This window comes from Saccostrea echinata, unplaced genomic scaffold (assembly GCF_033153115.1).
Source record: "Saccostrea echinata isolate AGI-Se365-2 ecotype Australia unplaced genomic scaffold, CSIRO_AGI_Sech_v1 ptg000033l, whole genome shotgun sequence".
Classification (NCBI taxonomy): domain Eukaryota; kingdom Metazoa; phylum Mollusca; class Bivalvia; order Ostreida; family Ostreidae; genus Saccostrea; species Saccostrea echinata.
This window is the reverse complement of record NW_026889782.1, coordinates 36962284-37034372: the sequence shown is the minus strand read 5'-3', so window position 1 is coordinate 37034372 and position 72089 is coordinate 36962284. Positions and strand designations below refer to the sequence as shown.

Below are 72089 nucleotides of genomic sequence, written 5' to 3'. Positions count from 1 at the left end.
ATGCTCTGATATCATTTGCTTGGTTGTTTCTATGAATAGAGAAAGATTAGCTTTCTTTAAACAACAAGCAACAATGTCATTGAAGAATTTACTTTAATAAATTTTCAAAACTTTTTACTCATCGATCTACAAATATATCTAATTTGCATCGGTGATATTGTAAGAATGTTTGAACTTTAAAGGAGATTTAATTTGTTTCATCCCTAAGGGATGTATAATGATTAATATTTTAAGTGATAAGTGCTTTCAACAAATTGTTCTTGACTCTTCTCTTGGAATGTGATAAAAAAGGGAAAACGAGATGAACATGAAATACGAGGGTTGTTCTGAAATTATTGAGACTTTTACTCCATGAAGGACAGAGATAAATTCATTAAAAAAATTGTCAACATTTTACAAAGAGTGAATAAAACAAATGTGCAAAATTTCTAATTTATAGGATAATTAGAGAAGTTCCGGTGAAATTATTAACATGCAAAAGTCTATCGTCCTAGAGCTGTATCACTACGTCATTTTAACGTCTCATCAGGTGTAGATGTTTTCGCATGTGAAACGATCGGGAAGCGTTTACTCTTCTTTCTCTGTTATCATATATAACATTTCAAGAATCAAATGTGTCCTTTATTCAACGATTCTTTAATGCATTATGCTCCATCATGCATAGTTCTGATCCTTCGGGTTCGAATCCCACTGTGGGACGTGGAGACCGGTCCTTCGGATGAGACCAAATAAACTGAGGTCCCATGTCGCAGTAGGTGCTGGCACGAAAATAGATCCCTCACTGCTCAATGGCCCTGAGTGCCGAGTATAGGTCAAAATTTGTAGCCCTCCTCGGGCAAATGGTCGCGTCTCCAAATGAGTAAAAAATTCTCGAAAGGGACGTTAGACAACATACAAACAATCAATCAATCGACGTTTGGGCTTTTGTCTTTGGCACCCCCCCCCCCCCCTTTTCAGCTCTTCAATTTTTTTTTTTTTTTTTTTTTTTTTTTTTTTTTTTTTGTAATGAACATTTTGGTTTTCCAACGTTTCAGCATGAACATCACTGAAGGGTCATAATCTGTCAAAATTCGCATAATTATGGTGCACCAAAACTGGTACCGTATATCAATTTCTTTAAAAGATAAAATAAAATAAAATGTGTGATGTTGCTACTACCTGTGTAAAAATACATGAAGTATCATATGCAGGTTGACTGCAGTACCGATTTATGCATGGCGAGTCAATTTTAATTAGTCCGTTATAATTGATGGACGTTCGGAGCTTTTGTTTTTTACTCTGGTTGAATATTTTGTAAGAAAAAAAATATATACCAATGAGGAAAATCAAACCCTTAGACATGTTTCTCATTGCTTCGAGGGTTGATCAAATAGTTCGGGAACTATCTCTATATTTACAAAACCACAATTAAGATCAGAATGAAATTTGGCAATCATATATTCATACATGTTCTATAAATAGCAGATGTTTGTTCCATCTTTATTGACGTCACAATGTGAAAATGACGTCAATATGTAGGTGACTTGTGACAGAAAATGATTGACTTAGTCGTTCTCGGTTATAAAGTTTAATGTGTATATTAGAAATTCTTTTGCATATAATAATTTGTACAAGGTTTATGAAGACAAAAGACTTGCCAGAAATTTAATCATTAATTGGATTGATTGTTTTAGTGACGGAAGGGAGATGGTTAATAATGGTTTTTGTTCTGTTGCTCATTGAAAGCAAGCTGGGGAAAAGATGTGTCAGTTGAGCAAGATCGCCAAGTTACAGTCAGAAAAAATAGTTGAAAATCCTAACAATAATATAATCATTAAATCCCTAAAATATCGTTACCTTTAGACTTTAAACATATCAGATATGATAAAAAGGAGGCGGTCTTACTTTATCCTTATTGGATAAACTACGCTCCCAAGACAGAGGACTCGGGTTGTGGTGGTCACCGTGCTCATATTGGGAAAGATATCCTTATCCACCCATCCTATTACCGAGATTTAGCCATTCCTGGCAAATGGACTTTCCTTATTATAAAAAAAATAGTTTGCATGGTGAGAAATATATGACTCGGAAAAATCTTTTAGCTTCTATGAACAGAACGCTACGGAGTATGCCACGTGACCGCCTGTATCAAGTGATTCGCGCATGGGCAGAACTTTGACAGATGTGCATTTGAATCCTACAGGACTACGGTAAAATATAATGAACACTGAAACCTATTTTATATCCTTTATGGAAGTAATTCATATAGTTTTCGAACTTTTCGATCACCTCTTGTACTGTTTTAGCAGGTCGTTTAGTCTGGAATAGGGTTCTCCATAGCTCTACACAAAATTATAAGTATGCTTGCTGCTCCACCTTAACGTCAAAAATCCATTTTGTTATCGTTCTCAGATTTCCATACCACGCTTAAATTTATTTATGATTGCTGTATTATTTATCGAAATTCTAACAATTTTGCACAAAAATGAATTCAAAACCAAATTGAAAAATTATATACATATATTGAATTATTTTCTCTCTTACTATGGGCTCATCGGGCGTTTAACGTTTGTGTTACATATTTTCATTTTTATTTCAGTTATCTTTTTATTTCATATTTTCAATAATTGATTTCGTAGCTGCGCCGGGTATCCCTACCTTTGACACATTAATATTCCAATGAAAAGAAAAAATAAAAGATTTGTAAAACATTTCTTTTTTGCTTTTATTATATCTTAATGTTTATCAGACGTATAAGCAAATTGTCACCGAAAGACATTCATTGGGGAAAAAAATACACAATATCTCAATAATTTTCGAACAGCCCTCGTATGTTAAGGTTTGAAGATGAAAACAAACACATAGTATATTTTTAATAACTTAATGATTTCCTTAAGTCAGACAAATATGCATTCTGTGAAATCACTCGCTTTTGTGGGGACAAATTTTCGAGTTTTGAAATAAAGTATTGGTTAAAGCAGAATTGTTTAAGTGGCTGGTGAAGTGTTAAATAGAACAACTCGAGAGGAGATGCTTACTCTTTCATGCCAACAGATCCCACCTCTGATGTTTTTGGTGGCTCGTGATTACTCTGTTCCCGGTTTGTATTTTTTAAAGAGATTGAATACTGTTCGTTATCTCCATATTTCATTGGATATATCGACGATATATTACCAATAGTTACTTTCATTCATATGTCGATTTGATATATCCTAGTGAACTTGATACAAAAAAAAACACAGAATCTTCCACATTTGTTCACATTTTGATTTTTTACTGATTATAGACGACAAAGGCGGACTAACAATTAAATTATATCACAAACGAGTTCACTTCAACATTTCAATCAACAACTTTCCTTATTAATGTAGTAATACAAAAAATACCGACATCTTACGAACGAACGCAACTCGAAGAAGGATTATTGGATTCACAGTTGCATTTATTGAATTCTTCAATGTTGTGAAATTTCAAAAGATAATATCCCTGCAAGATAGCCAAAAACTACTTCTCGTCGTAGTCGCTACTGTGAAGCTGCAATACATTTTAATGAACATTTAAACGAACAAAGGGGTTCTGAAAAGGGAAATGAAAAATTTATCTTATTTTGAACAATATAGTGAATGATATTGTCTTAATACAAAATAAAAAAAAATTAACATAAAATAATAGACTTCCTGTTCATACTACTGGCTTAACTTTGTAGATGTAATCTTAAATTACAATTAAAGACTTGTTTTTATTCTAATAAAATTTTTAACTGATTATATGGGATAGGATGACGATCACCGGGACAATTTCGATCGATTGTGAATACCAGAGAATGATTTGTTTATTATCTTTTATTGTGTACGTACATCTTTTTTCATGCAGAAACGAATTTATTTATTGAAATGTGTTTACACTAATTTTTGTTCTATGAGCGTAAGTTGTGTATTGAAATATGAAGATATCAAAGATCAGGTATTATCAACCGAATTAAAACGAGTATTTGTTTTCCATGGATTCATAAGACTGTAACACATTAATGCCGTGTTTAATTTGTCGCAGAATATAGTATTTTGAATAAGTATTTCTAAGCCATTACGAGATATAAACACAACATCAGTGTTGAAAATTTTATCAATAGATATATCTGATGTCACATTTATCAGATTATTTTTGAAACTAAAATCTAGGCACATTTAATTCGTAAATTCTGGTTTTCAAAAATTAAAATGCAATTCAGCTGAATAGAAATCGTCCTACGTTATCCTACACAAAAATTTCACTACGTATTGGAATGCGATGTAGTATATTCTGTAATAATTGGAAATAATATTTGTTACAAAAATGTGATGTGCATCGAAATATTATAAAATTTTGTAATTTGATGACAAAAATTGATCCGGCATTCTTTTAAAAAATGTGTATATTTATCAACAAATTTTTGAAACTGTCTGTCCTCCTGTATCTACCCTTTCATAATAGTTGTAAATATGCATATAGGTACCTTTTGTACAATTGATATGTTTTTCGAGAGAGAATAAATAAATAAATGACAAACAATGCATAAAAACAATATAATCTGAAGAAAATTTACTCTGTTTGAAAAATAGCCAGTGGAAGCCATAACATTGCACACAATAACAATAATAATCAATTACCACATTTCTTGTTCATTTTACTCTCTCTTTCTTACAAACACAAACATGTACACTTTTAAAACAAGACACTACATAAAAATACATAAGTTTTCCGATCTTAAGGTTCCAGGAAATTAACAAAATAGGGACTAAGGGCGAATTACATTCGTTCTTCAGATGCCGGTATTTCTCTAATATCCCGCTATCACCTTCATTATAGGATTGACTATATAAATTATTTTGTTCATTGAGAAATGAATCTAAAAAAACGAATTGCACACTTTATGAATCTAAAAAAAGAATCGCACACTTTATGAATCTAAAAAACGAATCGCACACTTTATGAAAGCCGAAGGCTTTCATAAAAAAGTGTGCGATTCGTTTTTTAGATTCATTTCTCAATGAACAAAATAATTTATATAGTCAATGCTTATAATTCAATTTCAGCGAAAAAAAAATGTTTCTTTTCATGTACATACTCATTATTTAGCTAACTCAAAAAGTTGTGCAAGAAATTTACATGCCGACGGGTGCGTAGAAATATACCGATTGGAAAATTACACGATTCTTGGGAGCGGATCTAAAAGCCTGTAGTACACAAGGCGGGTATAATTTTCTTTTAAATGTTATAAGAACAAAGAATTCCCCGTTATGTTTTATTGTCTTTATAATGATTTACTAAGTTATCGATTACGTGAGTTATGAAAATGTGCACGTGCAATTTTTAAAAGCTATTACACATAAAGCATGCAGAAACTTGCTTTGTTGTCAGTAAGCAAACGGTCAACGGTAACACGTCGAGTGGAGTGCAATGGAATATTAGAAAGAGATATCTTCAGGTTAAAAAAACCTAGAAATAAACTTGCTTGTCGATACATATGGCACGCCGATTGCGTCAAAATTATTTTCTGCACAACGATCATGATTTTATACACGAGCGTGAAGAAAAATATACACGAGTAAAATAAATATGCACGTATCGGTAAAAATTGCACATAGTTTGAAAGATTTTTACACAAACATAACGAAAAATACACGAATCCAATTTTTTTTTCACGATTAAGGGGTATAAAATGCACAAACGTAAAATCAAAATCTGCACGAGCAGAGGAAACTTAAAATTACAGAAACAATTTGACTGCGCATACAGCTGCGCATATCATTATCATGCACATAGAATATTCATCGTGTTCTTGGTTTTCTGTACTCTTTATCTCTTCATGAATGCTGGATGTAACCGAGAGAAAATGGCGTTGACGATGATATACATGTTTGTTTGCTTCTCTATTTCTTTGCTACAACTCGGTCTGATTTCTAGCTAATGCCAGTCGAACGAATGAAGTGTTTTCTTGTGAACTGTGTGAGAAAAAATTAAAAGTTGTTCGGAGATATCATATTTTTCTTATATTGACCGAGATCCTAGCCAAAATATGGAGGTATTATATAATGCCGGACATAAATTGTGGCAAGAAAGGAATCGCATGTTTGTGTTAATGCGGGGAAAAAAGTACCATTGCATATGATGCACTCGACTCCGAACTAAAAGTAATGCATGTAGCAAACTCTAAATTCCTAACGATAAACATATCTTGCTTTTAAAAAAAATGAAAGATATTATTTAGTGTTTTTTCAAATATATGCTCTATGGCCTTTTAAAAATCTCTAACTGATAGATAAAACTTTAACGGAAAGTACTGGTATAAAATAAAATTAACACATGCATAATAAAACGATTAATAAAGAGGATTCTTCATGAAAATGATGGCAGAATTATTTCAGATTATAATTTATTTTGTTACTTCTCATTTGTATTAATTATGAATTCATTTGGGCAGATTTTTTTTCATTTAGGAATAGGAAATTATTCAGTATTTTTTTATTATTATTATTTTCAAAAAGATTAAAAAAAGTGGGGATTACCTGAACATAAAAAAATATTTTATTTCTAATTATACATGTATCTTTACTTATAAAATATGAGGATATCAGCCTACACTATTATGAATTCCTACTCAATAAAAAACAAGACATTTCTAAGGGTAAGCGTTACCCTCATTCGTAATGGCGATTACTTGATAAATGTTTTCACTTTTAATAAAAAGGACCAGATAATTAAAGGGAAAATATATATACTTTATGTGCTATAATATATGCGGTTTTGTGTTTTGTTACCTAAAAATAACAAAACTCTACTCAAATGATCCTGGCACTGGTAAAACATATCATCAGTGGCGGATGTGGTTCGTGGATTGATTGGAGTCGCAACATCTGAATCTACGTATTTATTAAAGTTTCAAATCGTTGGACCATAATGATACATCAGAAATTTTAAAAACATAGTGAATTACTAAATACATCTATGTACAGTGTTACAAATAAGAAAATGGGAAATGGATATCATAATAAATAGAAAGGACATAGAATGTGTTTTATCACTCTTGAATAATGCAAATAAATCATGTTCTTTATGGAGCTAGAGGTTTGACAAATATTTTCCAAGATAACAATTTCTCTTTACATTTCGAATTTGTATGCATAAAATTTTAATTATTTTCCGAACACTCAGTTTTTGTAATAACACTTCTTTACTCAAATCTATAGTCATTATAAAAAGAACATGACTGTATAATTATAAAATGAAAATAATCTTCAATAACATTCAAGGAACATATTTGATAAAAGATCCTCTTTTTAAAAGATTATTCATGTGCATATCTAACGTTTTTGAAAATTCAGATTGTGAGTTAAAAAGCCTAATCTATGCAATTTGTATTTTGTACGTATACATGTATAAGTAATTAAAAAGTTTGCTTTATAACAATATTGGCATTAACCAGGTCTTGTTTTACTTCGAGCATGACTACGAATAAATATAAGAAAACATGTGATGAATATAAACCTCAAGAAATCTTTGTTTTATTACCGTGTGCAAATTTATTATTGTCAAAATTTGCATTGAAAATAAATATGCATGTGTAGCCAAGTCCAAGCTAATTAAGTTCATCTTGTATGTCTTCTTGAATTGGTCTTACAATATCGTTACAGTTCAGTTGAATTTCAATCCTGATTTCCGTAGACTATTATATGTAGCCAAAAATTCTTAGAAAATATTTCAGGCACGTAGCATCAGTAGGGGCTTGCCCCCCCCCCCTTTCCAAACACAACCTACTTCTTTTGTAAATGTCCACTGAAAAGCTGGTCCCCCTTCTTTGTTGTAGGATAGTTTAAATCAAAGTAATCTGGTATTATAATGTTTTTCGAAAGAAAGTGGAAGCCCCCCCCCCCCGAAATAGGATTTTTGAGTTTGGCAGGTAGGTTGTCAAAAAGAAATTCTGGCTGCCCCCCCCCCCCCCCCACTCACTTTCAAAAACGATACTACGTGTCTGTATTTTATAATTTTAAATTTTCTTAACTTCTTTATATGCATTTTAACCATTCAAAATAGACTACCTCTGGTACATTAAAAACAACATAAATTAAGCTTTAATTCACATAAGTAAAACGACTGTATAATTTTTCTACATTTTCGTGGAGTTTTATGAAATCACCACACGTTGCTAAAAAATTAAGACTACATGTATTACATGTACTTTATTACATACATATATCAAAAAGTGAGATATGCACTTCAATATTAAAATTTAAGTTGCACAATTATTTGCTCGATTTTCTTTACTGTTGACTCCCAAAAAGTTTTCGGTCAAATTCCACAACCCAGACGATCGCAACATTGCTTCAAAATCTTTGTTTGAATTGCTAGTAATATAATCTTTAATCAAAAGGTATTATTGGTGTGTCAAATAGCTATAAATCGATTAACGTACAGGTGTCTTTCGTTCCAGAACCAGCAGGGAGGGATCTCTGCATGAAAAGGTCAAGCATGTACATCCTTGATTATTACCAAAAGTACACTCAGTGGGTGGTGGAGGAGAAGAGTTTGATTTGTTGTTAACTCTCCTGTATTATATCACATGTTGTTTTTATTTATTTTTATTTAGGCCTATATGTCATTGTTTTAAACTTTCAAAACAAATTGCTATACAGAGGAATGGCATACTTTAAAAAAATCCAACAATTAAACACACAACTGGTAATATGCATCCCTCTTTTTTGCGTTATCTATACAAGTATTCTGTGTAGAATGTTTTTTATTCCGGGGTGATCATATACTACAAGTTTAAGATTGTGTGCCAGTCAATTTTTCTACATAATATACGTTGTACATATTCTTGATAGTCTAGCGGAATTTTAAAAGAATCTTTTTAAAAAAGATTATTAACACGTTACTCCTCCTTTTGTATTTATAATATGTTTCAAGCATCCAAGTCACATTGAGCTGTTCTCTAATGAATATTAATGATATGTGTGCAATGAGGATGCGTAGCATATTATGTCGATGTTGTATTCTCTCTCGTGCAGTTTTTTTTTGGTTTTTACGTTTGTGTAATTTCCTCACTATATCGTGTAAATATTTTGTTGATTGTGCAGTTTTTCTATAATTTGTGTAAATTTCAATAACTTCGTGTATATTTTCCTCACTTTGTGTAAGTTTTTACTTACTCGTGTAATTTTTGTTTAAGGTCGTGCAGAAAATAATTTTGAAGCAATCGGCGTGCCATAGATAAACCTTAAAATACACGTACAACTTGTGACAATTAACATGGTTAGTACCCTGTATAAGTTTGATGTGCAGACGAAATACTTCAGAATGTGATAATAACACTCACATCAGGAAAACTTAGTCTAAGGTCCCTCTTATCATTTAATTTTCATAACCTACATAACAATTTTTTTTTTCTAGTTTGGTTTTCAATTTGTATTAAATTCAATGTAAATTCTTTCTTTACAAATAAAAAACGTAAAACACGTGCTTCATTACAGAGTTATATCCCTTGCCATCCCCGGCATTACCCAATGACAACAATTACCTCGCTTAATAATTCATTTGAATATTTTTTCTTTTTTCTTCTCAACAAGAATTTTTATTGTATAATTTAAAAATAGAAATATATGATTAAAATATTTCCTTTAAAGCACACGGAGAGAAAGAAAAGATTTACAGAAGCTCAATTTAAATCATGAAAAGAACATTGTCGTACATTTTAGAGACTATTAGTTTATAACACAGTCGGCTTTTTATAATTATTGGAATGACAAGCACACGTATCAAAATGAATAATGAAAAGTAGTTCGGTTACTAAAATTTACATTACATTCATCGGAAAATGAACAGAAAAAATTCTCCGTAGAAGTACATTAGTTCAAAGTGATGAAAGTAAGGAAAATTGAATTATATGGTGTTTACATCTTTCAATTTATTCCAAACGCAAGAACATGCTCCGAGTACAATCAACTTTTGAACAGAAAAAGACCATTATTTAATTTTATGGTTGTTATAATGACCCTGTTAGTAAATACAACTTATCATCGGGTCGTATCTTGGCTGACTTGTTTAATACCAATCCTTAGGTCTTTGGTTTTATACTGAATTTGACCACTGAATATTCCGTCTACCTGATAAATACATAGGGTTCACGGTGGATGTGACCGGTTAAAAGGAGATGCTCACCTCTCCTAGACACCTGATCCCACCTCTGGAATTTCTAGAGGTCCGTGTTTTATGCTCTCTTCATAGATCTGTATTCTTAATAGACATGTTTTGATTGATCATTGTTCGATATCTTCATATTTTTCATATGCATTTGAAATTTTACATTTTGTCGTGAACATAAAGCTTTGCATATACCGAAAACAATGACAATTAATCCCGAGGAAATAGTGATTTCGCGGAATTAAATCTATAGATTTTTTTCCCTCTTTTTAAAAATATCTGAAATTGAAATGCCCAAGAAATCATATATGATTTGTCGTATTTAAAAATCCTCATACCGATCTTTCTTGCAACTCTTAGATCTACAAGAGAAAACAATAAGGCATACTAATCAGTATTAAAAAATTCATATTTCAGTTCTTATCTTTAATTCAGTATTTGATTCATTTTCGGAAGAAAAAAAACTTTGGCATATTCAGTGCAAATTATACAAATTTTCTTGAATGACATTACAATTTCTAGTGGATGTGTTCTTACAGGACAAGTCTCCTCAGTTCTGATTGAATTTTGTAAAATTTGTGATTCATAATCACTTCAGGAAACATGTAGTAATCAGGTTGCCTTTATGTAAATTTTATATACAGAATGTATCTGATACTTGTGCTTGAATGTTGAGGTCTATGATAATATAAACACAATATTACTTTAAATCGATAAAAATGCTGTGACCTTCCATTGACCTCTGTGCAACATATCATTGGAAACTAATGCTTATTTTGTGTAAAGGGTGACAATGGGTGTTTTTTTAATGGCTGTTTTGTTTTAAGAGACACCCGAGATCATGAGCCAAAAATGACATTCATGCTTATAAAGCTTGTCTATTCACGTTACAATAGGCCACACACAATAAAAATTCATATAAAAGCTTTCTTTTTCTTTTTTTGCCACAAGAAAGGTTAAAAACTTAAATTATTTTTTTTTCTAATGAGGTTGCCGCAATGTTCAGTGAATAGTATTATTCATTAAAACATTCAGTCTAAAAGCATATAACGATCTACAATTAATATTGTTATATTTACCACGATGGAGCGCCGAATCTTGAATAATTTGTATTTTATCTGCAAATAATAAAGTACCATTGTGAACAAAACTAATGAGATAGTTTATTTATTCGTTATCTGTTTTTTTTATTATTGATGATAGGTATGATAATTATATATGTTGTATTTTTTCTTCTGAACTAAAAGAATATTTCGATATATATTATGTCATATGACACAGGATTCATTATGTTATACAAGAAATAACCGCTTACTAACTCGATAGAACATCCACAGTTGTATGAAGTTCTCTGATATCTCCAAGTAAGTCTATATATTTTTTCTCTTGTTCTGGGTCCATGGAGCAGGTTTTTATCTCGTTGACAGAATCCTGGTAAACCGTGGTGGTTCCTAGGTGTCGCTCTAGCTCCACAACAATGTCCCGGATGTTTCGCCATTCCTGTCTAAAGTCTGACTCTGATAGAGAGAGATCAGCTGAATGGCCGTAATACTGGTTTCTAATGAGGCGAATTCTTTCAATGTTGGCTGCAACACTTCTGTCTCCAGGATCTGGAATTTCTCCCCATCCTTTGGAATGTGGTGCAATTTTACTTACATTTCGCAGAAGTAAATACAATAAAGATATGTCTAAGTCTGAATAATTACCACTGTATTGTTTCGTTGGTTTTGGAAATATTATCTCTGATTGTGTTAGATTAAGTGGATTTCGAAATCCTTGTTTTTTCATTTTATCTATAGATTTTTTTACTTCTTTGGACAGATCAGATGGTGATACTTCTTTTTTTAGAATTTCACGCAAGACATCTGCACATGGGCCAAGAATTAACCTCGCTAGTCTAGCGGTGTTTGTTGTTTCTGGTGTAGAGGGATAGCACTTTGATAAAGACATACTGACTATTGTCAAGTTCTCTCTGTGAAAAAAAAATATTAAACTGAAATATTGAAATATTTTTCGTCAAGAGTAATATCATTGAATAACAATAATAAATAGAATGGAAGAGGTTGAATGATTTTTAGTGCTTAGACATAGTCGTTAAATTGAACTAAATTAAACAAGTCCACACAGGAAAAGATAAATAGCGGGTTCCAGTGAATATTCTACCAAGACTCTTTCTTTACTCTTCACTAAAATATTAACAGTAGTGAAAGAGAAACTTCAGGAATACTGTGCAACAATATATTCGAGAAGTGGTGTAAATCAGATGTGGAATCACCGGATCCTTAAAAATTCCAAGGAGCTTTGGGAAAATTTGAAATCACAAAATGTTATCAAAATCAACAACATAAAAACATCATAAAAACCTTAGACTTTTCAACTTTATATACCACCATAACCCACGATAAATTAAAGTCCAGGCTTTTTAAAATCATTGACAGCTGCTTTTTTCAAAAAAATAGAACTCGTAAATTTGCTAACCTTGTCATTGGTCATTTGCAAAATTATTTTGTTAAAACACTCTAATTGTACAGACAAATACTCTGAAGTTGATATTAACAAAAAAGCTTGAATTTTTTATTAACAACATCGATGTGTTTTTGGAGACCAGGTCTTCCAAGAATCATTGGAATTTCCATGAGTACCAACTGCGCCCGGTATTAGCTGACCTATTTTTGTATTCATATGAAGCAGAATTTGTTCAAAATCTTGTGAAAACGTGAAAAGAAGGAAACACTTGCTGTGGCCTTCAATTCGACATTTAGATATATCGACAACGTATTGTCAATTAACAATGGTTATTTCCATTCTTTTGTCGATACGATATGTCCTGGTGAGCTTGAGATAAAAGATACCACAGAATCGGACACATCTGTTTCATATTTGGATACTTTCCTAGAAAAAACGTTAATGGTAATCTAACAACAAAGCTTTATGATAAATGTGATGACTTTAACTTTTCAATCGTTAACATCTCTTACTAATGCAGCAATATACCCTTATCACATGCATACGAGGTTTATATCTCTCAGTTAATTCGATATGCAAGAGCATGCTCTAAGTTATTGACAAACAAGTTGATGAAATAAGAAAATCAGCAGTCTCGTTTAAAGTCATCAGTTCGTAAGATCCATGATCGATAAAATGACCTTGTCAGCAAATACAATCTATCGTTAAGTCAAATGCTGACTGATGTTTTTCATACTAACTGTTAGGCCATTATTTACACATTGAATTGTCGACGGGTGTGACCGGTCGGCAGGGGATGCTCACTCCTCCATGGTACCAGATCCCACTTCTTATGTTTTGGAGGCCCGTGTTTGCTCTGCTCCTGATTTATATTGTTTAATGGACTTTTGAGCTTAAATTCTGATCGTTGGCTTCATATATTTCATTGAAAAAAAAAATGAAAAAAATTAAGTTACATTTATCCTGTCCTATCAAAAGATGAAGAACATTGTCCAGCTGTTTTTCATACACTTTGACTATTAAGCTGACTTCTTCTGAAGTGATCGTCTTTCTTTTAGAAAGCTACCTTTTATATGCGGGAAAACAATCTCTCTGGGGCCTTTGTGTACCTTTAAATTACACTGGGGTACACAATATAAAGTGATGCTCTACTGAGCACGAGATGTTGAACAAGAAAATAAAGCTAATTCATTAATTTTTTTTCCCAAAAGAAAGTTATTTCACTGTGGAAAAAACAGTGACTTTAGAACCTCCTCAAACATTGCATTCAAATTGTTACAACAGCAAAATAATTCATTTGGAAAATAAGATCCCTTCATTAAAAAATAATATTTTAAGTGATAAACAATGTGTTAAATGCACATTTTTTTCGAAATAAATTGAATATTACAACTGTTGGGTACAAATTACTTCTGGGAAAATTATCTCTGAATGCAGTCACTATTTTGTATATGCCTTTTGCAGTGCAAAAAAAGAACCTTCCATTTTTATGAAGCAGGATAGGAATTCGTTCAGTTTTATGCAATGACAGCATGTCAGTTTGATATTTTGATTTACCTAAAAGACTGTATTTAAATTGTAGACATAGGCATGTGTTATTTTTTTATGGCTTTTCATATAGGTTCTTATTTTATCTTATTAATAGATGTTACCTGTTAAATTCAATTCTTTGTCAAACATAAGTTTAAATTTTGAAGGCATCACGTTTATCACGTTTATTATAGAGTTTTGTTGTTGGATTACCATTATTGTCTTTTTGTAGTAAAATATCTAAAATATGAAACAGATGTGTCAGACTGGTATCTTTTATATTGCGTATACTCGGATATGTAAATTAGAATGGCGGACACAACACAGAGCCATGCTCTACTGAGCAAGAGATGTGAAACAAGAATCTTAGTTTCCTCTTTAAAAAATGATTCAGTGTAAAAAAAAAAAAAAAAAATAGGTTGAATTTTGAAATGTCATCCCCTTCATATAATAGGGTTGTTTAAGTCTAAATCGCTTTGACACACTGGTACCCCTAGCTATTTGAAAAAATAGAGATGTACACCTTTTTTACCTGATAGAATTCAAGTTGTTCAAAGAGGGAAAAATACCCAAAGATTCGCTTTTAAAACTAATTAAACTTATAAATATGAGATGAGGGAGGCAAAAGGTTCTTGGGATACTTCCTTGAGAAAAAGTGTTTTTATTATTATCTAATTTCTAGTTTGACATTTTCTTCCCCTTTCCCTTGAAAATTTTTTTCTATATAAGGTTGCATGTCTTTTTTTTTTTATGTGAGAATAAAAAAAAAATCCGTAAATTAACTAAAGATGATCTGAAGATGAAGCTAAAAAAAATTTAAATAATCCATAACATTTGAAGGTTCTTAACAAACAGGATCATTCCTGGGTACATGAACACAAACGATAAAGGCATAAATTATGTAATTTTATATAAATTTCACGCACTGTTCAAAGCACCAAAAAAGTGGTTTATGACATTTGTAACACAATGAACTTGATATCGTGTCACGTGTTACAATGCAGCCAGATTTATCAAGAAATATCTTTAAAAAAATAACCTTATTGAAAATAGAGATATTCGTTAAATTAAAACAGTGAAAGATTGGATGAGAAACTCCTTTAATAAAAAAAAAAATATGAGTGGCCTCTTTTTCAGTTGGTGGGTTGAGAAAGAGCACACAAATCTTTTTCTTTTTTAAAAAAGATAAACAAAGCATCATTTTTAATGATGGCAGAGACGGCAACTTAGAATAATTTGCCGTCACGACAAAGCAAGACTGGAGAAAGAATGAAACTTTAATTCAGTCACATTTTGTCTGATGTTATCTGATTTCTTATTATAATATATCCGGTACGTTCTTTATAGCATGTTTTCTTGCATATTCATAAGACAAATAGAATTCTCCTATTAAAAAAAAACTGGATTTTTATATCAATTATAATTTTGATAGTGTATATTTGCATTAAAAATTGCATGTGAAAGATTAAAATATATTTTCTAAACGTAGTAAGTATTTAATAGAGCAAAGGTATATTGAAAATATACAAACATAAACAATTATAAATATGTTTCAAATAACAATGTATTATGTGTATTGCGATAATGCCATAATAATCAACACATAGACATTTCTTGTTTGATTCTGTGAAGTACCTTCCATTGCTTTTTCCCTAGACATTATTGTACCATGTTAATAGAAGTGTCGTCTTTTTATTGGCATAAAGATATATACGAGGGTTGCCCCACAAAAACAGGGAAACAGTTTCATGATAATAACACATTGAATACGATACTAATGCAAAAATTAAGAAGATATATAAGCTTACATCGGCGCACAAAGGCAAGAATAATTTATGTCTCTTATAACGTCATAATCATTTTAAAGTACTGTCCCGTGGACTTACCACGCAAAAAAGCATCTCATTTATTTTTTTAACTGAAAAAAAAACAACTTGACTGGGGGCCTCACAAAAAATAACCACTGTCAATTTCTATCACCCAATTCAAATTACAGTCCTCAATTGTAGCCTTATATTGTAGAAAGTAGAAAATATACAATGTTAGATATCAATCATGATCCATAACGATCGTCACCGTCTGAATTTATCAAACAGCACTATTTTTCATATGTCTTTTTTCGGTAGGAGGTGAAAACTGTACTTGAATCACTTCGGCCATATATAAACAACTTCTCTACTACCGTTCTTGTAGGTAATGCCACTTCTCTATCTTTTATCTAACTTTCAAACTGGCAAACCACATATTAAACAATTTTATTACATCCCCGTGCGCCGCTAACGCATTTGATGACGTCATTCTCAGCAAACTTAATTCCAAAAACATTTCTTACTAATGAAGATAAATGTTAAGTTAACAACTTCATCTTTGACCAAGTCATATAATTTGGTGAAAAGAGGAAAAATGTAACAAAACGGTAATGATAAAAAATAAATAAAGTTAGGGACATTCTGTGCATCTGTATAATGTTTGGCTCTTTTTTTACCCCTATTGGTTTTTTTTAATTTACCAATTTAATTTATCTGAAATAAGAAATTAAAGATATCATATCTCATTCTCAATTTGCACGAATGATACGAAAACAAACATAATAAGGGTTAAACAAATTAAGTTTTACAAGGATGTTTATATTTGAGGGGGATTGCACAATCCAATTATTACAGACAAATGTTTAGTTAAAATCCTTATGGGGTATTTTTGTAAAAAAGAAAAAGGCGAAGAACATATAATAAGCGTATTTTTTTCTGCCTAAGCACTTAATGTCCCTCTTTTATTTTATTCTATGTTATTTTTAAAATCTCAATCATCAACAAACAAACATATCTTGAAAAGGTATCCCTGTTATCTGGCTATTATGAGTCACACTCCTCAGTTTGGAAAACTTGAAAATATGTCTGTTACAATTTGTAGTGTGCAAGATAAAGCTCTTATTTGTCACTATAATTATTTTGTTAAAATATGATAGCATTATGTATTAAAAAAGGAATGAAATTAGTTTGCTTACATATATCTTGTCCCATCAAAAGATGATTAACACTGTCCAGGTATATTTTTTTCATACACTTTGACTATTAAGCTGGCCTCTCCTAAAGTGTACGTCTATTTTATAGAAAGACACCTTTTCAGTTTATCTGTTTCCATCTCTGAAAAATTGTCCAGTGGATTTTTCATACACTTTGACTATCAAGCTGACTTCTTCTAACATATTTTTGAGAAAGACACTTTTTTCAGTTTATTTATTTGCGTCTCCGGAAAATGATCTCTCTCGGCGTCTTTGTGTACCTCTAAATTACACTGGGGTACACAATAAAAAGTGATGCTCTACTGAGCACGAGGTGTTGAACAAGAAAAAAAAATCTAGTTCATTATTCATTTTTTTTTTAAAAAAAAGAAAATTATATCACTGTGGAAAATACAGTGACATTTAAAACCCCTCAAGCAGTGCTTTCACACTGATACAACGGCAACAAAATTCATTTTCAAAATGAGATTTTTTTTAATATTTAAGGTGTTAAAACAGTGTTTAATGCACTAAAATATTTCTTTAAAAATTTGATGTATAGAATATTGTACTGATGATAAATACCACTGGGGAAAATTACAAAGCAAAATTCTTTTTCCAATAAAAAATGCATATTAATAACAACTGATGTTAACAATTAACCTTTTCTGGAAATTTATATAGAAATGCGGCCACCTCTGTGTATCTTTTTGCAATAGAAAGAAAGAACCTACCGATCTTAATGATATTTTTCATAAGTAATGATTAAGAAGTCTAATCATACAAAAAAGATTTTAAATTTAACAAATTGACGATAACGTGATAAAACATGCATATAATAACATATCTTTTAGTTTGCAAGTGCTACTCTGTCAATTACAAACCAATGCATGCATTTATTATATAGCGTATAAATAATTAATCATCTAAAATCTATAGGATTTCAGCGTTCGATATCATGCAATTCATTGAGATGTGTTTGTTGTATTTCGTAATTCAATAACTCCAATGTAAACAAATTTGATTATTCAATATACGAAAAATAGCGGGGTCTCTTTTCAGAAGAGATTGCAGAGTTATACAATATTTCTTTTAAAGGAATGATCGACATAGGATCATAAAATTAACGTTATAATATATGTAGATATTCTTTTTTTATTATTTTGATTACCTTAGTTTAATTTTGTATGGGTATTTATATACATACATTTAATTTTACATATATTTAATTTCACCACTGAGTATGACCTGTAAAGGATAGCCCCATTAATTAAGCGTCATCGTAGGTATCATGGTGTGTAAGGTATAGCTAAGTGATGTGTCAACCACTTTGTTATATCATATTAACATTGCAAATTGAAATACATATAAACTGAAACTGGTGAGATTTTAAATATCTTTATCAACGTTAATATGCTGAAAGTCCCCAATGCTAATAATTTATTCGGAAACACCACTGAACGAATTAATTTCTTTATTAAGGAATGTGTACTTCAAAATGAAATTCTTACGCATTTAAAGAAAAATGTAAGTTTAATCCCCATGTAACTGAATAAACTTCTGCATCTCGATGGTAAATGCAAATAATACTCGTTAGTACTAAACAGGTTCTGAAAGATTTACATGTCGGTGCATAGTTTGTTTGTTTGTTTGTTGTTTAACGTCCCTCTTTAGAATTTTCACTCATATGGAGACGCCACCACTTGCTGGTGGATGGCTGCAATTTTGACCTTTACTCGGCACTCAGGGACATTGAGCAGTGATGGATCTTTTCGTGCCTGCACTTATTGCAACACGGGACTTCGGTTAATACGGACTCATCCAAAGGACCGATCTCTACGTGGAATTCGAACCCACGAGGTAATGATCAACTCCTTACATCGCGACTCTAGAGCAAACGCTCTAACCTATGCGCCACGCGGGCGACGGTGCATAGCAAACACAGTAGTAAACAAAGAAGTGCAAGGCGTAATGTGTGAGCAAAGTGTTAAATCTGCAGGTTTCCTCATATGGAATCATCTGTGATCGGCTGGTAATTCTCATGAAATTTGATTCTTGTTTACATTATATAAAACAACTCAAATACGAAAATGTTTTACCTTTCTTATAAAAGAGTATTAAAACCCACTGGAAGCTTGTGTATTTGTACTGCCAAGTCGTGCCTATCATCACCAATATAAGTGAGATAACCCTATATTAATCACCTTCTGTTTCCACTACATAGTAGGATTGTAATATATCTAGCATAAATGAATATATTAGAACATGCTGTTTCATAAAAGGCTTTAATACTTTGCTTTTTTCAAACTACACTTTCCCATGTTATGACACAGAGTTTCTGCAAAAAGCTTTCTTTTTTGGAAAAGTCATACCTATATATATCTCCTCGTCTTACTGCATAAAATACATATTACTCACTTCCTAAAATAAATTTCCAAAAATATTGTTTCAGTATAAAGAGAAACCAGATACCAGTAGAGTCACATTTTCTTACAACGGTGCTAATTAGATGTTTGGTTTGGTTTGAACATATTGAGCCCTCTCCACAATCATGCTAATTAGATATACATCTCTATGGGAAACACCTAATATTCATATGTATGAGGATCATCAATGAATTTTTATAGGTATCTATTGTTACTCCTTGTTTAAATTGTATTGTCGGCAATATCAGTAAATTTATTCACATAGCATCGCAACTGGTTATTGATAAGAAACAATTCTCCTACACAACTGTCGATTTTACACAGTTTCATACGGACTGGTATTTTGGTGACCTTGGTGCACTTCATTCAAATGATTAGGTAACAGTAATGTATTTTCGGAAGTATTGTCGTGGTTGCCATGGCGATCGATGCTCCGCTTCCGCTTTCCAATTTTCGTTTTCTTTATTCTTTCCAAAAACTTTGGCTCTAAACTTCTTGCTTCCCTTGCCAGATGTTCCTCATCCGGGTCCAGGTCACGTGACAGAAAAGCAACAGATGTTCGATAATTCTGCCCAAACTTGTATGGCGCACGCGCAATAAAGTGAGAGAGTGTTGTGAATCTGTGCACCAACATGCAGAGAAATTGAAGAACAAACAGAAATCCAAATACAATCAGGAACACTAAACCTAAAAAAAGAAAAAAAAGATGTGAAAAATAATGTTTGTCGAGAAAGGCAAAAGCTCGGAAACATCGGTTCTTTTTATTTAATTACATGATGAACATATTTAGTATATTATCAATTTTGATGAAAAAAAATGCAAATAAAGATTAAGCATTCTGAACATAAGAAGTTGATCAAAATATTTGAAAATGATCAGGTTCCATTTCCTGAAGATAACAAAAATTATAAAAACAACCAAAGCCACCCCCGATTCTAAGTGAAAATGCTCTTCTACAGTCTTTGATAATTCTAGATGAACAGCTTATTCCTGTCCAGAGATCATTTACTTACTGAGTGGATTTGTCCCTGTCACGTGTAGGTCTATATATTACTTACTGAGTGGATTTGTCCCAGTCACGTGTAGGTCTAGATACTGCTTACTGAATGGATTTGTCCCAGTGTAGGTCTATATACTACTTATTGAGTGGATTTGTCCCAGTGTAGGTCTATATACTGCTTACTGAGTGGATTTCTCCCAGTGTAGGTCTATATACTACTAACTGAGTGGATTTGTCCCAATGTAGGTCTATATACTACGTACTGAGTGGATTTGTCTCAGTGTAGGTCTATATACTACATACTGAGTGGATTTGTCCCAGTGTAGGTCTATATACTACTTATTGAGTGGATTTGTCTCAGTGTAGGTCTATATACTACATAATGAGTGGATTTGTCCCACTGTAGGTCTATATACTACATACTGAGTGGATTTGTCCCAGTGTAGGTCTATATACTACATACTGAGTGGATTTGTCTCAGTGTAGGTCTATATACTACATACTGAGTGGATTTGTCCCAGTGTAGGTCTATATATTACTTATTGAGTGGATTTGTCCTAGTGTAGGTCTATATACTACATACTGAGTGGATTTGTCCCACTGTAGGTCTATATACTACATACTGAGTGGATTTGTCTCAGTGTAGGTCTATATACTACATAATGAGTGGATTTGTCCCACTGTAGGTCTATATACTACATACTGAGTGGATTTGTCCCAATGTAGGTCTATATACTACATAATGAGTGGATTTGTCCCACTGTAGGTCTATATACTACATACTGAGTGGATTTGTCCCAGTGTAGGTCTATATATTACTTATTGAGTGGATTTGTCCCAGTGTAGGTCTATATACTACTACTGAGTGGATTTGTCTGAGTGTAGGTCTATATACTACTACTGAGTGGATTTGTCTGAGTGTAGGTCTATATACTACTAACTGAGTGGATTTGTCCCAGTGTAGGTCTATATACTACGTACTGAGTGGATTTGTCCCAGTGTAGGTCTATATACTAAGTACTGAGTGGATTTGTCCCAGTGTAGGTCTATATACTACATACTGAGTGGATTTGTCCCAGTGTAGGTCTATATACTACGTACTGAGTGGATTTGTCTCAGTGTAGCTTTATATAGTACTTAATGAGTGGATTTGTCTCAGTGTAGCTCTATATACTACGTACTGAGTGGATTTGTCCCTGTGTAGGTCTATATACTACGTACTGAGTGGATATGTCCCAGTGTAGGTCTATATAATACTCACTGAGTGGATTTGTCCCAGTGTAGGTCTATATATTACTTATTGAGTGGATTTGTCCCAGTGTAGGTCTATATACTACTTATTGAGTGGATTTGTCCCAGTGTAGGTCTATATATTACTTATTGAGTGGATTTGTCCCAGTGTAGGTCTATATAGTACTTATTGAGTGGATTTGTCCCAGTGTAGGTCTATATACTACTTATTGAGTGGATTTGTCCCAGTGTAGGTCTATATATTACTTATTGAGTGGATTTGTCCCAGTGTAGGTCTATATACTACTAACTGAGTGGATTTGTCCCAGTGTAGGTCTATATACTACGTACTGAGTGGATTTGTCCTAGTGTAGGTCTATATACTACATACTGAGTGGATTTGTCCCAGTGTAGGTCTATATACTACTTATTGAGTGGATTTGTCTCAGTGTAGGTCTATATACTACTACTGAGTGGATTTGTCTGAGTGTAGGTCTATATACTACTACTGAGTGGATTTGTCTGAGTGTAGGTCTATATACTACTACTGAGTGGATTTGTCTGAGTGTAGGTCTATATACTACTAACTGAGTGGATTTGTCCCAGTGTAGGTCTATATACTACGTACTGAGTGGATTTGTCCCAGTGTAGGTCTATATACTAAGTACTGAGTGGATTTGTCCCAGTGTAGGTCTATATACTACATACTGAGTGGATTTGTCCCAGTGTAGGTCTATATATTACTTATTGAGTGGATTTGTCCTAGTGTAGGTCTATATACTACATACTGAGTGGATTTGTCCCACTGTAGGTCTATATACTACATACTGAGTGGATTTGTCTCAGTGTAGGTCTATATACTACATAATGAGTGGATTTGTCCCACTGTAGGTCTATATACTACATACTGAGTGGATTTGTCCCAGTGTAGGTCTATATACTACATAATGAGTGGATTTGTCCCACTGTAGGTCTATATACTACATACTGAGTGGATTTGTCCCAGTGTAGGTCTATATATTACTTATTGAGTGGATTTGTCCCAGTGTAGGTCTATATACTACTACTGAGTGGATTTGTCTGAGTGTAGGTCTATATACTACTACTGAGTGGATTTGTCTGAGTGTAGGTCTATATACTACTAACTGAGTGGATTTGTCCCAGTGTAGGTCTATATACTACGTACTGAGTGGATTTGTCCCAGTGTAGGTCTATATACTAAGTACTGAGTGGATTTGTCCCAGTGTAGGTCTATATACTACATACTGAGTGGATTTGTCCCAGTGTAGGTCTATATACTACGTACTGAGTGGATTTGTCTCAGTGTAGCTTTATATAGTACTTAATGAGTGGATTTGTCTCAGTGTAGCTCTATATACTACGTACTGAGTGGATTTGTCCCTGTGTAGGTCTATATACTACGTACTGAGTGGATATGTCCCAGTGTAGGTCTATATAATACTCACTGAGTGGATTTGTCCCAGTGTAGGTCTATATATTACTTATTGAGTGGATTTGTCCCAGTGTAGGTCTATATACTACTTATTGAGTGGATTTGTCCCAGTGTAGGTCTATATATTACTTATTGAGTGGATTTGTCCCAGTGTAGGTCTATATAGTACTTATTGAGTGGATTTGTCCCAGTGTAGGTCTATATACTACTTATTGAGTGGATTTGTCCCAGTGTAGGTCTATATATTACTTATTGAGTGGATTTGTCCCAGTGTAGGTCTATATACTACTAACTGAGTGGATTTGTCCCAGTGTAGGTCTATATACTACGTACTGAGTGGATTTGTCCTAGTGTAGGTCTATATACTACATACTGAGTGGATTTGTCCCAGTGTAGGTCTATATACTACTTATTGAGTGGATTTGTCTCAGTGTAGGTCTATATACTACTACTGAGTGGATTTGTCTGAGTGTAGGTCTATATACTACTACTGAGTGGATTTGTCTGAGTGTAGGTCTATATACTACTACTGAGTGGATTTGTCTGAGTGTAGGTCTATATACTACTAACTGAGTGGATTTGTCCCAGTGTAGGTCTATATACTACGTACTGAGTGGATTTGTCCCAGTGTAGGTCTATATACTAAGTACTGAGTGGATTTGTCCCAGTGTAGGTCTATATACTACATACTGAGTGGATTTGTCCCAGTGTAGGTCTATATACTACGTACTGAGTGGATTTGTCTCAGTGTAGCTTTATATAGTACTTAATGAGTGGATTTGTCTCAGTGTAGCTCTATATACTACGTACTGAGTGGATTTGTCCCAGTGTAGGTCTATATACTACGTACTGAGTGGATATGTCCCAGTGTAGGTCTATATAATACTCACTGAGTGGATTTGTCCCAGTGTAGGTCTATATATTACTTATTGAGTGGATTTGTCCCAGTGTAGGTCTATATACTACTTATTGAGTGGATTTGTCCCAGTGTAGGTCTATATATTACTTATTGAGTGGATTTGTCCCAGTGTAGGTCTATATAGTACTTATTGAGTGGATTTGTCCCAGTGTAGGTCTATATACTACTTATTGAGTGGATTTGTCTCAGTGTAGGTCTATATATTACTTATTGAGTGGATTTGTCCCAGTGTAGGTCTATATAGTACTTACTGAGTGGATTTGTCCCAGTGTAGGTCTATATACTACTTATTGAGTGGATTTGTCCCAGTGTAGGTCTATATACTACGTATTGAGTGGATTTGTCCCAGTGTAGGTCTATATATTACTTATTGAGTGGATTTGTCCCAGTGTAGGTCTATATAGTACTTACTTAGTGGATTTGTCTCAGTGTGGGTCTATATAATACTTACTGAGTGGATTTGTCCCAGTGTAGGTCTATATACTACTAACTGAGTGGATTTGTCCCAGTGTAGGTCTATATACTACTTATTGAGTGGATTTGTCCCAGTGTAGGTCTATATACTACTTATTGAGTGGATTTGTCCAAGTGTAGGTCTATTTACTACTTATTGAGTGGATTTGTCTCAGTGTAGGTCTATATTTTACTTATTGAGTGGATTTGTCCCAGTGGAGGTCTATATAGTACTTACTGACTGGATTTGTCCCAGTGTAGGTCTATATACTACTTATTGAGTGGATTTGTCCCAGTGTAGGTCTATATACTACTTATTGAGTGGATTTGTCCCAGTGTAGGTCTATATAATACTCACTGAGTGGATTTGTCCCAGTGTAGGTCTATATAGTACTTACTGAGTGGATTTGTCCCAGTGTAGGTCTATATAGTACTTACTGAGTGGATTTGTCCCAGTGTAGGTCTATATAGTACTTACTGAGTGGATTTGTCCCAGTGTAGGTCTATATACTACATACAGAGTGGATTTGTCCCAGTGTAGGTCTATATATTACTTACTGAGTGGATCTGTCCCAGTGTAGGTCTATATATTACTTACTGAGTGGATTTGTCCCAGTGTAGGTCTATATACTACATACTGAGTGGATTTGTCCCAGTGTAGGTCTATATACTACTTACAGAGTGGATTTGTCCCAGTGTAGGTCTACATACTACTTACAGAGTGGATTTGTCCCAGTGTAGGTCTATATACTACTTAATGAGTGGATTTGTCCCAGTCACGTGTAGGTCTATATATTACTTACTGAGTGGATCTGTCCCAGTGTAGGTCTATATATTACTTACTGAGTGGATCTGTCCCAGTGTAGGTCTATATACTACATACTGAGTGGATTTGTCCCAGTGTAGGTCTATATACTACTTACAGAGTGGATTTGTCCCAGTGTAGGTCTACATACTACTTACAGAGTGGATTTGTCCCAGTGTAGGTCTATATACTACTTAATGAGTGGATTTGTCCCAGTCACGTGTAGGTCTATATATTACTTTCTGAGTGGATTTGTCCCAGTGTAGGTCTATATACTACTTACTCAGTGGATTTGTCCCGGCCACCTGTAGGTCTATACTACTTGATAACGTCATTATTATCACAATCCACAAACAGTTGACGATCCCGGATACCATCAGCCACTCGTTACGTAGAGTCTCTAGTTTTGCTACAAATAATAAATGTATAATCAGTGACCTATCTGTACTTATCTTTTATCCTTCCAAAGAAATAATTATTCACTAATTTGAATGTAATGTATTCATAAAAAATTTGATTATGGTGGCTAGACAATTTTTAAGAATCTATTTTTATTTATTGATAAGGAAATAAATTATACATACATGAGATGTGAAACAAAATCATAATTTGATCGTAGTTCAAAGTTAATAACTATATTTATGTTTTCCTTTTAAATACAATTTAGGCGTTCAAACAGTTATAGATAACACTTTCAAAATAATCTACATATACCAATACATTTTTTTTTAAATCAGCCGATTTCAAGAACTTTTAAATCCCTTTTATTGTTAAAATAAGATGAGAAGTTTTCTATGAATTATTCGAAAAGGAAAGACAGTATTTATGTTTAAATTCTAAAACATAACTTTAACATTCAAGTAAACATGTATTGAAAAGTTTTTGGTAGGATTTCAAGACGATGGGCTCAAATTTGGTGAGACCAGTCGACTGAGAATATTGACTCCAACAAGGCACCTGATCCCATCTCTGAGGTTTTCAGAAGTGCGGTTGACTTTAAATAACGAATACTGTTATTCATCCATCTTCATTAACTGTTTCTTAAATGGTCTCAAATGTCTTGAAATGATTTTCTTATTGAAAAAAAAATTGGTTTGACTTTAAAATAAAAAATGAATTTTATTCCTGCTTATCGGTGGTAGTTTAAGAAAGAATGATTTTCTTTTAAAATGTAAGCAAAGAAAGGTTTAAGAAATAAATTATTTTCAATATGGAAAATTCACAAAGTCTGATGAATTTTGATCTTCTTAAAAGTATATTTACTTTTGAGAATTTGCTCAAAACCAAACACGTCAGCAGAGGGCGCTAAACACGCCTCAATTAGATCCGCCCAGAACTTGTACTCCTCCTGGTTCACGCTCCTTAGGTCGTGTTGGTAGGCCCGACCGATCTGCTCCTTAATTTCTGTAATGATCCGCTCCTCTGCAATAGTAGAAAGAAAGATATGTTATGATCCGCTCCTCTGCAATAGCAGAGAGAAAGTTATGTTATGATCCGCTCCTCTGCAATAGCAGAGAGAAAGTTATGTTATGCTCCGCTCCTCTGCAACAGCAGAGAGAAAGTTATGTTATGATCCGCTCCTCTGCAATAGCAGAAAGAAAGTTATGTTATGACTCGCATCTATAATTTTGATTTGATTTGAATATATTTTATTGTAATTCATAATTACAAAGGGATTAAGCACAAGTTCTGAAAACTTATTACGTCCTCTCTCTAATCATCTATCATAACACATACACGTTTTCTTGTATAAAGAGAATACCTGTACGAAATGCGACAGGTGTACATGTGCGCATACAAAATACTGTGTACTAACAGATTGTGTACTAACAGATTGTGTTCTAACAAATGTCAAATTACATCTTCCCTAAACAATGCCCTAAAGAGAGAGGCATTTTGTTTTTCTATATAATTTAAGATATAACTATTTTGGTATGAGAAAATCTGCGAAAAGATTTTTTTTTTGTTTTTTTCATACAAATGTCAGAGAAATACTTTCTACTTATCTATATTACTTTACCCGGTGTTGGATTGCGAAGGCAGTCTATGGCGTCAAGTAAACGTTTTATATGACCTGAAAGTATGTAAAACTGACATAAGAATCCTACCTGAAAGTGTATAAAACAGACATAGTTATCTTACTTGCATTAAAAGGTAACAAATTCTCATATTCATTTCAACAAGACCTTTTGGCATATAAAGAAACCTAATGCTTTCATATTTGTTGAAGTCGCCTTTATTTACTCCTACATGTACATAACATTCACTTTAGGAGCAGCCCAACAATTGCTGCAACTCTATCTCCCATTCAAGTCCTTATTTTCTCTTACTCTTTTTCGCCCAAAATATACAGAATTCATTTATATCCACCGAATAAAACCTTAAGCTAAGGCATATTATTTATTTTGATGCATTTGAAATTTGATATCTTAACACAAAAGATGTAATGGAATACCTAGCAGAACAGTCTATCAAAATCCCGGAGAATGCATGTTCATTTACTAACAAAAATTCATCTGCCCTCTCCAATCAACATCATTGTTTGTTTTTTTAAAATAACTCATCCATATATAATTTACGTATATTCATATATTCATGCATGCAAACATTGTTGAAAAAAAACATTGATGAACAGTTTATTTCAAAACACAATATAATTGTATTATGCGGATAAAAGTCAATTCATTATAAATATATACCGGGTTTTGTTATTTTAAGGTCCTCCTTAATTTCTTTTTCTGTAAACGATTTCAGGGCTACCATATCTTTGACTGTTTTAATTTGGTTTCTATTGAAATTGTGTTTGTATTCCTCCAAACCAATCATGTGAAGCCATGATGACACGTCTTTCTGAAAGAAAAATATTTTTTGGCTTTCAACCACAATGATATTAACGTTTTTCCTCTATCACAAAAATAAATGAACCTTAAATCCTGTCCTGATTATAACACTCAATATTTTTCCGTTTTCAAAAGTTTTGCATTAATGAAATATCAAAATTTCATATGAGAACACACCGGAACATCGATAGGAATTTTAAATTCTGGAATATCCTGGATTTTCCGGTACAGTTTCTGGCGATGAGCCACTTTCTCAATCCCTATTCGCTTAAGGTCCTTCTCGGTTAACATCCCTAGAAAGTTTGTATTCTCATATCCCTTATCCATAAAGAGAGATTTGTACTCCTGAATAAAACAAAATAAAATATCTAAATCAGCATCATCTGAATGAACGGTAAAACAAAACTCAGGTTTAACCAGATCTGACATTTTCTAAGAACATACTTCACGTCGATGCAGTTTTAATCGTTTAATACAATAATTTTAAAATCGATGAAAATCAAAACCAGTTTTAACTAAAAATTACTACAAATCATAACAAAAATTCCTCACATAAGCAAAAAAGCTAAAGCAATGGCTTAGTTTTCATAAAAATTACTTAAAAAGATGGAATTTTTTCTTGTCTTCTGTTAGAGTTGAAAGAAGAGTAAATCCAACACAGGGCATCTATACCTTCATGCCTTTTGGGAGCCATGTTTCAACAGGAAGAGGATTATCTTCATCAAACTCTTCTTCACTTTCTATCTCTTCTACTTCATATTCTTAAATGTAAAAAAAAAAATCAAAATACGACAATAAATATCTCAAACAAAAAGAGTGGTACAAAAGGATTAATAACTTTAAATAAATTATGCAATTAAAAATAACAACTTGCATTTATTAAAAAGTGATCCATAGGAACTTGTTTATCTCATTTAGAAGAAATTGGCATGTTTCAAGTGGATAAGTCTGTATTTCAAAATATTAAACACAAATTTAAATCGGGTTTGTTATTCCAAATAAGGTGTTAACGCCAAAACATGTCTATTATATATATATATATATTTTTTTTTTTTTTTTTTACCTATATCCTCCTTCTCTTCAAGCTGATGAAGTCTCTCATCCTTGTCTTGACTTCTTCCCTGATCTCTCCGTAGAGATTGGACTGGGACATTGCCTACAAATAAATCGTTATGAAAATGTGAAAGGAACGGACTGTCAAAATTTATATAAAACAGGTTAATCAGGGTTCTCCATTGCCTACAAATAATACGATATGAACAAAACGAAAAGTCAACATTTATATAAAATATGGAATTGATGATTTCAAAACGTTTCTGTCAAATTTGATATAGAATGTATTTCACAATTTAGTTCATTAAAGAAAAATAAGAAGTAAAAGGTTTCAAATGGTTTTAACTAAGAAAGATAGGATTAACATCTAAAATATTTGACTATTAAAAACATTCCGTTAATTTCAATGTCCTCTGATTTATATAGAAAGATTAATACCAAAATGTAAGAATTCTAGCATTACCATCAAATCTAAATCCTGGACCAACAGTCTTAGAAAAATTTTGTGGAGATGAGTCCTCATTTTGAGAATTCCTTCGAGGTACTCGGGGTAAGTATGTGCTTTTTTCGGTTATTGTTTCTTTAGTCGAGGTTTCTTTCTTGTCAAAACAGCTGTATCAGATACAAAAATACAAATATATAAGATTAGAACTGATTTCTCTCAATCATCAGAAGTCAAATTGCCATTTACTATGAGATTTCTTGGTTTCACTTACAAGAATATTTTCCTCATGACTGTCTCCATGTCGTCATACCACGGCTTGTCCTTTTTCACAGTGTTGTGTTCTTTTTCCTCTCTTGTTCCTGTTAATTCATATAAAGCGAATTATTTCATTATGACGTGTTACAATACAAGCAAAAATGCAAAAGAGTAAAAAAAAAAATCTTTATTATTTTATTAAAGTGGCCTATGGCGACACTATGTTTTAAGCGTTTTTCACGGGACCGAAAAAGTGTCCCAAATTGATAACTTACGTCGCTAACGAGGGAACATTATTAAACATTTTTCTCCCTATACTAAAATTCTTTAAAATTCCTGTACGTTATAGCTGCAGGAAACGCCCTAAAACAATAATTGATCGATTCTCGTTCACGGCGAAGCTTCCAACTTAAGAGGTAAATATATGTGTCGTTCCTTCGCCAGGCGCCTGGTACTACAAGAGAAAGTCAAGGTCTTTCAGATGAGACCTTAAAAACCGAAATCCCGATCATGGTAGGCGTTGGCATGATAAAGACCCCTCACTGCTACGGTTTTAAGTGCAATACATAGGTCATAAATTGACGCCAATCATCAGCAAACGGTAACGTCTCTATATGAGTGAAAATTATCGAATGGGACGTTAGACAACATACAATCAATCAATTAACGGTAATGTACATTTGTTGCACAGTTTTGTAGCCACTGGGCACAGGATGACACCTGGTTAGTAAATTTCATACCCGGCTCGGCTTGGATTCCCAAGGTATTAATTTCACTAACCAGGTATTATCCATTCTTTTTCACAACAAACCCACATGTATGTAACTAAAAATACAAATCTAACCACGTCATATGATGTGATGTTCAATACAAAGCCTAGACGGGTGTATATGTTGAAGTCACAGAAAATGTTCAATACATCCTCATGACCGGTAAGTGATGCTAACAATAGTGAAAATCTTCTATACAAACCCCACGATCTGTCTGTGATGTTCACCACGCTGTAGATGTTCAGCACCAGGTACCCGGATGGTAAACAGAGCAGATACGTGATTCCATTCAAGAGACATGTAAATTCTGACGGGTGAAATGCTCCGGTGACGAGGAATATAGCGATTAAAAGACCCAGATACAACGTCACAAACGACACAGGAAAATCATCACTGATGGCTAAAAATAAAGTATTTAAAGTTTTTTACCCTCATAGCAGTTTTTTGTTATTCAAAATGTATTGAGAAGGAAGTAAAATCAGAAATCAGAAATTCCTCGAGGAAAAATCGATTTCTTTCTCAATTTCTGTATGTACAACAGTAGTTAGAGCTATCCAGATTCAGAAATATGAATGTCTAGAACAATAAAAAGGGCTTTGCAAGGTTGCATGCAAGACTAAACAGTTTGTTTTTAGCTTGATAAAGATAATATACACGGAGGTCGTTGTTTCCAAATTGTACTGAAACCATACGGTACCTCCTGGCACAACAGTGGGTTCTACAGTAACGGTTTTGTTGTCCTTAGTTTCGACCTTGACCTTGTCATTAAAGCCAATCATGTCCTCAGCCACCTGCTCTGCTATCCCGACCACGACCGCTGTCATAACAACCGCGTACAGGAAAGTAATGATCTTACCAGACTGCAACAAACGACATTTAATCAAATATAAATATCAAAAAAAAAAAAAATCAATAAAGGCTTTTTTTTACCTTCAAGGAGTATGCGGAGCTTTTTAAGACATAAAATCAATTTATCAATGTCCAAAATCTCTGATTTTATTCTGAAAAGTTTCAACAATTATTTTAAAACAAAGGGACAAAAAAATAAGCATATTCTTAGAATTCATAACAACCTCCTTCATATCTAGAAACTGAGACAATGAAAATATCTACCTGCATTTGCCATCTTTCATTCTTGAACAGACAAATTAGGGCATAAATCACACAGACTGCAATTTGTAGTACCACCGCCCAAACCACGTCAAAATTCCATGCGTAATTCAAGCCACCTTCATAGAAAAAGGACACGTGCATATTTTGTTTATAAACCTTGAAGACCGTTCTATTTAGCCAAAAAGTTAAAAGATAAACAATAATCTGCATGCAACGCTGCATTTCTTAATAAGGACAATATTTAAAAATGTGATATGAAAATAATCAGAGGGTTGGAACCTGTGAATGAAGACAAAATATAAAGATGAAGTTTATCATGATAATAATGTTTGTGATGATGAGACTTGATGATGTTGCCAATATATCAAATGATGAAAATACATGCAAGTCATTTCATTCATCCAATTATAGCCTGAAATTCTGTCAAATTCAATCTGAAAAGAAATATTTTTGTGGGTTTAGATGAAATGAAATCGAAATTTAAGAAATTCGTGAAGAATTTTAAAGAGGCACCCTTTTATGATCCTAATCAAAACAGGGCGTAAAAAATCAAAATGTCATCATGTATGTTAATACGTTAACAATGATGTTGATAAACATCTAGATGTTAAATAAATTATCATTTATTTAAGGAATGCTTTTAAGTTTTGTGTGCGTTTTTGGTGTGTAAATCACACAGACTTGTGTCTGCGCTTCATGAAAATTATGCCTACGTGCAAGTCTGTGTGATTTACACACCAAAAACGCACACAAAACTTAAAAGCATTCCTTATATTTATATTTTACATGTTCAAAAGCACCATAAATATACTCAATGTTTGAATTTCTCGCTGCCCTATATCGTCATTTTTTTTATTAACGTCTCTGTAGTTCATTGTGACGTCTCTGTAGTTCATTGTGACGTCACTTTAGCGCGAGTTTCTCCGTGCATATTTCTACGCGTGAGTATACACAGAAATGACATTCAAATCAATTTTACAGTTGGCTTAGTAGAAAAACAGCAAATGTAAATATATGAAAGTAAAGATGATGATGTATTTTGTTGAAGAGGATGTTGAATGATGATGCTGTAAATGGAAATGTTACTAATTAAAATCATGGTGATGATATTTTTGATTAATTAATACTGACATACCGGCTACTATAATGATGACAGTACTGGGTCCTATGAATGTCGAAGTAAGGAGGAATATCTGATAGATACAGAAGAGATAGGACACGCGGTGGTTCAGTAAACGAATCAGGTTCCATTCTTTGATTAGAGAGATAATGTTAGCTAGGGTAGAGGCGATCCACCTTCTCCTCTGTTTATAAAACTCCTCAAACTCCTCAGGGCAGTAGGTTTCATTCTCTGAAGCTGCGCAGTACTCGATCCGCCAACCACTCTGCACCTAAAATACTCATCAAAATTATAGATCCGTCACCCACTTAGTACCTAAATTATACATCAAAATTCGAGATCCGCCAACCATTTTGTACATGATATACACATCAAAATTATGCATCCGCCACCCACTCTGTACGTAAAATACAAATCAAAATTTTAGACCCCCTCCTAATAGATTCGAGCTCCTTAGCAGATATCGCTTAAAACAATGTCGCTCAATACTTGGACCAATACACAAAATACTTCCGAATACACATTAAATTATTTAGTTTGCAATAAGATTCGAAAACTCTTCAAAATAATACTTCTGTGTGTAATTTTCTAGCCCGAACATGTAAACATATTTTTTTTGTATCTAAATGTACAGGAAGGCAGGCTAAGCAGTGTCCCATATATGTAACTCTTACCATAAGTGTACACAACCATCGATCCTCTCCCATATCTTTGATGAGGAAATCAAATGCTCTCTCTACACTAGACGCGTAAGTGGGAACTATGTCCTTAATGGCGGAACATCGATAGACGCTGAAACAGCCAGGGGCACAAAGAACGGACCCTAAAACGTGTTCAGCGGCCTAAAATATCATTAAACCAAAGATCCTTCAACGTTATCAACAATAAAACAATTCAGCAAATGAAAATAATACTAGTGTTGTTCAAATAATTAATGGTTGTAACGCGTTAAGTGTATTTGATTGGATAAAAAATAGTTAATATCGTATGCCCTGTGATTCCTATGTAATAATCTGACTTGTGACAAAAATGTATCAATCCGCCTAAATTGTTTTGTTATAGTAGAAAATATAAAAACAAGAAATGAATTTAAAAGCAATCCAATTAACAGAAGAACAATATGGGTAAGTACATTTATTTTTTTCATAAATATAAACCACTGTGTAGTTTTCAAAATATAATCTGCCCCAACCATGGTTATTCTCCTAAAACTGTGGCAGCTTTTATATTTCTCCCTTTATTGGACAACGTAGATAATACAAAAAAAGAAGAAGAAATCATAAAGTTTATATGATAAAGTAAGGCTGGAATGGGTTTCTAATATGATAACTAAATTTTCATGTACAGAAAAACACCTTTTGAAACCAATGTCCAATGGCATATTCGAATTTTTGATACCACACAAGCGGCCCTTCTCCTAGTGGATAGGTGCGCGCGCATACAGCTCCGACAGAAGAGTCCCGTTTCATCAGATCAAGCAAAGCCTCGACGGATTCCGGTGTAAACTTGACGTCAGCATCCGTTGTTAGAATGTAGCAGTCTGACTCGCTTACTGAAAACAAAACATTTACGACAGATCTGTTAAATGATTCATGTTGACTGAGAGTAGAAGGTTAATTGTTCATGGTAAGTCATATGCTGAGTAATAGGGTTAAGAATTTTAAAATTTTATTATGATGAGCAAACTTTAGCTTGTGGCAAAACTTGACTAGCAAATCTGATCTGATTTAGCATTTTTAGAGATTGTTTAATAATAGTAGATTAAAACTCGAGTCCAATGCACTAAAAACCAGCAGGTGAACATTATGATTCTCCCTTACATGTACGTGCAATTTATTTACAGATTTAATTCTGCCTCTTGTTTCATCTCTCTATCCACTTTTTTTATTAATTGGACCAAAAACTTACCCATGATATTTCTTATTCTGTGTGTTTAATTATAGTAAAGCAAACTACCCATAGGATTTTTATCTCTACCCAACTCCGCCTAGTATAACATTCATAGGACAGCTTCTTACTTGAAGGATTAACGTTTCTATTTTTTTTTTAAATTCACAGATATGGGGAAAAACGGTAGGATTTTCTTCTCTAACCATGTTTTTCTTATTTAAGGCACACTTATCTGTAGGATTTCCCTCTCTATCTACGTGTTGTTTATTTATAGTACATCACACTTATCTGTAGGATTTCCCTCTCTGTCTACGTGTTGTTTATTTATAGTACATCACACTTACCTGTAGGATTTCCCTCTCTATCTACGTGTTATTTATTTATAGGACATCACACTTACCTGTAGGATTTCCCTCTCTGTCTACGTGTTGTTTATTTATAGTACATCACACTTACCTGTAGGATTTCCCTCTCTATCTACGTGTTGTTTATTTATAGTACATCACACTTACCTGTAGGATTTCCCTCTCTATCTACGTGTTGTTTATTTATAGTACATCACACTTACCTGTAGGATTTCCCTCTCTGTCTACGTGTTGTTTATTTATAGTACATCACACTTACCTGTAGGATTTCCCTCTCTGTCTACGTGTTGTTTATTTATAGTACATCACACTTACCTGTAGGATTTCCCTCTCTATCTACGTGTTATTTATTTATAGGACATCACACTTACCTGTAGGATTTCCCTCTCTGTCTACGTGTTGTTTATTTATAGTACATCACACTTACCTGTAGGATTTCCCTCTCTATCTACGTGTTGTTTATTTATAGTACATCACACTTACCTGTAGGATTTCCCTCTCTATCTACGTGTTGTTTATTTATAGTACATCACACTTACCTGTAGGATTTCCCTCTCTGTCTACGTGTTGTTTATTTATAGTACATCACACTTACCTGTAGGATTTCCCTCTCTATCTACGTGTTATTTATTTATAGGACATCACACTTACCTGTAGGATTTCCCTCTCCATCTATATGTTACTATATATCTTACTTGTAGGATTTCCTTTTCTGTCTACGTGTTATTTATTTATAGGACATCACACTTACCTGTAGGACTACCCTCCCTATCTACGTATTGTCTATTTATAGGACATCACACTTACCTGTAGGATTACCCTCTCTATCTACGTGTTGTTTACTGAGAAAATCCAGTACATATGACATGTACATAATCTGACTCCATCGCTTCTTCTTTTTCACCTAAAAACAAACAACTTTTAAGTCGACAGAAACTTTGGCACTGAGAATCATTTTACAAAGATTTTAGTTTACTTTTATATAAGCTTCAAGAACATTTCTGGAGTGATAATGAAAGTAAAAAAATAATATAAAATATAAACATACACAGTCATAATATCAAATGCACATAACCATTTATAAACTATATTATAATATAGTAATTATTAAAAACACCCGAATGTAAGAGAAATACTAGCATATTGTTAAGCAAAGTATTATTTTTTTGTCTCAAACCGCAAAGAAAGACAAACAGAATACTCCATCAATTGTCCCAAAAATATCAACTAGCCAGACAGACAGATGCCAGAAACATCGACATAGCATCATAATGCATTGAAGAGAACAAACAGCTACAGAAAACTTGCTTTCAATTATATCGATAAAATACCTCGAGAGAAGAATGATTTCAAAATCTTTGAATTATGTCTTCTTTACGAAACTTTTGCTTACTTTTTTTGGATCTTTCATATGAATGGTGAAGGTCATTTCTGACGGCCCCGGTAGTTTCCAGCCGAGCTTTAATCCGTAAGGTGTCGCTGTCTTCGTACAGGTCAGAAGGTTATCGATATCTACCAACAGAAAAAGGAAAGTCTTATGAACATATTTTGAAAATAGAGTCCCCAATATACTGTGAAGCATTTAGCTTTGTTTAGATAGAATATCTTCATTTTAGAATCATTCCAGCACCCTCCCCTCTCTTTCTCTATTTATCTCTCTTTCTCTTAGTCCGTCTTGCAATAGACTGGCAAGTCGTAGGGCTTAGTGCGTCATTTCGTCCCCTTTGATCTCTCTCTCACTCTCTTACTTAGTGCGTCTTTCAACAGGCGGCGTGGTGCGTCATTTCGATCCCTTTAATCTCTCTCTCTCTCTCTTAGTGCGTCCTTCAGTAGACTGACTAGTTGTAGAGCGTAGTCTGTCATCTCTCTCTCTCTCTCTCTCTCTCTCTCTCTTGCTTAGTGCGTCCTTCAGTAAGCTGACTAATTGTAGAGCGTAGTCTGTCATCGCTTTCTCTCTCTCTCTTACTTAGTGCGTCCTTCAGTAGACTGACTAGTTGTAGAGCGTAGTCCGTCATCTCGTCCCCTTTGATGGCCCCATCCAGGAAGACGTGAGATTCGAAGTGAATCTGCGACTTGTCTGACGTAGCCTGACTGATCTTCCCTATAGACTCCAGCAGTTGTTGCATTTCTTTTCGACTCTATAAAAATCAAAGTACTGAAAGTACTTAAGGCTGTTCAATTTAGTGATGTGATTGCAACTTCAGGTTAAGGATCAACAGAGAAGGAAAAACACTTTTCCATAGTTGTTTCATTTTAGTACACAAGTAAAAAGGGCATTGCGATTTTTATTTTTATTTATTTTTTATTTATTTTTTTTTATGAGTTTTTCAAAGTACAAGAACCATAACTGCATTAAAAACGAACATTCATATCACCAGAATTACAAATATTTAATGCATGATATGGAAGTCCTTTTCTCCAAGAGAGGGAACTTTATTTAAAAAAAACTAATTCCTGACTGTTTTAAACTCTTACACAACCTCAAAAGTAATTCGACTGATAAACCGTTATGTCGGGAAATGTTTGATTAAGTACAATTTCTATGATATTTTCTTAAATAAAGGACCGCTGTTCCAATTTGCTATTGTTCCAGCTCTCTATTAATACTGTAGATCTTTTTTTTTCTAATTGTACAATATGTATATCACTTTTCCATGATACCTGAAAGTGGAAACTTAAAGGTCTTGTATTTTGAAAATATGAAAGGAAAAGTTCCGAACATGCATAGTGACCATAAAAGCTGTGATGTGCGTAAATAAATAGCCTTACCTCTCTATACATGGTTGTACATATATAAACTCGCGTTTTCTCGCTATTTCTCGTTGATGTCTCGCTGGTATCCACTCCTGAGTCATCGTTGAGTTTCCGGTTAACCAGTAGCCATTGTTCTAACATAACACTGTTGTATGTCGGGTACCAAAACAACTGGAACAAATGATTTACGTGCTATGTCATGTACATACAGAAACAGATGAACGTTCATGTCCACAATAAAAATCATATCTTCATTTTGTCTATATATTTTTTTCTTTTTAAAACTAATAGATTACAAATTCCGACATTGGCCTACTGTTGCTATCAATAAAAACTCATTCCCGTTCGTTCTTTTCTGTCCTCTTAAAATAGCAAAAGTCCGGCTGTAGATTTTATCTCTTTTATCATTTTTTAGATCAATTATATTCATATATTTACACTCCTGACATAAAAGTGATTCGTCAACCCATCTTTGTTTTCATATCAAGCCTTTATTTGATTTTCATATTCTCAATCGCATGAAGATATTTTAAACGAAAATGATGATTAATTAGATGATAGTGGTAAAATGGAGATGCTGTCAATGAAATACGATGTCGACAAAAACAACTCAGAAGATGATGATGATGATGATGTTGATGTTGTTGATGATGATGATGATGTTGATGTTGATGATGATGATGATGATGATGATGATGATGATGGTGATGTTGATGATGATGATGATGATGATGTTGATGATGATGATGTTGATGTTGATGATGGTGATGATGATGTTGATGTTGATGATGGTGATGATGATGATGATGATGATGATGGTGATGTTGATGATGATGATGATGATGATGTTGATGATGATGATGTTGATGTTGATGATGATGATGATGATGAGGTTCATTGCTTTCTACCTGTGTCTCCTTTAGTAAGACAATTTTCCTGATATTCCATAGCAGTCGTCCAAATGTGAGAGAAATCGCAATAAAAAAGCACACCATCGCCAGTATGCTATATATCAGATAATTTTCTTTTACACAGAAATCTTGGGAATGACCCGAGAAGCCCTTAATCCAGTCACATGATACCGGAACGGAAAGTAAGAGAGCTGATACAGGGGACGATAACAGCAGAGGTATTACGAAGGCCCCACGATCCATGCAGGTGTGACAGGCAAATACTGCGGTAACGTATCCCACAATGCTTGTTGTAGCGTTGACTATAAATAGAATAAAAACTTCATTAGATGGACTCCAACTCCATCCCTGTGTCCAACTGTCATCAAAGTTGAAATCGTCCATTGCAAACTTTAGAAGTAAGGCACTCGTAGCTAAAACGAAGACTATTCGTGAAAAGGCAGATATAAGCAGAACTTTCCATGCTGACGTCTTATCTACAGGAAGGTCGTTAGATAAGTCGGGCTCGACATTTCTGTTATTGCCAATGTTACTTGCCATTGAACTGTATGAAGTAAAGTCCGAACCCGATGATATACCTTGAAGAGATGCAGATGAATTTGTTCGATTGATAGAGCTGAGCGAAAAATTTTGAGCATTTTTATTAGTATGAGTCTGCGTTGGGGTCTGCACATGGGGAAACATTTTCTTATTTAAGTACGGGAACCATGATAAAAATATAAGAACATAACCGCCGAGAGACCACGCTGTATCTGACGCCTTGCTCACATGTGTTAGGATAACAAGTGACACACCACCAATGGCGAATAAAACAGCAATAAAAGAAACCGAGCGGAAGAATTTGATTTCACGATTGCCCTTCTTCATGTAGTAAAAGATAGGGATAATGATTCCAATTTCCATCGCACTGACTCCAGAAGCAGTCTGTCCGGTGTTCAAAGCCTTAAAGATCACAATACATAATCCAACGGATTCCAAGGCCGCCGATGTGACACCCTAGAGGATGAGAAAGTAAGAATAGTGATTGATGTTCATTCTTTTAGTTTTATTCCAAATAGATATTTCAAGACATTTTCTAACAAACTAGCTCATCATTGATTCTGATACTACATGTAGTCACTAGGTGTATTTGTTTATGTCATACTTCTGAAGGATTTCTGTTAAAAAAAACAATATTTTATTGGACAGGCCATCCCTCTTGGACATTATCCCATGTTTTAAGGCTCAGGTTACATAATTTACAGTAAACCTTGCTTATAAGGTTTCAATTCCTTACATCTATTTTATATTCACATAAAATTATCCAACTCATATTGAATGTGAGGAAGACGTATATTTCTTTAATTTTTTGTTCAATGAAGATGAACATGATGAAATGATTATAAATTCGACCACAAGACTTGCCGGACTAATATATATACACCATTTTAAAAGAGTGATTAATTGTTTAAATGTTTTTGGTTAACGACTTTTATCAAGTGATCAAATCCTGAGGTCAAATGCTTCTAAGTATGATGACACACCAGGAAAATTCACATTTTCGTTGCACTCCTTTAATGAACATTTACAGGGATAAGCAGCTAAATATATACTTGTATACTTTGTGACAATCTTGGACGCAGAATAGTTAATTAGAGAAACTCTTTCCCACAAAAGCCGTTTGAAATTTAATTGCAGTACACGGTATCTGCAATGGGGAACTATTCACATTTTCAGAAAACAATATTTTCTTTGATGTTTTGGACACAATGATAATGACTTTTTTTTTTATAAAATCAAATCATTTATCTTTAGTTCTGTACTCCTCTTAACAATTAACTGGACGGGTGCAAGTTGGACGAATTTTGAAATTCTAATCTTTGGGCTGATTTGACAAGGACCTAAAATGTACAATATAGATCCTAATTTCGTAGAAGCAGGAGTTGATAATTATAATTTATTTTTTTAGGTGACATTTAACTACACTATTTTTTATCATTATATATATTTCTTTCTTATATGTATTATTACGAAATAGAATAGATACCATTTGCTTGTATACATTAGACTTGTTCTAATTAACTACGGTATATCTACTGTATGCTTCCTTACATGTATATAAAATTGTACTTTTTTATCCTATAATTGTGTAATCACCTAAATGTTAGCAGAACGTACATTAAGAAAAACTAGAACGCCTTACCAGAGCTATAACTTTCTTGTTTGGCCACGGAATGTCACTCCGACCAATAATATTCCACAGAGACCTTAAAACAGATATCACATTTGGCGCCAAAAGTATAATTAAACACATAGTGAAGGCATGATATTGAGAAGCACTGTTGTTACTAAGATGTTGGGCTAGACCAATCACAGTTAGTTTACTGGTCACGAGACAGGATAACAAGACCGCAGCAAATGTTAAAGTTGTAAGCCATTTGAGGATTACAACTATTCTGGACGGTCCCTGTGATTGAATGCCTTTTTTGGTACTTCTCTCAATTTTTGACTCTTTTTTCACGCTGAGGTAGGAAAGGTCAACCTCGACCGTCTCTTTTGGATGTGTTTCTTCGGGTGACGTCATACTGTACTGTCCGCCGTGCTCAGTCCTCTCATCGACTGGGGGAAGGGAACTAGAGTATTTCAAAACCGCTGAACCAGTCTAAAAAAAAGTATATTGATATTCTACTCCTAAATATGAATGTTTTAAATGAATCTATTATCTACTGGTTAAGACTTTATCTGGAGTAAGAAATATAATATAACCTAAGACACGTTGTAATGTTTGCTACAAAAAGATCTACGCAAGAATTTCATACTTTATTTTATATTTCAGGGACTACAAGAGATGATTTTCATGTACATTGTTTTGTTGTTTTGTTTTTGTTTTTTCTAATCGCAGACTTTGTGCACACATGTAACATTTGTACATTACACAATTACACAGTGTTTATATATATATATATATATATATATATATATATATATATATATATATATATATATATATATATATATATATATATATATATATATATATATATATATATATATATATATTCAGTGTTTATATATATATATATATATATATATATATATATATATATATATATATATATATATATATATATATATATATATATATATATATATATATATATATATATATATATACTTTGCAATGTGAAATCATTTGCTTCATTAGAAGGGGTGATCCTGAAATTATGATTGGTATGGGAAATGGAGTATTTCATTTTTAGCCCCCAACAGGACAGAATGTTTATTTCCATGATGATCATACAATATTTATTTCACTGAAATATGTTTACCCCCCCCCCCTTCCCAGCCCCATTTATAAAGTGTTAGAGTTAGGTACGACCTGTCCCTATCATAATCTTAATTCTTTCGTGCCAAGAGGCACACAAGGCCGGTACCCCTTGTGAAGGTCATTTCATTGCCAGTAGATGACATTTTACTTTTTTAAAACATTTTTCAAGACAAGATTATTTATTTCCAAAATCGGCTAACATCATGTCAATACACCTTATATTCAAATGGTCGTCCCGGATATAATTGTTGTAGATAAAGCCAAGAATTCGATAAAAAAAAATCCTTTACATATTAAACTGACTAAAAACAATTTACATGTTCTTAAGTCCGATTTAATGGTAAATTAGTATATTCCTAATTTCTTTAAATGCATTTGGGGGGGGGGGGGGGCAGAAACCAGGACAATTCAATGCAAGGATTTCCAGATCTTTAGAATATATCTAAGAAAACAGAACTCAACGTAAAGAAAAAAGTGTTTTATTATTATCTTTATTTTTTATTTATGCATTTATTTTATAATTTATCAATTTATAATTTTATGGATAAAATATTTTTTTTACTTATTTATTTGTTGATATTTTTTTAATAAAGCTTCTTGTGACCCCCTTTTTGTCCAAATAATCAATGATCTGTTTAATCCTTTTGTTTGCTTGTTTGGTTTTGTTTTTGTTTTTTCCTATCAATTTGAACATTAATACATTTCTTTTCAAGACTGAATTCGAATACTTTTTATAAAGCAATTTAATTTGTTACCACTACGTACACATTTTAAATGTGAGATAAAAACAAAATATAAGATAATATAAGAATAAGATACACTGTACGTAAATTTAGAATATGCATAAATGATCCCAAAGGGTAAAATAAAAACGTCCGAAAATCTAAAATTCATATATATATATATATATATATATATATATATATATATATATATATATATATATATATATATATATATATATATATATATATATATATCAAAATAAGTTTTTATTGCAGTTTAGCACATTGAAATTTTTCCTTTAGGAGTTACAGTTCAATTGATTTTTTTCTCTCTTCTCTCTATCTACATATAACTTAAACAAACATTACTCATATATATTATATTTCAACAAGGTAAATTGAAAGTTTCCCCTGGATCTGAGTAAATTATTTAAAAATATGCATTCATACTCAGATAATTACATTCAATGACGGAAGTTATGTATGAATTCAGAGGACTGGGTGTCTATATGTATAAGTAGTTATAGTATATGATTATAAGTATAGCATGATTAAATCTCACATTAAATTTATTCTTAAAGCTTACGTAAATCAATGTAAAAATTTGAAACAAAAAGTAAAAAAAAAAATGATATATACATCGCTAACTTTATTCTATTAGAAAATTGACCAAGGGAGAAGGTTTCAGTTATGTAAAAAATAGGTATCTCCCCACTTTAATTCATATATTTTCAATTTTAATTCACATATTCTTAATTGAAAATTTTAATTAATTAAAGGTTGAAGTGAATCTGATTCTGTAATTCCTCCTCCATCCCTCAAAAAGAGATTCTGAGTTCTATCCCCTCGATATCCCTACTCCTCATAAAATAAGAGAGCGTCCATCAAAATAAAATAAATTAATTCTTCAAATCATTTTAGTAAATGTACGGAGAAAAATTAATTTTATTTCACTGCAATATCGATACAAATTTGATAGTTCGTATACATTATCCTCATAGTGTGGTCTCAAATTGAGAGAGAGAAAAATTAAAAGAAAAAATATAATGAAAGACTTCAAGTGAATTATTGAAAGAATATATTTAAACGCCGCTTAATGGTAAGGTCTGTAAGTGAAATATACACTCATAGGTAAAAAGAAAGTAAACAAAATATTTCTATTTCTATTTAAAGAAAAAATTACCTGTATATGTTTTAGATCTACTCATTTATAAGTTATGCTTTGTAAATCCATACCTATACTCTACATATTTATGATTTTAAAATTTAATCCTTGTACCCCGTATTAATTAAAAATTATTCTAACCAATGAAAATGATGAAATGATAAAAATAAATATCTACCGATGGATAAGATCCCCGGCTTTGGTCCATGTTAACCGCTGTCTGATTTGTCAGCTTTAAATGCGGAAGTTTTTTAAGTTAACGATAAAACGTTATAGTTCACAAAGGTTTAGCTACAGGCCAGACACGTACTAAAGTCAAGTTTACTTCAAAAAAGTCATAGTCCACCCTTTAATTTGTGTTAATAACGACTGCCGCTACTTCACGGTGAATTTGTAGATATCTGTACTACTAATGTACCTGGTTAATTATCACATGCTTTTGATCCATAGTCTCAATTATATACATCCAAAGACAAGAACAGTTCTTCCTCCAGCAGGAACCATTAGGATGTCATAATCGGCTAGGTTTGGTCAGTGCCACTCAATGAAGACTTAACCTGTACCACACCGAGTTAATTCCGTCTCAATCCGATGTCAGGTACACATGCACCTAGATGTGCATCACCTCTCGCACGAGACATTTAAATGTCCCCTTTATCTCGATATGCGGATAAGAGTTTACTGGCTTAGGATTTATCTTTAATTTCTTGTTTGTATTTAGATTGATTATCTCCGTCTACGGCGGATCTAGTAATTACAGGTGTAAAACGCTGTAAATATATTTTTAAAAAATGTCAACGTCGATCTAGCTCGAAAAAGGAAGGAAAAATGAGAAAGGTAGGCAATTCCCATGTGTAAAATCTTTAATGTAGCGAGAGTTATTAAACAATCTATTAAAACCTATGGCGGATCATTATTTGCGTCAGTTCTTGAGATTTAATTTTAGTAACTGAATACCCCCCCTACCCCTCCTTTCCGGGTAAACGGGTAAATCGCATTCTAATTTACTTGACAACCTTTTCTGTATGCAGGTGAATATCTAATATTTAAATCTGTATGTAACACAACGAGTTGGCTAATTTCATGTTTTCTATAAATAAACTAGATATACAATAAACTCTAGCAATTGTCTTGTAAACAATAGAATTATCATCATATTGTTTATTATTACATTATCTATATTATCAATTATCAGATAACAAAGAGACATATCTCTAATATTTTATAGTTTATTCTGTGCTTTGTATTTTTTATGCAAGAGAGGCTACAAAGCCCACACTATACAAACCGCTATTGATGAGTTGGCAGGGTACTAGGGTCGTCCAATAAGTAATGCAACATATGGCTTATAATAAATGTAGAAGCAATTAATTTTATTTTTTTCACAGTCGAGAAGTACTATTTAAAATCTCACAATCATCAAAAACCGCATGCTTTTTCCTACTCTCAAAGAAATTCATTTTTTAAAATAAGCATAGTCACTACAGTGAGCCGAAAACTGTTTAAAAAGAAGATAAAAATGAGGGCGTATGTAAAAACTTATTCGTTACAAAAATCGCCGAGGAACCAATATAAAAGATATGGTTTTGATATCTGGAAAGACAGGCCTTAAAACTAAACAGTGTTCAGATGAATTGAGAAATCCAAAAATGGAAATGGAGTGTTACAAGATCGCAGTTGAATGTCGATCAAAATCTGTAGGGACACCAAAAATGTCGATGCCGTGATCAACTCTATATCTGTATTGTATTGTATTGTTTATTACCAAGAACCATACAGTTCATAGGTGTAAAGTATATACATGAATCAATTTGTACATTATATATATATAACATATATATTGTACATTATATATATAACATTTCATTATCATTTGTACATTATATATATATAACATTTCATTATCATTTGTACATTATATATGTATAACATTTCATTATCATTTGTACATTAAGTAAAGCAGGATCATAGTAAATAAAGGATCTTACATACTATTCATTCTTGGTTCACAAAGCAGACAAAAGCACCATAATATATATTAGTCCATAAAGCAGACAAAAGCACCATAATAAAAGTTGGTAATACATGTAGTAGTAGTGAGAATAATCTCGTTATATCAATGTGAGTTAACTTCTACTCTCAATCTTGTACATTTATAAAGATATTTTCCTAGTTTACATAACTCTGTTACATTTTTTGTCGACAACAATTGAACAAGTTTAAAGGTAAATGCAAGATATACAGTGAAAGAAATTGCTAAGACACTTAACATTTCATCAACACAGTTTATGGATTTCTGACAAAGGAAATATGAATCTAAAGTATTTTTTATCAGGTAGGTGCCTTATTTCCTTACAGATGCTTTTAAGAGGAAACATACGTTAAATGTGCCAATGGTCTAGTAAAAGATACATGTAAACATTATTACAAAAAAGTATGCTTAACTTGGGTTATGGGTGTTAAAACATTGGTACATTTTCTACAGGCAAAAAGGAAGAACACTAAAAGAAAGTGGAACCAGAGAGAAAGCTGTCGTCTTATTATTGCAAAGAAAAGCCTGAGCTCCAATTATTTCTTATACAGGTATTCTCTTTAGTCAAGAGGTCCGGTAATGCATGAATCTACACCCAAAGGAAGGAAAATCAATGGTTATTTTTATGTTAAAATTGCATTGAGGAAAGTCAAACACTTTTTCTGTGAGGGAATTCCAAATACCGGTTCCGGGGTAATTTTTTTTTTGTGTCTTACAACGCTGCTGCAAATAAGCATGGAGATATAAACAAACTTTTGAAGGAAAGAACGTTTACAGAGCTTAACCATCCTCCGTATTCGCTAAATCTCGGTCAGTGTGAAATATTTTTTAATTGCAAAAAAAAAAAAAAAAAAAAAAAAATCAAAAGATGACATTACAATTTTATGTTTGTCTTTGAAAGCGCTATTCATCGGTGTCTTTTAGGTGTCCCTAAAGATAAGCAAGCTGAGGTGTTATGGTCATAGGTATAACATTTTTAGACACGTATTAGGGTTAACAGGGAATACTTTTTTGTAATTAAAGGTGCTTGGACACAGATTTGAAGTTAATATTTACTCAAATTTTCTGTATAATTTCATGACTTTTATGTTGCTATAGTTTGTATGTTTCATACGAAAATTCGATAAAAATCTTATTTTGTCTGGAAGTTATTGAAACTACGAATTTCTGGACGCGTTTGATAGACACATCCTTGAACTTTCACAAATTTTAACTTTATCCTTATTACTTTAGAAAAGTAGCAATTTGTTGTTTATTAATGAAAAATATTAAAACTATAATGCAGAAATTTTAGAGTAGAAATGCAGAAAGCAAAATCCTATCACCAGTATTGTCAGTCCGTGCTCAGTGGTGTGTGCAGAGTTTAACAATTGAATACACCCGGTGAAACGTAAACATCAACAACAACAGAGCTCGTGCCATGTTTACAAAAACAGTTTACGTTTCACGGGTGTATTCAATTTGTTAAACTTTGTACACAACCACGCAACACAGAGCACAGGCTGACAATACTTAAATAAGTGGGTTTTGCTTTCGCACGTTTTTACTCTGAATTTTCTGTATTATAGATGTAATAATATTCATTAATACACAACAAAATTGCTACTTTTCTTAAGTATTAAAGATAAAGTTAAAAATTGTGAAAGTGCAAGGATGTGTTAATCAAATGCCACCCGAAATTCGTAGTTTCAATTATTTCCAGATTAAATAAGTTTTTAATTATATTTTCATGTGAAATGCTATAGCAACATATAAGTTGTGATATTATACAGAAAATTTGGAAAATATAAACTTCAAATCTGTGTCTATGCACCTTTAAAAATATAAAGAAACTTCTTCTTTACTTTTCTTATTTTTAGATCGCATTTTGCATTCTCTATTGAAAGAATCTTTTACAGCACAAGAGAAAATTAGTAGCAGTAGGGTTCCACTGGAAACCACAAACCACCCTGTCCCTAAATATGGCATGTCATTTGTTGAAATATTCGATCTTTTCCATTTGTTTTGTATGGTTGCATATTTCTGCCCCTTACATGCAAGATAAAATACGTTAACATGCCAGAAAAGTATGACACCATGCAAGATAATTATGTCATAATATATACATGAATAATAATTATGTTGACATGCAAGTTACCAATCTTTTTATCTTTTTAGAGAATTTAATTTTGATGTTGTTAAACATAATTACTGTCTAACGCCAGTATACGACATCATACAAGAAAGATGCAACATACTTGTGTTGGCATGCGACTTATATATATTAACATTATTTACACACTGAATTGTCGACGGATTTTTCCGTTATTTCCCGATCATGACAAGTATTTCATGCAAGGTATTTGTGTCAACTTGCGAGTTATCTATGTAAACATATAAAATAATTAAGGAAATATGCAACTTATTTATGTCAACATGTGATTTATTTATGTCAACATGGGACTTATTTGTGTCAAAATGAGAGTTATCATTTTAACATGAAAGATACGTACAAGAGGACCAAGGGCCTTAACTGTCACCTGAGTATAAACAACACAGTAATGCATCCATAAAAGTACGAGGGGTTATCAAAAAGTTCGTGGACTGAGGCGATAAAATTAATACTATGAACTCTGTGCTTACAAAATTTATAAAGAACATAAAACAACAAAAGTTTAAGAAATGTTGAAAATTTTAGCTTGATACGTTGATTATTAGACAAATTATTATAAAATAAAAAAGACATTGTATGATCACCCAGCGCTTTCGCTGTTTAAGGACATACGCAACGTAGTTTGAACTTTATAGTCTTTTTCCCTGGAGTTGAAGAGTTCCAATACTTAAAGGAACTGTGTGCTACATTTTAATGTCTATATATGCTATTGTACACTTTTTCTAAAACAAGTTTGGATAAACAAAACATTTAGAATATATGTTTAGTAATTTTTGTATATTTTTCTTTGAATTATACCAGAATTTTCTTTAATTGATATCATTTCAAAACCCCTGGTAACGCATGCTGATTTTTTGTGTACGAACATCTGATGGCACTTCAATCTTAAATTAAGAATATCTCGAAAAATTATCAGTAGGTAAGGTACGTTGCGTATGTCCTTAATTAACTTTATCACGTACGACAACGTCATTGTTTCTCAATGCCCACTCCCTCTATCTCATACACTTATCTCGATAAGATTCCCTGGAGTTAAGTAAGGACTTAAACCCGTCTTGTTCATATGACATTACAATTTCATGAACAACTGCTTTCGATGCATATAATATCGATCATGGATCTATACATAGGGAAAGATCCCCACTTGATTATGCCATCATGTTTTGCTTGTCGAACTTAAATGTCTACCACACATGATCAATCACTTTTTGATGTGACTAACTTTTGGCACCATGACTAAAAATTGATATTAACTGTACATCTTTCATCTCTCTGAATATTTCTCGGCATTCAAAACAAGTATTCTGGATGCATTTTATTTCTCTGTAGCCCGTTAAAAAAATCCCTAGACCTTTACCATTTTTTTCCAAGGGCAAAACTTTATAGAAAGTTGGAATAAGAAACACCTCCCCCTTTGTGACGTCATTTTCAAGCCCTTTATTCTTTGGACACTCCATGTAAAAATTACTATAAAAGTACATAGAATGAGGTAAACATTGCAAATTTTATGGAACAATTGTGAAATACCACATATCTGAATTATTAGATGACATATTCTCATTTCAAAAGATATTTTCTCCGTTACACTCAAGTTGCGCCGCCTGAACACACCATTGTTTACAAAAACATTAATTATTTATTAAGAATGAAACATGATTTATGGTTTATTCTATAGATAGAAAAGATGATGCTTACTAAACGTGCTAAAATTTATTGATGTACCTACAGCGGTTTTAATTTTATGGCGCTAGTCCACGAACTTTTTGATACCCCCTCGTATTAAACAAAAACAACTGATAATTGAAGCAATTTTCCCAAGAATTCAAAAATCTGGTAAAATTACACTTACTTATTATAACAAATGAGACCCGAGTGATTTCCTAGAGGTCGTACTTGGTTTTCCAAAGTCTTACAGGGATGATAATGAATGCAAAATATACATATACAATGGACACTTACCTAGTGTGTAAGGTATTCAATATATATAGATATTGTTTTTGTCAGTTGACTAGTGCTACAATTAAGTATATAGAGAGAAATCTCCAATGCCTGTATATTTACTCGAGAGGATGCCTCTTGGCTACACAAAACTTAGCTGCTTGCCACTTGGTAACACTTGGTACCAACACTTGCCTCTTGGCTTTACAATAAATTTGGTAATACTTGCTACCAGCACTAGCAACTTCAAGCAGACTCTAGCAATCTAACCTCCAATCTCCATGAATTTACCTGACCATAACCCTTTCTATCATCAAACAGGACACCCTAGTGTACACATACTAAGTACAACTAGCCCTTTGCTACATAAATAATCTTTATGTCAATCCTTTATATCGCTTGCTAAGCAATAATTCGATTTTGAGCATGCTTTGCTCGTTTAAACCAAATATTCATTTTTATTTTGTTTCTATATATATAAAATTCTTTCTTGTATTCTCATTCAATCAAATAACCTGTTAATTATATTAAAAAGAATTTCTTGATTAAACACAATTTAGCAAAGGGAAGTTACTTTCATTTGCTTCACTTATTACAATTTTATACTCTGCCTCCTAGATACCCAGGAGCAAAGAACAGGCACATTTACTTATATGTATATTTAAACATTTATGTTTATATTATTGCATTTAGTCTGATTGCTTAATAATCAGGGGCAGAGGAGAAGATTTTCAAAGTATTAAATGCATTTCTGTTGTTTACTCAATAGAGCCCTGTCCAAATACCAGGACCCCTGACTCGGGGCTATGACACATTAATTTAATTTCTGTATATTAAATAACCCACCCACCCCCCTCCATGGAACCCCTGACCAAGGGGCCATGGAATTCAATTTTGGAAGAAGCACTCTTCCTCATTATGATAATGCATTTAGTTTGTTTCTTTAATACCCAGGAGCAGAGGAGAAGAGTTTCAAAGAATTCGTCCATTTTCACTATATAACCATTAGAGCGTCTCCCTAACATCAGAATCCCTGACCCGGGGGCAATAAAATACATAATTAGGGAAGAGCCATTTGTCCCCATCATAACTATGTATTTAGTTTTCCTTTATACCAAGGAGCACTAATTAACAGCGTCAGGAGTCTGGAAAAAAAAAACTAAATGCATTTTTTTAAATGGGCTGTAAATTGAGATTTTGTTAACGAATTCTGGTTGGTAAATATCGAAGTTTTAATTTCTTTTTGCTATTAATTGAAAGAAATGCTTGTCAATTTTGTGTCCGATGCAAGGTTCTGTCTCTGTAAGGATACAAAGAATCGCCCTATGAGATACGGTGTAGATAACACATAGTTAAAACAATAGAAAACATGGCAGCCAGGTATTATAAAAATGCTACAATAGACCTTTTACTTAAATGATAATATGTAACGAGCAATATTGTACGGAAAAGACTCAAAATTCTAACCGCATCCCAAAATGTCAAAATTTGCGATTTGTCCCTATTTTTATAATATACCACAAAATATGACAGATACTGAGTTCGACTTTTCCACTCGGCGAGCAGAGTTTTGACGCTGATAAAGAAAATAAAGACACACATGTCATATATGGTTGTGTAGATAAATTATCGAAGAAGACATAGGTATATATAAAATACATGGTTACTGTCTTGAAATATAAGCGATATTTGGGCGAGGGTAAGAAAATGTGATACAGGGCGAGGCTTGCCGAGCCCTCTATCACGTTTTCGACCCGAGCCCAAATATCGCTTATATTTCAAGACAGTCTCCATGTATTTTGTTTATCCTGCAAAAAATTTCTACATGACCTCCAAAACGAACTGTTTTCAACCGCTTTAGGTACACATCTCTGCAGTTGAAACTAAGACGCCATGGCGTAAACATTGCAATATTCATGACGTCACAATGCTTTTAGAACGTTGGAATATATGCACGAGGTTTTATTAGGGCATTGACCGAATAAAGCTTTGGTTTATTAGGTTACCTTTATTAGGTCAATGCAAGGGGTAGTTGCAGGATAAAAACAGTTTGCAAGTGCATGTCCTCTGAAATAGTAAATGAGGCCATTCTGGGGGACGGAGTACTCCGTGTAATACGGTGTTGGATACCTTGTGTTATTATTATACTATAGGTCAAAAATTTATTACAAAAACAAGTGCCTGTAGTTTTTCCATATATTATTTGACGTTTTGCTCCCAAAACCAGTGGCGGATGACAATAAGCGGGTTGGCAATATAACGGGTGTATCAACACAGGGGGAAATCCGTTCTTTAAGAATTCTTGGCAATAAGCCAGGGTGGCAATATAACGAAGGGAAATATACCGAGGTAGCACTGTACTTCTAGAATAATGCTTTCTTCCGTAAGCATATGCTTTCCGGCAAAATATGTCCATAAACTGCGAAACTGGACAAAAACGTACCTTGACCCCCTTCCTATCGCTTCGAAAGTATACACGCCGTTCACAGCACAGTATACACCCCGCATATTGGAATATACTGGGTGGAATTTCACTCTAGGTAACAAAAATGTTAAAAGGGGTTTGTTTCAAAATAATGGCAACTTCAACGCTAAAACCTGCTCCGTCTTTTTCGTCCTCGCCATGATTTCCTGCCGACGTTGAATTTTAGAAATGTGCGGTTGAGCTTGAAATCCCCCGAGGATGGGATTGACTGATTGGAAGTATGCATATATCTGTAAGCTGTTCAATGTTTTTAGAAAGGAAACCTAATACATATTAATTTGACAAAGATCTGTCATGTATTGGAATGAAGTCTTCCAGGTGAACGTTTTTATTTGTATATATGTAAAGACATAATATTAGAGAACGAGACGGGTTCTCCATTATAGATACAAATTTAGGGATGGACGACTGCGTAGCACTGGTCCACCCCCAAATTTGCATTTACGACAGAGAATCTGTCGAGTTCTCTAAATGATCTGTGACACGATCCAGTCAAAATTAACCACCTTTCACTTATAGCTGTGCAGTATCCGCAGTATATTTATTACCACGGACAATGTTAGATTCAGTCAAATTAGTTTTGTCAAGGGGGTAGACGCTGACTTAAGCTCTCTGTAGTCGGAAAATAGCTCTTCAGATCTTTTGTTTCTTCATGGCCGTAGGAACCGGTATTTAGATTACTATAGAAAACATAGATACCATATGCTTGTACCCCCTCAAATGAGCTTTTTTTTTTTTTTTTTTTTTTGCTTGTCAAGAAATTTTGGTAGTTGATAGTGCCCCCTCAACTGAAAATGTATGGCTGTGCCCCCCCCCCCCCAAAAAAAATGAAATTGCTTTCTACGGGCCTGTTCTTGTTATTATACCCGACTTCAAATTAAAGTAGCTTAGGCCACCTTTAAAAAAAAAGTTTGGTTGCCCTTTTCTAGAAAGGGCCCAACTCAAAACTTTTTTTAACCTCAAGGACGCAATTATTTTTTATGCATTCTAGAAAATACATTTTAAAAACTAAGCATTGAAATTGAAATTTTCTGAGAAAAAAAAGTCTCACCTACCTACCGACCCAGTTTTTTTCACCCTGAAGTGATGCAAACATTATTTTAATGTTGGCTTTATCTTTATCTTATATATTTTGTTTTCATAATGGACAGGCTTAAGGTGGAGGATTTAATCTTCTCTCAGATTTATTAAATTATGGAGAATCATCCTGACATATTTGAAGAGTTTCAAAATCTAAAGTTACCTAGACACAAATACAGGCGATATAAACAGCTCCTTATTAATCAGAAAACTAAAAACAAGAAAAAAAGGGGGGGGGGGGATTGGACGAGTTTGAAAAATGATACGAGCAGAGTGGGAAAAATTGGAGTGTTGAATTTCACTTAACGGATGCTGCAACCGTCAACCATTGCGGATTAATTTTCAAAATTGATTCGACAGATTATCTATCGTAAATACAAATCTGGGGTTTAGACTTGAGCTACGAAATTCGTCCTCCCAAAAATTTGTATCTACGATAGAGAATCCGTCTCTTTCTCTAAATGATGCTTAAATGTAGATAAGCATGCAGACAAGCTCGCTCTCATACTTAATTTTGCAATAAAAAGAAAATAAACAAATAAATTAAAAATTTTTATTTAAAAATGTGTTCAAAACTAAGCAATCTATATTTATAGAACGTATAAGCATGATAAATAATAAACGTTTCCGTCCATTATTATTTGGGGAGGGGGGGGGGATATATTTTATTACCGTTCATTTTGAAGATTGTACGAAACATCATGAGTTTTTAGTTTTACCTTTTTCCGACTCATCAGAATAATGAAAAGTGAACAAAATTTATATAAACATATTTATTGTTCGTATCTCAAACAAGAGGAATACAAGTGGAATAAAGTTTATGTATGTGGATGTGTGTAAGAAGGTATGTAGGTTCTTCAATAATTTGAAGCATGTTGCATGTCGTGCAATATTCATTCAATAAATGATTTGGTATTTACTGCAATCTGCGACACATCATCTTTCAGTGCAATATGTGAGTGTGTATAAGCGGGTATCCTGGTATGATGGCGAATGGCCGTGTGGTTTTGTCCGACTCCATAATTATATGAGGAAATAGATGGGATTCCATTGGGTTTACATTACTAAAACTGGTGGAAAGAGAACTCTCCTTCTGTTTTTAGGGGAGCGATTCAGAGTTAGATAAAGAGAGGGTACTCAATTTTTTCTTTTGTTGCTCTTGATTTTCTCACGCAATTTGTGTGTTTTTCTATCTGTTATTGTTGATATTATAATGTTACACTCAAAGAACACTTAAAGAACATGGTGCAAATATTTTTTTACAAAAAGTAAGCACAGACGATAGGATATATGAAAACATCTAGACAATTGTATTTGGACAAAGACTAGTAAATAAAAGTTCCTTTAAGTGACTGAAGTAATGTTAAAAAAAACAAGAGATACAGATGTAGAAGAACACATAGGTTCTAAACTCTGACATTGATAAGCTTTACGGTAAGTAAATCTGATGTGCGGTCCCTAAATACACAAAGCAATTTCAAAAAGAATGCAAGCACAGATTAGTTTCATGAAATGTTCATCAATACTTCTCTCATCAATAACGTCTCCAACTATCACCACATACCAAAATGCTTCACAGAATAAATTAATATCTTATGAAGCTGCAAAATCGTGTAAAGTAACCAAAAGCAGCAACACGTCTAGAATTAAATTAATGGTTCGCGGTGAGAATCATTTGCAAGTATAAGAAGGTTCCAAAACTTGTTATTTAACAATTTTATATAGGGAATATAATTCACATTTGCCAGTTTGTTGAGAAGCAAGAAAACAAAACAACAAACAAACCAAAAGGTCCATGGGCATTACACTAACCCGAGTCACTATGGCCCTACTTCTCTTAATAAGCAGATTTTGTCCCTATATATCCCTACGTAAAACTCTGACAATCTTTTATGGCCCCACCTTACTCCCGGGGGGGGGGGGGGGCATGCTTTGAAAAAAAAATCTTACATCTACACTACCTGATTAAGCTTCCATATTTATATAACTAAAAATGCCTTTTTTTCATTTGTGAGCCGATTTATTTTTTCAAGTATCTTTTCTAAAATTTCCTATGTAAAACTTTGATCGCCTTTGTGGTCCCACCCTATCTCGGGGTGATGATGTTGTATTGTATCTACACTATCCGAGGATGCTCCATATTAGATTCATCTTTCCCGGACCAAGTTTCCTGAGAAGATTTAAAAAAAAAAGTTTCATATATACTCCTATGCCCATTGTGGCCCACACAACTCCAGGGGGTCATGACTTGAACAAAATTGAATCTACACTATCCGAGAATATTTCCGTATTAAAATCACGAATATTGTCTTTGTTTTTCATGCAAAGTTGATTTTTAATTTTTTTTTCCCTATAAAATTCCTTTGTAATACTTTATCGCCAATTGTGGCCCCACCCTTACCCTTGGTTCATGATTTGAACAAAATTGAATCTACGCTACTTGCGAATGCTTCCTCGTAAGTTTTATCTTTTTGGACCAAGTGGTTCTTGAGAAAAAGACGTGTAAAAGATGCTATCAATTTTTTACTAATTCGTAATCACCCCCCCCCCCCTTCAGAAGTTTGTTTGACTCTTCATTTCCCCGCTACCCAAGGAAACCTTCTGGCAAGCTTAATTGATATTGGTCAAGTGGTTCTTGAGAAAAAGTCAAAAATATTAAATGTTTACAGACAAACGGAGGCCGGACAAAATGTGATCAGAAAAACTCACCTGAGCACTCAAGTGAGATGCGAGATTTAAAACACAATTAATGTTACAGGCATTTTTTACACAATTCAAGAGACATCAATTTATACTACAGTGTACTTGTTTGTCAGAATATCATTTTTTGATATTCAAATATGTATATAGGAATATCCTAACTTTTCACTTATATGAATATTTATGCCCCCGTATCGAAGAATCGGGGGTATATAGTTTTTGCCCTGTCCGTCCATCTGTCTGTTTGTCTGTTTATCTGTTTGTCCGCAAAAACATTAACACTGCCCATAACTTTTGATTGGTTGGGGCTATGCTTTCATATTTCACATGTGTATTCCTTGTGACGAGACCTTTCTTTTGGTACCTTCATATATGACCTTTTGACCTTGGAGTTTGACCCAGTTTTGCAAAATTTTACCCAACTTTAACCTTGGCCATAACTTTTGAACAGTTGCTGCTAGGGCTTTCATACTTCACACGTGCAATCCTTGTGACAAGACCTTACGTTGGATACCATTAATTATGACCCATTGACCTGGACCTTGGAGTTTGACCTACTTTTTGAAAACTTTAACCTTGGCCATAACTTTTGAATGGTTAGCCCTAGGGCTTTCATACATTAATTATTTTACATGTACGAGTACTTATTTGGTGACTATATTTCTTTTACTGAGTGACTATATAATCACTCAAAGGATTTATTTTGAGGTAAAAAATTAATTTGAGTTACCACATAGCGAATTTACTGTATAATTCTTACTGTGATATTTTTACTTTCTGCATGAGTTTGTTACTTCCCGTTTGATTATTTTACATCGTAAGTGGTCGTGCATATTGACGTCTTTACTTTAACGAGTGGACTTGTCTAAACTCCATGTAAGTATTAACCATCAGGGCTTTATTTTGGTGCTTTGGGTTACCGACGAACTATCGATTAACAATAGTTACTTCCATTTATATGTCAACTCCAGATATCCCAGAGTCAACCAACCTGCTTAATATATGGATATTTTGTTGACTATAAAGATAAGGGGCTGATAATAATTAAGTATAATAAACAAGATAACGTACGCTTTTTCAATTTTCCTCATTTATGGAGTAATATTCCACTATTACATGCATATTGTGTTTACATCTCCCAATTTATTCGATACTCAAGCACATGCTCCGAGTGCGATCTATTTTCAAAATGATTCAGTTATTGACAGATAAATTGATGCTATAGGATTTTCAACAATCTTCTTTAAAGTCAGCATTTCGTTAATTCTATGGTCATTTCAATGACCTTTTTATAAACAAAACCTATCAATGGGCCGTATTTTGGCTAACTGGTTTCATACCTATTGAAAGAAGTTTGTTTTTATACTGAATTGCAGAAGAGAATGTTCTGTTTTATACTGAATTTGACTAGAGAATGTTCTCCTTACCTGATCAATAAATAGAACTCACGGCGGGTGTGACCGGTCGACAGGGGACGCTAACTTCTTCTAGGCACATGATCCAACCTTTGGAATTTCCAGGAGTCTGTGTTTTATGCCCTCTTTAAAGATTTCTAATGTTTTAGATTTTTTGTTTAGATCGACCGCTGTTCGTTACCTAAACCCGTTTTCATTTGTTACTGAGTGACTTATTTACTTACTGAGTAAATTGGTTTCGATCACCTCGATACATAAGGCTAACTGCGGGTGTGACAACAAGGGATTCTTACTCCTTCTAGACACCTGATCCCATCTCTTACATTCCAGGAGCCCATGTTTTATGCCCTCTCCAGGAATCTGTATTGTTTGCGGATATTTTGATATCGATCGCAGTTCGTTATCTTTACCTATCTCATATGGTTTTTTTTTGTACACAATATTTACTTACTGAGTAGATTGGTTCCAAACACCTCCAGGTCTATACTACTTGATAGTGTCATAATTATCACAATCCATAAAGGATTGACGACCCGGATACCATCAGCCATTCGTTGCGTAAAGTTTTCAATTTTTCTATAAATAAAAATTTAATCCAGCTGCAATGCTGTGCAAACATATAACAATCGATGCCAAAATTTTATTTGTTTATATAGGTATATTTACTGTATAAAGTGTAATTATTAATGGACTATTAACGAGTTTTCAAAACATTGAAATTATTTAAGGAACAACATCTATAATCCTCTTTTAAGACAAATTCAACAAGTTCACAACTAAGATAATATTTAAGCTCAAAATGAGATGTAATCAATCGGACAAGTCTTTTTTTTTTTAATTAAATCTATTATAATATGTACATTAGTAATGTTTTTCCTTTCTCATGAACTACCACTTTTGTAAAGAATTTCCTTCCTGTCAAACTGGGCCGTTCAAGGTAGCTCAGACGGTAGAGCGCTCGCTCCGTGATTGGGAGGTCGTGAGTTCGAATCTCGGCTGCGACTGAACTAAGTCGATAAAAAATGGGTAGCAACTGTTCCTCTGTCATGCGTTCGGCACTTTTAAGTGAAAGTTGCGGGTCCTTCGGATGAGACCTTAAAAACCGAGGCCCCGTGTCACGGCAGGCGTTGGCACGAATAAGATCCCTCACTGCTCAATGGCCGTAAGTTCCGAGTAAAGGCCAAAATTTGAAGCCTTTCACCGGTACATGGTCACGTCTCTAAATGAGTGAAAAATTCTCGAATGGAACGTAAAACAGCATACAATCAATCGTGTCACACTGATGTTAGGAATTTTACCCGAACAATATATACAGACAAACAGTAAAGATGTCCACACAAGTGGACGACAAATAGCAATAGGTCACCTGAGTGACTCAAGTGACTTACAAACCATGACCAATATAATTATTGTGTAGTATTTTGGCTGATTTGTTTTATGGTAATTGTTATGCCTTTGTTTTTATACTGAATTCGACTACGGAATGTTCCATCTACCTGATCAATACATAGACCCAAGGCAGGTGTTCCCGGTCAACAGGGGATGCTTATTCCACCTAGGCACCTGATGTTGCCTTTGGAATTTTCAGTGTGACCTCTTTATATATTTGTATTGTTTATAGATTTTTTAAGATCGATCACGTTTCGTTATTTTCACCTATTTCATTCATTAAATAAAAGTTTTCTTCAGCAGTGCAATCCTATTTTGCATCTTATATTACATCTGATATTTACCTTTGAGAATCTGCTCGAAACTGAAAACATCATCAGATGGCTCTAAATGAGACTCAATTAGATCAATCCAGAACTTGTTCTCCTCCTGGTTCACATTTTTCAAACCCTGTTGTTTCGCGCCACTGATTTCCTTGTCAGTATCTTTTAAAATCCCTTCCTCTGTAGTAGAATATACTTATATTGAAATAGGGTACGAAGTAGATTGTGCTATTTTATATGCCAATCAAAATTTAGAGAAAAGGAATGTAATGAGACATATCCATTTGAATCAAGACAGTAAAAAAATGTTCTTCATTATATATTTTTAACCTTTTGTTGGATAACGAAGGCCCTCAATTGCATCAATTAAACGTTGTATGTGACCTGAAATTAGTATCAAATTCAAACTTAAAGTCCTTTCCAACATTTAATGCAAGAAAATCTTCAGTCAAAATAAGACAAACATCGTATGTGCTTAATATAGTACAGAAATCTGGTGTTATGTTTACTTTTGCTACCTTTTACATTAAAAAATTGTGAAGATAACAAAGATCGAACTCATGAACCACACATCCAGTCCTTTCTTATTATTTTTTGGTCCCAAATGTGTTTATTTGAAAGAAGTATGAAGCACGACTCTCAATCAAAATAAAAAAAGGTGAAGATATCAAACAGTGTTCTACATGAATACGGTTCTTTAATTTTTTTTTCTATATTAATAGTATACTCATGGGAAAAATCTCTTTTTATTGTCTTCAATAGGACATTTAGATACATGAAATATATGGAGATAACGAACAGTATTCAAGCTCAAAAGTCCATTATACAATACAAAATAGGAGCAGAGCAAACACGGACCTCCAAACATCAGAGGTGGGATCAGGTGCCATGGAGGAGTGAGCATCCCCTGCCGACCGGTCACACCCGCCGTGTGCTCCTTGTCATGATCGGGAAATAACGGAGAAATCCGTCGATGGCCTAACAATTAGTATGAAAAACGTCAGTCAGCATTTGACTCAATGATAAATTGAATATATATATATATATATATATATATATATACATATACATATACATATATATATATATATATATAAAGAAAATAAAGAAGAAAAAAAAAATATCAGATAGACTTTCGACATAAATCTTTTTTGAATGCATTACACAATCGTCTTTTCATTAGAAATATCGTGTGCCATAAGAAAGAACGTGTTTGCATGAAGATAACGAAGAGTAATCAAGCTCAAAATGTTCATTAGAACAATACAAATTGGGAGCGGAGCAAACACAGACCGCTAGAAACATCAGAAGTGGAGTCTGGTGCAATTGAGGTGTAATCATCTCCTGTCGGTCACACCCGTTGTGTGCTCTTGTTATGATCGGGTAAATGTAAAAATCCGTAGACAATCTAGAGTGAAATAATGGCATAACAATTTATATGAAAGACGTCAGTCAACATTCAAATTAACGATAGATTGTATTTGCTAACATGGTGTCAAGCATAGAACATGCAGAATGTTTTGATTAAACGAGGCTGTTGATATCCTTGTGTCATCAACTTATTTGTCAGTAGTTTGTCTCATTGTAGAAATTGTTCGTGCGTAGAACATTTTCTCGCGTAATGAATCAACTAGGAGACATAAACTCTATATGCAGGAGATAAGGGTACATTGCTAAAAAAAAAAAAAAGTAAGGAAATTGAGGCATTGGGTTTATCATTAAACTTTGTTTGCCATCAGTGTCTTTCTCTATTAAAATATCCAAATATGAAACAAATGCGTCATACTCTGTGGTAGCATTTGCTTTTAGTTCAAAAGGGATATACATTGTTTGGAATCCACGTAGGAATGAACATGAAAGTTATCAATTGCTAAAATGTCGTAAATTTTTTGATTCCTCGACACCAGAATATAGGCTCGGATCTGTAGTTATGGATATTGCCAATCATAGGCTTTTTAAACCCCCGCGTTTTACTGAAGAAAATGCAGCTAAAACAATCCGTTTTTTCCTTAAACTTCAATATGCCAACAAAGGAATAAAGTATCAGGAATAGGAGTAAAATATATGGATAATTATTGGATACCACTTTTAAAGCAGGGAAAGGCATTAATTACAAGAAATAATAGCCGAATCGAGCGACAAAAAAGCGGCGGCGTAAATCGAAGGTTTTTACAACGCTTGGATCTGTAGCTCTCTGCTTTGTCTGTCCGAATTTTCTCAAGCAGAGAGCTACAGTTCTGCAGCTAGTGCACACACAGCTCCCACAGAAGAGTCTCGTTCCATCAGGTCAAGCAAAGCCTCGACGGATTCCGGTGTAAACTTGACGTCAGCGTCCGTGGTTAGAATGAAATAGTCTGACTCATTCACTGAAATAATATTTACGACAGTTGGTTTAAAATTTTAGGTCGATGCATCTTTTATAAATTTTATAATTAGCCATTTTCATGTCCGTCTCCAAGAAAGTTGTAACTGTGTGATTCTTTCTATCGGTTTTTACCAAGTAGAAAAAAACTGCTGAAAGGAATTTGCATTTCTCTTTCTATATTTATGATTCATGTTTGCGCTGCTCCAAATTTATATTGTTTTATTGGACTTTTGAGTTTGATTACATTTCGATATCTTCATATTTCATATTTATAACACTGTAGAGTTACATTTTAAATGACATTATCTTATTACATATTTTTTTTCTTAAACGGACTCATAATATACATATATGATTTTCTGGGTTTTTTTTTCATGTGTTGTTTATTTATAGGATTCTTTTCTCTACATGTTCTTTATTTAAGAAAATTAGATATACCTGTAGGATTCCCCTCTCTATCTATGAGTTGTTTATTTATAGGACTTACCAGAGATTAAATTTGAAGAATACTACAACATTTTACGTATCTTAAGATTGATAAGACCGTGTTTAATGTGTTTTTTTTATCTATAGGACATTACACTTCTCTGTAGGATTCCTCTTTCCATCTACGTGTCGTTTATTTATAGACATCAGGCTTAAATTTAGGATTCCCCTCTCTATCTACGAGTTGTTTATTTATAGGACATGGCACCTATCTGTAGGATTCCCTTCTCTATCTACGTGTTGTTTATTTATGGAAGATCAAACTTACCTGTAGGATTTCCCTCTCTATCGACGTGTTGTTTACTGAGAAAATCTAGTACATATGACATGTACATAATCTGGCTCCATCTTTTCTTCTTTTTCACCTAAAATAAAACAGTTGTCAATATAATCTAAGATACAGAAACTGCTTTTCTTTTGCTCTTTTCTTTTTAACTCAAATAAAAGTTACAGTCCAATTAGTGAAGGTGTCTTTGATGATAATATAATACCATAATCTCATTATTGGTTGTTTCAAACTTAAATTATTAACGTAGCCTTGCTGTAAGAAAGAACTTTTTTACAACACGTTGTCATGTATCCGTGCATTTGGCGTGTCATTAATTTTAGCCAACTTGAATTCACACAATTTAAAAATGTTTGCATAAAATTAATTGTGGCAGTGCTTCTCTTGAATGAAAGGATTTTAATTATCTATTCGCAGTATATTCCGATTTAAACTTTTGATCCCTTGAAATTGCGTTTATACCCCCCTCCCCAAATTAGAATAATTTGAACAGAGTCACCTCTCCCAAGGATGTTTTATGACAATTGCACTTAACATTGGTCAAGTGGTTCTGGAGAAATGGGCTAAAATGTGAAAAGGACTTGCACATGAGGATAGGCGGACGACGTAAATTGCAAATGTTGATCAGAACAACTAACATGAGCTTCTGGATCTATTTAGTTAAAAAAATATTCAGTTTTTAAATTGTCTTTTTTTTAAAAAAGTCCATTTACTTTCTTCTAATCAGCGAAGTTCATTTCCGATGGCCCCGGTAGTTTCCAGACAAACTTTAGTCCATATGGTGTCGATATCTTCGTAGAGGCCGAAAGCTTACCGATTTCTATAAACAAATAATGACCATAAAAAAACTTTATAAGCAAAGTTAATAATACACCAGTCAACAGGTATAAAGCACATTACTTAAATCATAACTGAGATATTTACTTTTTTGTTACAATCCAAACCGTCCTTTGTTACAAGGCTTTCTTTCTTTTTTCTCTCTATCTCAGTTGGTCTCCCTCCTTGTGTGCCTCTTTTTTCTTTCTCTGTCTGACAGTCTGTCTAACGTACACACTCTCTATCGGTCTTTCTCTCTCTCTCCCTCCCTCCCTCCCTCTCTCTCTCTCTCTCTCTCTCTCTCTCTCTCTCTCTCTCTCTTGCTTAGTACGTCTCTCAATAGGCTGATTAATTGTAGGGCGTAATCTGTCAACTCGTCCCCTTTGATCGCCCCGTCCAGGAAGACATGACACTCAAAGTAAATTTGAGACGTTTCTGAAGTGACCTGACTAATCCTTCCTATTGATTCCAGCAGCTGTTGCATTTCTGTACGCTTCTATAAAGTCAAAGTATTGAAAGTACTGAAAGCTGTACTTAAATTAGACGCTATAACAATGGCAATTCACGACTGTGTACTAAGTTAATATCAGGAGCAATGATTATGCTTTTAAAAAATTAACAAACACAACGTAAAAAATCCACAATCAAAAGGTTTTAATCAATTGATATGGATAAAAATATTTATCAATTGATACGGATATCTTTTAAACTGCACTGGTCGAAAAAAAAGTTCCCCGTCATGGGAGCAGCTGTCTGTTGGAATTGTCATTGTTATGTTTTGCGCCTCGCTTAAATGTTTTATATTCCTTTAATCCAGAATTTATCCAAATCCTTCTAAACAAAAAGAAGTCTCTTGCTGTGGTCTTCAATTCGACATTAGGTATATCAATGAAAAATATTCTTTTTCATTCCTAAGTTGATTCAATACAAACCTTCGAACTCGAGACGTCACAGAGTGAAACACATTTGTTTTGTACTAAGCTATGTTAAGGACGTTAATGGGAAGTGTGACCGTAATGTCTTCTCAATATGCTTAACATTTAATAATCACTGTAAAATAGTAACTTTAAAATTGTAGGGTCGCCCGCGTGGTGCAGTGGTTAGAGCGTCTGCTCTAGCGTCGCGAAGTAAGGAGTTGATCCTTATTTCGCGGGTTCGAATCCCACTGTGGGACGTGGAGACCGGTCCTTCGGATGAGACCGTATAAACCGAGGTCCCGTGTCGCAGTAGGTGCTGGCACGAAAAAGATCCCTCACTGCTCATTGGCCGGAAGTGCAGAGTATAGGACAAAATTTGCAGCTCTCTACCGGCAAAGGGTGGCGTCTCAATATGAGTGAAAAATTCTCGAGAGGGACGTTAGACAACATACAATCAATTAAAATTGTAGGAAAAGTAATACAGTTGCCTATAATGAATAGGTTTGTGTCGTAGATAGTATCATTTACATGGCATATATCAGCTGTGTGTCACGTGACTGGTATAAAAATAGTATTATTAGGCTGGATGTAGAAAATGACACTAGTGCAAGGGCATCCGGTTGTTTTTGGCCATAAAAATTGATACACATTAGCAGAGGTTTACATCCCCTACCTGAAAAGTGCTAGGAGCTAGTTTGTGTTGTTTCGGAAATTCTCGTAATTTTGCAGAAATTGCGTGTGAAAGAAAAAAATTTTCCACTTCGCCTCTACATCGTAATGAATTTTAAAAATATTCTTCAGATCAGAATCAACTCCCAGCACTTTTTAGAATACACTTAACATAAGCAATCGGTATTTCGTATTTCAGCATAAACAGCCAAGTGTTTGTTCTTGCACTTCAGGATCCGGTTGCACGAACGTTAGTTAAATTTAACTGGCCGTTAACTTTGCGTTAACCCGACGTTAAATTTAACGGCGAGTTAAACCGGTTGCACAAAAGTTAACTATTAGTTAAAGCTTGATAAATTTTCTAATTTAACTAACAGATTTAACTGAGGTTACCTAGGTACATTAAATATTTAATTAAGCATTAAAATCAAAATGGCAGACTTGTTATCGTTTCAAAACTTGTTTGCGTGGAAGGAAGAACTTATACAGAGATAATAGAAATGTCTGACTTGAGCAAACTCAATCCCGATTTCGATTTAGGCAAGGTTGTTTTCTACATGTATACATATATTGCGGATATATGTTGCGATATTATCTTCAAAGAACAACAAAACGACATGATTCCATTTGAGTGGAGATGAGGGTACTTTTTTTTATCCGATTATGCATACAATAAATGTCATTATACAATGACATTATGCATACCATTAAATGTCAATATATTTTATCAAAAAGATCATCATTTCAAAAAAATTTTAACCTCAGACAAGTTACTGAAAAATAGGCTAATCGCTCAATTCCACAAACTTCAGGCAGGTAAAACGGGGGGGGGGGGGGGGGGGGGAGAGTTCCTATCCCGCTTTTTGAGAGATTTTTAAAAAAATTATTTTCAATTTTCCCTCCCAAAAAAACCAATGCCTCTTGCTAAAACGTAATAAAGAAAACTACATGCAGGCCCGTAGGAAGCAATTTCATTTGGGGGGGGGGGGGGCACTATCAACTACCAAAAATTCCTTGACAAGCAAAAAAAAAAAAAAAAAAAAAAAAAGGTCATCAGGTATTTTCATTGAGGGGGCACAAGCATATAGTATCTATTTTTTCTATAGTACTCTATATGTCGGCAAAATTATTAAGGGGGGGGGGGCACGGCCCCCCCGTGCCCCCCCCCCCCCGGTTCCTACGGCCATGACATGTACATACTTTAATTGTAATTGCATTGTTTATATTGCAAGTAAATTGACTATCGTTCAATGTAAAAATTCATATTTGAAGTAACTATCTTTAATAATATATTCAAAATATTTTACCAATATAAGATTAACATTTAATGTAAAATTTATTTAATTAGCCTTAGAAAATTTCAACATTTATGAATTGACGTCATTTTAATAATGACGTCAGAACTGTTTAACCATAGTAAAGGAAATGCGCGTGTGGAACGATTATAACAGAGAGTTAACTATAAGACATCAATTAAATGTGAGTTAGCCAATTTATTTTGAATAGACTTTCGAACAACATATTTTTAACTGACAGTTACGTAACTCGTCGTTAAAAATTTAACAGCTAGTTACGACACTAACTGGGAGTTAATTTAACTACCGTTCGTGCAACCGAATCCTGAGGTTTATCGGGGATACAATTCGATATTAGCGATTTTCTTTACATTCTCTGACGCCGTGCAGGTTAATAAGGTCGTGAAAAATTAATTTTATTCACAGTTGTTTTCAAAAAAAAATGTTTTGTTTTCAGTTTTAATAATTAGATTTAAAGACTGACGGTGATTTTGTATTCAATTAAGCAATTTTGTAATTATTAAAACAATGGATCCACTCCTCTGTTGTACTGCGTCAAGTCAAGACAAATAACGTCATATATGAAACAAGATTTGTTTCTTAAAACTCGGCAGTCTCGTTATAAAATGGTGAGAGTTTGCATTCCCAAATAAATAATAGATAAAACAAATACATGCAATTGTTTTACGCATCATCATGCGGTATAATTAACTTTTCTTACTTGTTAAATTTTTAATGACGTCACAATGATAAATGCTACACAGTGCATCACAAATGTGAACTCAAGTATTCCTTAACGTAGCTCATTATCTGGAAATTTTACTATAGATGAATTTATTCGTGGCAAGCAGACATCAAATTTTTATGATAAGCGTGATGCTTTCAACTGTTCTACCATCATTTTCCCCTTATTTATGTAGCAATGTAACATTATCACCTGCAAATGGAGTTTATGTCTCCGAAACACAAAAGCAGGGCTTACAAGCCAACAATTCCTGAAATTAGGCAAGCTATTCACAAATAAGTTTTTGATAAAAAGACATGAACAGTCCCGTTTCACAACAACTATTAGCAAATTCTATGGTCGATACAATGACCTCATCAAAAATCGAAAATACTGTTCGTTATCTCTATATTTCATCTTAACCACGGAACACGTATATCATCTGGTAGACAGTCCCCGAGAATACTTTTCGCTCGCTATGTATTCATTCATGAATAGTACACAGTATAACAAAATGATACTGGCAGGCGCGTCGGTCAGACTCGAAGAGTTCAATCGGTGTCCCTTGGATAATCCTCAGGGATATTAAGCATATGTCATATGTACAATCTTCAGATTCCCAGTTTTGGTATAAAACCAATTTGTTCATATAAAAGTTTGAAAGAATGTTATATATTTGAAGATTTCTTTTCCTATCCCAATTTCCTCCATTTCAAAATGTTCTGTGAAAAACTGTAAATCCTCTGTTGTGTTGTTTTTATTACTATCTCTTCTTTTACTAGTAATATTACTGTTCAGAGCTTCGAATACCAAAACTTGGGAAAATCTAAATTGCAATTTTTTTTATGTTGTCAACGGAATAGAATATAACCCTTGTGGGTTCATTTATGTTGGTGAAACTAAGGGTTTACTTAATAAAAGATTATCGGTTTACAGATTTCAAATTGACAATGGTGACCAGCAGCTTTTATACAAGCACTTTAATTTAACTGATAATTCTATTTTATAAATGAAAGTTAGAATTTCAGAAAAGATTTTCTATCATAGTAATGGACATTTGCGAGAAGCACTGATTTTTACAGTCGAGCCTTACAAACCGTTATCTTTGTTTGTAAGGCTCACTATTTTAATTGTATTTTAGGTTGGTTGATTGGTTGTATGTTGTTTTTAGTCCCATTCGAGAATTTTTCACTCATATGGAAACGTCATATATATCAGTGAAGGGTTTCAAATTTAGACCTATACTCGGCACTCAGGGCCATCGAGCAGTGAGGATTCTTTACTCCTACCGTGGCACGGGGCCTTGGTTTTTATGTTCTCAACTGAAAGACCCGTGACTTTCACTTCTAGTGACGGACGCTTAACGAACAAACACTACCTAATATGTTTACGTCTTAGGTTTGACCTGGCACGGCGAACGAGAATCGAACCCCAGCCTCCCGATCACGAAGCAAACGCCCTACCACTAGGCTACCGTGACCGGTAATTGTACTTTAGAGGAACTGGGATTTAATTCTGCAAGTGGTAATCAAACATGCCCATAGCTCTAAAAGGAGAAAATACCTCAAAATCATACGTCAGTTTGAATATTTTCAATATTCCTAACAATCAATTTGATCAGCCTGATGAGCTAAAAGAAGGAAATAAAATGCCCTAAAAGTACTAATTTACGTAGAAAAATAGTCTTACTTCTCGATACATGGTTGTACATATGTAAACTCGAGTTTTCTCATTTTTTCTCGTCGATGTACCGCAGTATTTGCCTGTCACACCTGCATGGATCGTGGAGCCTTCGTAATACCTCTGCTGCTATCGTCTCCTGTATCATGTATCGTGCTTGTCGTGCCAAGATCTTGTGACTGGATTAAACGCTTCTCGAGTCACTCACAAGATTTCTGTGTTCAAGACAATCATCTGATATACAACATAATAGCAATGGTGTGCTTTCTTATTGCGATTTATCTCACTTTTCGGCGACTGTTATGGAATATCAGGAAGATAGTCTTACTAAAGGAAACACAGGTACATAACAGCAATACTCATCATCAACATTAATACCGCATTATTGTCGTTTTTGCTTTTATCGTATTTATCATTTTCATAGCTATAGCAGTCTATTACTGTTATGATCTACATTATCGCCATGGCTATTCAAATTATCAGAATTTGATTAAAACTGATTCAATAAAAACAAAATAAATGTTTGACATGGAAAACGAGATGGTTCTTTAAATTACTTTTATGTGACCATGAAGACTATTCTTGAAAACGCAAATATGAGCAGAACATGCCATGTTGCCGTATTATTAAAAGGAATGTTGCTATATATTTTGGGACCGGCATTACTACTATCCCCAATGCCACTTGCCATCAAATTGTGGGAAGTAAACTCTGATCCCGATGATATACCTTGTAAACCTGCCTGAATGATAGAACTCTTTGGACAATTTCGTAAATTTGTATCAGAATTAGTCTGATATGTGGTTTGTGTTTGAGGAAACATTTTCTTATCTAAGCACAGAAACCATGCTAAATATATAAGCACATATCCGGTCAAAGACCACGTGGTATTTGATGCCATTTGAACTTGTGTATTTATAACAAGGGACACGCCACCAATAGCAAATAAAACACCAATGAAGGAAAGTGTGCGGAAGCATTTGACGATTGCCCTTCTTCATGTAGTACAAGATAGGGATGGTGATTCCAATTTCCATTGAACTGACTCCAGAAGCTGCCTGTCCGTTGTTCAAAGACTTGAATATCACAATACATAATCCAACTGATTCTAATGCAGCAGATATGACAACCTAGGCAAAAAGATAATTAATACGTTAATGACGTGTTTTTATAAAACACGATTACACGCACTTTCTTGCAGGGAATTTGTTTTACATATATCGATTTACTAGTACTCTTATTGAGTTAAAAATCAGAAGAGGTATAAAATTTTTATATCATATAGCAATAATTTTTCATATTTCAGCAAAACATATATTTGCAGAAAAAAAATCGTACCAGAGCTGTAGCTTTCTTTTTCGGCCATGAACAATCAATTCGTCCAAAGATATTCCATAAAGATCTTAAAAGAGATATCACATTTGGTGCCAATAGAATGATAACACACAATTTGAAGGCCTGATATTTAGAAGCATTGTTGTTACTCAGATGTTGGGCTAGCCCAATCACAGTTAGTTTACTGGTCACGAGACAGAAAAGCAAGACGACAGCAAATGTTAAAGTCGTTAGCCATTTGAGAATTACAACTATTTTAGAGGGTCCCTCTGATTGAATAACTCTGTTGGTGCTTTTTTTTATTTTAGACTCTTTTTTCACGATGAGATAGGAATAGTTAGCTTCGTTCGGAACCTCTCCTTTTGTATCTTCTTGTGACGTCATATTATACTGTCATCCGTGATCACTCCTCTCACTCCTCTCTTTGATCAGCTCAATGTAGGGAACTAGAATATTTCAAAACCGGTGCAACAGCCTAAACTAAAATAAATTATGGAATATATTAAAAATTATATAAAAGTAGTACTTTTATTAAGATTTCAAATGTACATATCATTCGCTATTTTAGACATACATTGAAGCAAGAAATATAATAACTAAGACACTCATTAGAATTGACCCTACAATGGGATATGAAAGATAAGAAAATTAAAGCAAAACAACGAGTAGGACTACCCTCGGGGCTGCCTTAAACTTGTCCTAATGACCTTGGCTCATAAACCTAACCCAGCTTTATTTTACAAGTCTAAAGTATTAATTCTTGATGGTTTTCTACACCAGTAAGGTATCCAGTGTTTACAGTGTTTATATGTAATGTAAATGTAAAAGATGAAAATAACGAAGAGTGAACGATCTCAAAAATTCTATAAACAATACAAATATGTGAGGAAGGCATACAACATGGACCCCTGGAAACTTCAGAGGTGGGATCAGGTGCTAAGGAGGAGTAACCGTCCCCTGTTGACCGGTCACACCCGCCGTGAGCCCTATGTATTGATCAGGTAGACGGAACATTCCGTAGTCAAATTCAGTATGAAACAAAGGCTTAACAATTGGTATGAATCAAGTCAGCCAAAATACAACCCAATGATGGTTATTTTTGCTAACAAGGTCATTATAACGACCATAGAATTTACGAAATGCTAACTTTAAACGAGGTGGTCACAATCTCTGTAACATCAACTCATCTTTCAGTAGCCTGTCTCGTTTTAAAAATTGATCGTACTCAGAACCTGCTCTTGAGTATCGAATAAGTTAGTAGATGTAAACAGTAGTCGAATAATACTACAGAAATAAGGAAAGTTGACGATGAAAAAGTTAAAGTCATCTCGTTTGTCATACAGTTCAGGTGTTAATTGGCCTTTCTCGTCTATTGCCAGTAAAACATACAAATATGAGACTCTGCGATGCCTTTTACTTCAAGCTTACTGAGATTTATCGAATCGACATATGAATGAAAGTAAATATTGTTCATTGATAATACATCGACGATATATCTTAATGTCAAATTGAAGACCACAGTGTTTTCTTCCTGTCCTGTTAATTTTTTTTTTTTTTTTTTTTTTTTTTTTTTTTGTAACTTCCGCTTCATAGGAATATAAAAACAGGTCAGCTAATTAAGGAGCACAATTAATGCCCATCGAAATTCCAACAGATTGTTAAAAGACCTGGTCTCCGAAGACTACATACATCATTTCAATGAGGAACTAAAGCATCCTTTCAATATCAACTTATCATAAGTGTATTATGTTTGTAAATAATTAATTACAATTTTCTGAAGTACTTTACTTTCATTACGATTTTTCGGACAATTGAAAACGTACCTCCCCTTACTGTAAACCTACCCTGAGG

At 33.6% G+C, this 72089-nt stretch overlaps 1 protein-coding gene across 1 annotated transcript; it reads right to left on the bottom strand.

The window, feature by feature from the left end:
- Positions 1 to 19433: 19433 nt before the first annotated feature.
- Positions 19434 to 68966, bottom strand: LOC133199272 (uncharacterized). The gene is made up of 20 exons (XM_061335105.1): positions 68913 to 68966; positions 37256 to 37427; positions 36683 to 36801; positions 36097 to 36193; positions 34390 to 34586; positions 33709 to 33876; positions 33050 to 33305; positions 31915 to 32030; positions 31499 to 31661; positions 31004 to 31201; positions 30048 to 30135; positions 29795 to 29943; positions 29342 to 29434; positions 28951 to 29039; positions 28456 to 28623; positions 28138 to 28288; positions 27459 to 27512; positions 26702 to 26860; positions 25722 to 25847; positions 19434 to 20265 (listed from the first exon to the last, which is right to left on the bottom strand). The coding sequence occupies exons 1-20, from the start codon at positions 68922 to 68924 to the stop codon at positions 19895 to 19897; spliced, it is 2946 nt and encodes a 981-aa protein (XP_061191089.1). The 5' UTR covers positions 68925 to 68966; the 3' UTR covers positions 19434 to 19894.
- Positions 68967 to 72089: the final 3123 nt, after the last annotated feature.

Coding starts and splice junctions, on each gene's coding strand:
- LOC133199272 (XM_061335105.1), bottom strand. Junction 36,802..37,255: donor TCTACTGAAGGACGCACTAA/GTAAGAGAGAGA, acceptor TTCTGTTGGTAG/ATATCGATAACCTTCTGACC. Junction 29,435..29,794: donor TCCAGGATTTAGATTTGATG/GTAATGCTAGAA, acceptor ATTTATTTGTAG/GCAATGTCCCAGTCCAATCT.